This window comes from Lolium perenne, chromosome 7, assembly GCF_019359855.2.
Source record: "Lolium perenne isolate Kyuss_39 chromosome 7, Kyuss_2.0, whole genome shotgun sequence".
In the NCBI taxonomy this organism is placed as follows: Eukaryota; Viridiplantae; Streptophyta; class Magnoliopsida; order Poales; family Poaceae; genus Lolium; species Lolium perenne.
Window position 1 is genome coordinate 122,466,802 of NC_067250.2, and position 72,089 is coordinate 122,538,890.

Here is a 72,089-nt window from a genome sequence, read left to right on the forward strand (position 1 = left end):
ATCTCCTTTTGATATCTTATTTATTTATTGCGTGTTGATTGGTCATGCTAAGCAATATAATTCATTGAAGACTATGATGATGCTTTTTACTCATCCTTGTAATAGTCTTATAATATGCTTTATCATGCCTTTCACATATCCTCTTGGTTGAGCCTTTTTATTATGGTGCCTCTTACTTGTTGCTCAACTATTTGTTTGTTGCAAGTGTTTAGCTTATTTTTCTATCTATGATCTATTACAAATGTTTGTGTTTTAAATGAGGGAGTGAGGATTCCATGTTATGCATATTTTATTCAAATGCAACATTTTATTTTATGCATGTACCTTGGGGAGCTTCCTCATTTGATTTAGAACACTATCATGTGGTGATCATTAGAGTTTGATTCACTTGGTATCTTTTGTTTTTGAATGATATTATGGGAGTGATGATTCCATGTTTGTGCACTTTATACTCCAATGCAAATTGTCTAGTTTTGTGCACAAACCTTGGGGAGCTTCCTCATATTATTTAGAGCAATCTTCTTGATCTTATCATAATATCTATCTTTCTTTTGGTATCCTCTTTGTGGTTCATTTGGTTGCTTGCTTCATTTGTTGAAGCTTCTAGACTTTGTTATCTTTTTGCAATCTTTGATCCTATCTATAGTGTGATTCCTTCCGAATATTCGTCATTGGATATGTGCATTTGATTCCACTCAAATTATGAGAAATGCACATGCTATGGAGGAACTCTCACTATATTGGCCTTCTAAATTTTTCACCCATTTCGGCAATTGGTGCCAATGGGGGAGAAGTTTGGAGGGTTTAAGGGAATTTGGTTATGTCTTTGCTTTGTGCTTAAGCATGTGCCTTTATTGCATTGCATCTTGTTGCTTTGCATAGTTGAATATTTAGAGGAAACTCCACTAGGCTTTGAATGCGAATATATGCAATGAAAGTCAAGATCATTCACACATGCATATATTATGGGGGAGTTTGCTCTATATATTCAACTTATTTGTTACTTAAATTCCTTATATAAACCCTCTCAAAGAGATTGTCATCAATTACCAAAATGGGGGAGATTGAAAGTGCATGGAGCCCCCATGTGTGGTTTTGGTAATTAATGACAATCCCTATGGACTAATGTTTGCATTGAGTTATATTTGTAGGAGTTGTCCATAGGCAATTCTTGAACCATATGTTGGATTCAAGGTTGCAATAAGAAGAATTTGATGAAGGATATCTAGTGTCAAGTATGTCTTGGAGATGAAGATGAAGTGAGCCCTCAAGTTACTTCAAGACATCAACATGATGAAGAATGAAGAAATGAAGTGCAAGTTCAAGATGAGCCATCTCGAAGAGGTCCTTTGCTTGAGTCTTGCCATCCATATGGTGATCATGGATATGTGAAGATGCGCCGAAGAAGAAGCTCTCCCATGGTGGATTATGGGGGAGCAATCCACAAGCCTTCGTCAAGCAGACACAAGCAAGAAAGGCGTTCCATCTTGTTGAGGTCAAGATCATCATCATCGAGCTCAAGTGGAATGCGCAAGTATAAGGTTTGCTCTTGATAGGGTTTCTTTCTCACCGGTCTCATAGTGTAGTTGGAGACCGGTTTATAGTATAGTTGCCGTACTATCAAGAGGGCTCTCGAGTGAGTAACTCGATCGTATCGTTCGGAGAGAGCTCAAACCTTTGCATCCTTGCATCATCTTTCTTGGTTGTTATTTGGACCTTATCCATGTGATGTTTTAGCGCTTGTGCTTATTCTCATGACAAGCTCTAGTTCATCGAAAACGGATTTCGCATAGATCACTTGTTGCGTTTTCGAGTTTGGTTCATCATCTTTCTTGGTTGTCATTTGGATCTTATCCATGTGATGATTTAGAGTTTTATTCTCATGACAAGCTCTAGTTCATCGAAAATGGATTTTGCATAGATCACTTGTTGCATTTTCAAGGTTGGAGGTTTTACCGGTATGTCTTTTTTAGATAGGTCAAACCTTTCTTCATTTATTTATATCCTACCTTGCTGTACTATGATGGTTCCCTGCATGATCTTGTAGAGCTTGTTACTAGCTTTGAAACAAGCCCAAGATCATCAAAATCGGAGTCCGGATGCTCAAGTTATGATCATTCTCGTTTTGGTGTTTCTGCAGTTTTCGGGGGGGGGGGGGGGGGATATTCCGGCCCAAGTTTGGGGCGGATAATCCGGCCCCCCGGAAAAATCCGGTTTTTGGACAAATCCGGGCAAATATCCGGCCAAATGTCCGGCCCCCATCCTCAGAGCAGTTTTCTCATGTCCTTAGCCGTTTTTCGGGGCCCGGATATTTTGCAAATATCCGGCCCGAAAAATCCGGCCTGAGCTGACCCAAACGGTCATATTTCGATGGGAGGGGGTATTTAAGCCCCCCTTCTTCCTCCTTGGGCAGCTAACTCTTCCCCCAAGTGCTCTCCACCATTGTTGACCTTGAGAGCTTCTCTTTCCCTCTACTCCACCTATGCTTCTTGAATCTATTTGAGGGAAAAGGAAGAGGAGATCTAGATCTACATTCCTACCAATCAAATCTCTCTCTTTGTGAGGGGAATCCACTAGATCTAGATCTTGGAGAAATTTGGTGTTCCTCCTCTTATTTGTTCTTCCTCTCTTATTCCCCCAATAGCTTTTGTAGCTTTGTTGGAATTTGAGAGAGAAGGACTTGAGCATCTTTGTGGTGTTCTTGCCATTGCATTTGGTGCATCGGTTTGAGTTCTCCATGGTGATTCGTGGAGGTGAAAGCAAGAAGGTTGTTACTCTTGGGTTCTTGGAACCCTAGACGGATTCTAAGCCTTTGTGGCAACTTAGTGGTGTTCTTGGGGACTCCAATTAAGTTGTGGAGAATCTTCAAGGGCAAGGCCTTTGTGGCATCTTAGTGGTGTTCTTGGGGACTCCAATTAAGTTGTGGAGAATCTTCAAGGGGAAGGCCTTTGTGGCATCTTAGTGGTGTTCTTGGGGACTCCAATTAAGTTGTGGAGAATCTTCAAGGGCAAGGCCTTTGTGGCAATTTATTGGGAGCCTCCAATTAAGTTGTGGAGATAGCCCCAAGCTTTGTGCGGGTTCGGTGACCTTCCTAAGGTCCCATAGTGGATCGAGGACATCCCTTTTGGTGGGAATTCTCGAGGAGAATACGGTGGCCCTCGTGCATTTGGAGTGACTTGTCCTCCACACCGCTCCAACGGAGAGTAGCACTCGCAAGAGTGTGAACTTCGGGCTACATCGTTGTCTCCGCGTCACTTCGGTTATTCCTATACCCGAGCTCTTTACTTATGCACTTTACTTTGTGATAGCCATCGTGCTTGAAGTTATATATATATCTTGCTATCACATAAGTTGCTTGTCTTGCTTAGCATAAGTTGTTAGTGCACATAGGTGAACCATTGCTTAGAATAAGTTGTTGGTGCACATAGGTGAACCATAGTTTATAGGCTTTGGGCTTGACAAAGTAAACGCTAGTTTTATTCCGCATTTGTTAAGCCCATCTCGTAAAAGTTTTAAATCGCCTATTCACCCCCCCCCCCTCTAGGCGACATCCGTGTCCTTTCACCATTCATATGCTTGCAAGCTATTTAGACGACATTCCACCGAGAGGGCCCAGAGTATATCTATCCGTCATCGGGATGGACAAATCCCACTGTTGATCCATATGCCTCAACTCATACTTTCCGGATACTTAATCCCACCTTTATAACCACCCATTTACGCAGTGGCGTTTGATGTAATCAAAGTACCTTTCCGGTATAAGTGATTTACATGATCTCATGGTCGAAAGGACTAGGTAACTATGTATCGAAAGCTTATAGCAAATAACTTAATGACGTGATCTTATGCTACGCTTAATTGGGTGTGTCCATTACATCATTCATATAATGATATAACCTTGTTATTAATAACATCCAATGTTCATGATTATGAAACTAATCATCTATTAATCAACAAGCTAGTTAAGAGGCTTACTAGGGACTCCTTGTTGTTCACATAACACACATGTATCAATGTTTCAGTTAATACAATTATAGCATGGTATGTAAACATTATCATAAACACAAAGATATATTATAATAACCATTTTATTATTGCCTCTTGGGCATATCTCCAACAGTCTCCCACTTGCACTAGAGTCAATAATCTAGTTTACATTTGTAAAGATATAACACCTTGGCCTTCTGGTGCTTTATCATGTTTTGCTCACGGGAGAGGTTTTAGTCAATGATTCTGACACACTCAGAAACGTATGTATTTTGCAATTCATTAGCGTCTTCACGCATCACTCATTTTCCAAATGAGTCGGCATTAAATATGTTTGGTCTTCTGGTGGAACCTTAATTCCGCGGTCTGAAATATGTCACTAATATTGTCACATACAATATAGCTTTAAAGTTCTGACACTATCGGAACTACACCAAGTTCTCAAAGAATTTCTTGACTCAACATCCTCAGGCATTGTCAAAACAATGTCATGCTTTGCCTATGTTTGTAGAATCCGTCACAATATTTAGAACTCTTCTAAATCTAGCATTGTGTTACCTTTTAAACAATACTTAGCCTAATTGAGATTTGAATTTCATTTTTATATGTGACCAAACAAATATCGGTGCAACACCTTACAGCGATTTGTTTGACATTACCCCATATAAAATTATATATATATCCTTGGTTCTTCTAAAGTACTCAAGGATATTCTTACTGTCGTCCAATGATCATCACATGAATCATTCTGGTATATGCTCATAACATTTTAGAGCACAGGACATCTGGTTGTGTACATATTATTCGTGATCACTCATGTGTTTTTACTCATTGAGTGTCAGATACACTCAAGTCTTGTTAAAACTTCACATGAAAAGAACACCTTCTTAATATTTCTATATTGAACTACTTCAATATCCATTCTATGTACTTTGACTGAAACTTTTTATGTGTTTCAATCTATCTTCATAGATCTTGACACTAAATATGTTTCTGTCCATATTCTTTCATTGAAGTTAATTCTCAATGAAACCTTTTATAATCAAGTATATAATTACATCATTTATAACCAACTATATGTCATCTACATAAAGTATTATAAATATGTCTCAGCGCTCCCACTTAATTTCTTGCAAATGCAAGCATCTTCATCGTTTCTGATGAAATCCAAAACTCTTTGACTATTTCATCCGGTGAAGATTCCAACTCCGCGAAACTCACCTCATCCAATTGAAGTTCGTATACCTATCTAGTATTCCACGGACTAGCAAAACAATTGGTTGTATCTTGTATACACCTTTAATACACACTTCTGTTAAGTAATGTATTTTGCCATCCTACTATCATATCTCATGAAAGAAATATGTAGCGATTACTAGAATAATCCACATAGACTATAAGCATTGCTACGGAAGATCTAATCTTATCGTAGTCAACTCTTTGAACTTTGTCGTAAACAACTTTTCGACAAGTCGAGCTTATTCAAAGATATTCCATCCAAGTCCATCAATTTTATAGATCTATTTACTTTCAAAAAGTATTCATCTATCTTGGATTTCATGGCGTATAGCCATTTTAACGGAGTCAGGGCCCATCATAACTTCTTTGTATGTAGTTGGTTTATCATTGTTCAAAAAACAATCCTTTGTTCACAAATCATTTATTTGATCACAAAGTAAACCATACCTACAAGGTTCAATAAGTACTTCGATCTCCATGACTATAACATTTTGTAGACATGGGAGCCATGATCGTCGTGGCCGCTTCCGGAACCAATTCCGATGCTGCGCTACTCTGATCATTATGCTCAGGTTCATAAACCTTATCAAGTTCTATTGTCCTCCCACTCAAATACTTCGCTAAAAACAATTTCTTGGAAATAAGTAAGAAACATTGACAAACACTTTTGTCTTTGTCTCCATAGTGGAAAGAATTCCCAATCAATTCTGTGGGATAACCAACAAAGACATTCATCCGATTTTGGTTGTAAACTTATTTACTTTATGCTATGCATTCCAAAATTTAAGAAAGGACTATTAGGGTTCATACCCATGCCATAACTCGTATGGTGTCATTTCAACGGATCATGATGATGCTCTATTTAGTGTAAAAGCGGTAGTCTCTAAAGCATAATTTACAAAAATATAATGGCATCAATATTTTATCTTATCATTGATCCAACAAGGTTTGGATACATCTCTCGGATACTCCATCATCATTATGATACTCCAAGAAACGTGAGTCGTAGAACAATTTCATAACTCTCTTAGATGTTCGCTAAAACTCGTAGTTCAAATATTTCCCCCATGATCCATTCATAGATATTTGACTTTTCTATTACGATGATTTCCACTTCATGCTGAAATTTATTTGAATCCATTCAAATGTTTCAAACTTCTTCCTTATCGAATATATCCACATATATATACTCAATTCATTGTTGGAAGTTTTCATGAAGTAGAAGAATCTCCCGCACACAACTATGCCCAGTGAACCACATACATCATCATATATGTTTTCACTAAGTTAGTTTCCCGTTCAACTCTTGGCCTATGAACGGTATTTCAGTCATTCTCTTTAGAAAAGATTTGCAAGCGCCAAACGATTCAAAAATCGAATGACTCCAAAAAAATCCATTTGCATGGAGTTCCTTCATGCGTTCCTTTCTAATATGACCTAAATTGCGGTTCCACAAATAAGTGGAATTCAAATCATTTGCCTTATGGCATTTTAGCGTCAGTATTATGTATGTGTGTTTCACCATTAAGATATATAATAACTTATCCATCGTACATGGAGTAATGTCATAATTTGAACAACTCATTGTTTTCATTTGACCAGAGCAAAATAACAATTATTAAGTTCTTTATTATAAATTCTAAGGGCTAGATAGGATGCCAACGACGAACATAATAACACTTTATTTTTGTTCCAGAAGTGCATTCCTATCATATTCCTTGTCAGTCACTTAGGCCATTGTATTCTTGTATTGCGCTGTTTTGTATGACATTTCATACCAACCAATATGGTACTAATACCCAAGAATTTCATTGTGTGACCAAACTAGGAATACAACCATAACATGTATATCATGTATATACACCTGAGCTAGACTTTCTAGTCTTCTCTTTTCTTTCTGCCAAAATATCTTTTGTAGTTTCTCTTTTAGCTTTCCTCATTATTCAGAAAATACTTCACCTTCAATAACTTCTAGATTTGTTGGTCAAATACCAATAACCTTGAGGTTCTTACTTTGAAGTTGATCATCATATGACAAGTGTTTCAGATTTCACTATTAGTAACTTTGTAATATGATGAACAATTTCACTCATAATTTTATCCATCATATCATGACGACTTTTCCGAGACCATGTCTGTACATGCTAGGCTCGTAAAGTTTAACCTCAGTATTCGCATGTGCAAATCTGGCTTGCACCCGTTGTATGCACACGTAGAATCTATAATACCCGATCATCACGTGATGCTTCGAAACGACGAGTCTTAGCAACGGTGCATACTAAGGACGATCACTTCATAGATATGCAAATATCATTAGTGCCCCAATAGTTGGAGGATTGGGACGCCTTGCGTCTTCAACCTTCGTACATTCCCATAAAATTTATGAGTTTATGTAGTCTCACCAAATTATATTCTATCATCTTGCAATAAGGTCTTAGATATCACATATATCTCATACCTTGCTTATTTCTGAAAACTAAATTTTCAGCTCCTTACTTTTCAAACAGATTTGAACTTCAAGTTTCACGGAGACAAGATGACTTTAGGTACTACTTGAAACCATAGCTCTTTTGAATCAACAATGTGAGGTTTACTAAAAGTTTGCAATAGGACTTAATCATTTCTTGATTCTTTAACAATACGGTACCAGTCCGTAAAGTTTCTTGTCAGATTTTAACAGTATTTCTATCTCAATAACAAGACTAGCGCTTGGTAGAAAACGGATGCCAATACTACAAAATTAATTCAAAATACTACTCAGACTATGTTTATGATAATTAGTTCATGTTTTAATCTAATTACTAATGAACTCCCACTTAATACAACATCCCTCATAGTTGTTAAGTGGTACACGATCCAAATCCACTACATCAAAATCGATCATCACGTGAGATGATGTAGCTTCAATGGTGAACATCAACATGTTGATCATATCATCCATATGACTCGTGTTCAACCTTTCGGTTTCCGTTGTCCCGAGGCCATGTCTGTACATGCTAGGCTCGTCAAGCAAACCCAAGTATTCTGCGTGTGCAACATGGCTTACACCCGTTGTATGTGAACGTTGAGTCTATCACATCCGATCATCACGAGATGCTTCGAAACGACGAACTGTGCAACGGTGCATACGAGGGGAGAACACTTTATTATCTTGATATTAATGTGAGGGATCATCTTATAATGCTACCGTCGCGATCTAAGCAAAATAAGATGCATAAAGGATTAACATCACATGCAATTCATATGTGATATGATATGGCCCTTTAGTCTTTGCGCCTTCGATCTTCATCTCCAAAGCACGGACATGATCTCCATCATCAACGGGGATGATCTCCATCATCATCGGCGTAGCGTCAAGGTCCACGGCGCCGTCTTCATGATTGTTTACCTCATGTAGCAACTATTACAACTACTTTGAAATACTACTCAACATGAAATTTAAAGACAACCATAAGGCTCCTGCCGGTTGCCACAATACAATAATGATCATCTCATACATATTCATCATCACATCATGGCCATATCACATCACCAAACCCTGCAAAAACAAGTTAGACGCCTCTAATTTGGTTTGCATATTTTACGTGGTTTAGGGTTTTCGAGTAAGATCTAATCTACCTACGAACATGAACCACAACGGTGATACTAGTGTTGTCAATAGAAAAAGTAAATTGAATCTTCACTATGGTGGGAGAGACAGACACCCGCAAAGCCACTTATGCAATACAAGTTGCATGTCGAACGTGGAACAAGTCTCATGAACGCGGTCATGTAAAGTTAGCCCGAGCCGCTTCATCCCACCATGCCACAAAGATGCAAAGTACTCGAACTAAAGACAACAAAGCATCAACGCCCACAAAACAATTGTGTTCTACTCGTGCAACCATCTATGCATAGACACGGCTCTGATACCACTGTAGGGATTCGTTGCATAGAAAACAAAAAATTTCCTACCGCGAAAACGCAATCCAAGCCAAGATGCAATCTAGAAGACAGGAGCAACGAGGGGATGATCAAGACTCACCCTTGAAGATTTCCAAAGCCTATCAGAGTAGGCTCTTATTGCTGCGGTAGACGATCACTTGCCGCTTGCAAAAGCGCGTAGAAGATCTTGATCACGGTGCCACGATCGGGCAGCACCTCCGTACTCGGTCACACGTGCGGTGTTGATGACGACGTCCTTCTCCCCGTTCCAGCGGGCAGCGGAAGTAGTAGATCCTCCTCGGAATCCCGGCAGCACAACGGCGTGGTGGCGGTGGTGGTGGAGATCTCCGACAGAGCTTCGCCTAAGCTATGTGGGAGAGAGAGGTAGGAGGGAACCGCTAGGGTTTGGGAGAGGGGGCGCCGGCTAGGGCAGCCTTGAGGGGTGCGGCCATGGTGGTGTTGTGGTGGCCAGCCAACCCCTCTCCTCCCCTCTTTATATAGGTGGAAGCCCCAAGGTTTAGGTCAAAGTGTCCGAATAAGACCCCAACAAAAACCTTCCATGTGACCAAACCTAGGGGGAGTGGGACTCCCCCCTTTCCTTGGTGGGGTGGCCGGCCACCATGGTGGGGAGTCCACTTGGGACTCTTCCTCCCTTAGGCTGGCCGGCCAAGGTGGGTGGAGTCCCTCTGGGACTCCACCTTCCATCCTTATTTCTTCCGGACTCTTCTAGAACCTTCTAGAACCTTCCAGAGAAAATACCGGATCATTTTCAAACCTAGAAAATGACTTCCTATATATGAATCTTATTCTCCGGACCATTCCGGAACTCCTCGTGATGTCCTGGATCCCATCTGAGACTCCGAACAAAACTTCGAACTCCATTCCATATTCCATATCTACTTAAACGACATCAAACCTTAAGTGTGTCACCCTACGGTTCGTGAACTATGTAGACATGGTTGAGACTTCTCTCCGACCAATAACCAATAGCGGGATCTGGAGATCCATAATGGCTCCCACATATTCAACGATGACTTAGTGATCGAATGAACCATTCACACACGATACCAATTCCCTTTGTCACGCGATATTTTACTTGTCCGAGGTTTGATCATCGGTATCACTCTATACCTTGTTCAACCTCGTCTCCTGACAAGTACTCTTTACTCGTACCGTGGTATGTGGTCTCTTATGAACCATTCATATGCTTGCAAGCTATTTAGACGACATTCCACCGAGAGGGCCCAGAGTATATCTATCCGTCATCGGGATGGACAAATCCCACTGTTGATCCATATGCCTCAACTCATACTTTCCGGATACTTAATCCCACCTTTATAACCACCCATTTACGCAGTGGCGTTTGATGTAATCAAAGTACCTTTCCGGTATAAGTGATTTACATGATCTCATGGTTGAAAGGACTAGGTAACTATGTATCGAAAGCTTATAGCAAATAACTTAATGACGTGATCTTATGCTACGCTTAATTGGGTGTGTCCATTACATCATTCATATAATGATATAACCTTGTTATTAATAACATCCAATGTTCATGATTATGAAACTAATCATCTATTAATCAACAAGCTAGTTAAGAGGCTTACTAGGGACTCCTTGTTGTTCACATAACACACATGTATCAATGTTTCAGTTAATACAATTATAGCATGGTATGTAAACATTATCATAAACACAAAGATATATTATAATAACCATTTTATTATTGCCTCTTGGGCATATCTCCAACAACCTTGACTCCACTGATCCAAACTTTGACCCCACGATGCAAAAGCTGAGAACGTGTGTTTTTAGGAGCCTCTTTAATCTCTCTCCTTAATCCTCTCCATGGCTCAACGGGGAGAGCTCCTCGGCGATGGCCATGGACTCCGCGATGGCCACGCCACGGAGGAGCTCTGCCACGACACCGCGCCGCCGTTGTCGCCCCGCCCTGGCTGTACGGGAAGAGCTCCTCGACGACGGTCATGGACTCTATGACGACCACGAGCTCCGCCACGCCACAGAGGAGCTTCGCCATGGACATGGTGTTGGCCAAAGAGGAGCTCCAGCACGTCCCCTCACCGGTCTGCGCCCTTGCCGGCCTCGCCCTGGCCATGCACGACCGCGCCCGCCCTGCGCCGCCTGGGCATGCACGACCGCTCTCATGCCGCGACCGGCCGTTCCCGCACCGCGCCCGGCCACCCCGGCTGCTGCCGTCCCGTGCTCGGCCGCGCCCGGCAACGCCCGCCTCCCCGCCCGCCCGCTCGCCCGCGCCTCGCCGCCGCCCCCACCCTAGCCGCGCCGCGCTCGCGCCGGGCCGCGCTCGACCCGCCCGCCCCCCCCCCAGGCCGCGCCTGCGCGTGGCTGCACCCGCGAAGGGCCGCGCCGGAGCCGGCCGCCCCCGCCCCTCCTGCGCATGGCCGTGATACGTCTCCGACGTATCGATAATTTCTTATGTTCCATGCCACATTATTGATGATATCTACATGTTTTATGCATATTTTATGTCATATTTATGCATTTTCCGGCACTAACCTATTAACGAGATGCCGAAGAGCCAGTTGCTGTTTTCTGCTGTTTTTGGTTTCAGAAATCCTAGTAAGGAAATATTCTCGGAATTGGACGAAATCAACGCCCAGGGGCCTATTTTTCCACGAAGCTTCCAGAAGACCGGAGGACTTACGAAGTGGGGCCACGAGGTGCCGCCACAACAGGGCGGCGCGGCCCAGGTGCTGGCCGCGCGGCCCTAGCGTGTGGGGCCCTCGTGTGGCCCCCTGACCTGCCCTTCCGCCTACTTAAAGCCTCTGTCGCGAAACCCCCAGTACCGAGAGCCACGATACGGAAAACCTTACTGAGACGCCGCCGCCGCCAATCCCATCTCGGGGGATTCAGGAGATCGCCTCCGGCACCCTGCCGGAGAGGGGAATCATCTCCCGGAGGACTCTTCACCGCCATGATCGCCTCCAGAGTGATGAGTGAGTAGTTCACCCCTGGACTATGAGTCCATAGCAGTAGCTAGATGGTCGTCTTCTCCTTATGTGCTTCATTGTCGGATCTTGTGAGCTGCCTAACATGATCAAGATCATCTATCTGTAATGCTATATGTTGTGTTTGTCGGGATTCGATGGATAGAGAATACTATGTTATGTTGATTATCAATCTATTACCTATGTGTTGTTTATGATCTTGCATGCTCTCCGTTATTAGTAGAGGCTCTGGCCAAGTTTTTGCTCTTAACTCCAAGAGGGAGTATTTATGCTCGATAGTGGGTTCATGCCTCCATTAAATGCAGGACGATGTGAGAAAGTTCTAAGGTTGTGGATGTGCTGTTGCCACTAGGGATAAAACATTGATGCTATGTCCGAGGATGTAGTTATTGATTACATTACGCACCATACTTAATGCAATTGTCTGTTGTTTGCAACTTAATACTGGAAGGGGTTCGGATGATAACCTGAAGGTGGAATTTTTAGGCATAGATGCATGCTGGATAGCGGTCTATCTACTTTGTCGTAATGCCCAATTAAATCTCACTATACTCATCATATCATGTATGTGCATGGTCATGCCCTCTCTATTTGTCAATTGCCCGACTGTAATTTGTTCACCCAACATGCTATTTATCTTATGGGAGAGACACCTCTAGTGAACTGTGGACCCCGGTCCTATTCTTTTACATTGAATACAATCTGCTGCAATACTTGTTTTACTGTTCTTCGCAAACAATCATCATCCACACTATACATCTAATCCTTTGTTACAGCAAGCCGGTGAGATTGACAACCTCACTGTTTCGTTGGGGCAAAGTACTTTGGTTGTGTTGTGCAGGTTCCACGTTGGCGCCGGAATCCCTGGTGTTGCGCCGCACTACATCCCGCCACCATCAACCTTCAACGTGCTTCTTGGCTCCTACTGGTTCGATAAACCTTGGTTTCTTACTGAGGGAAAACTTGCTGCTGTGCGCATCATACCTTCCTCTTGGGGTTCCCAACGAACGTGTGTCTCACGCGCATCAAGACTGTTTTCTGGCGCCGTTGCCGGGGAGATCAAGACACGCTGCAAGGGGAGTCTCCACAATCCAATCTCTTTACTTTGTTTTTGTCTTGCTTTATTTTATTTACTTTCTTGTTTGCTGCATTATAACAAAACACAAAAAAATTAGTTGCTAGTTTTACTTTATTTATTGTCTTATTCTCCATATCAAAAACACAAAAAATTAGTTACTTGCATTTACTTTATTTACCTTTTGTTTATTTCATCATGTTTCCTCCTAAGTACACTCTAAAAGACATACCGGTAGGCCGAGGGTCTATAATTGGAAGAGATAATATAGAAGATTTTTTCACTCATGTTAGTAAAGTTGAAGATTTTGAAGATAGACACTTGGTAGAACTTGCTCCTACTTATGAAATTGCTGCTGCTTCTTTAGTTCGCATGTTGGAAACTAAATTTTTTAATCTCAATCCTATAATCCAACACATGTTTCTCACACTTGGTGATATGGAAGAAGGGGAAAAGAAAGATTTTGTTTTAGAAACCCTTCTTAAAGAATTTGGTGGTGTAGCAAGAGAGGCTAGAAAGGTCTTTATCAAATACAATATGCTTGGCTCTTATACCAATTTTGTTAGTATCCTTGAAAAGATGGATATGGAGAGAGTAAGGTACACTAATAATATTAATGATGGTGGGGAGATTAAGACAACAATACCTTGTAAGCTCCTGGGAATGAATGACGCTCTAGAAAATAACTATGGTTGGCTTGTTCCTGAAAATTTGTTTGACGAGGATAGCAAACCTAAGAATAATGAAAAGGGAGCCTCTGAAACTCACATAGATAATATAAAATGCATAGTTGAGAAAACTCCCAACACCTATGTTGATGCTTCATCTCTCGATAATACTTAATACACACTTTCTGCGCCTAGCTGAAAGGCGTTAAAGAAAAGTGCTTATGGGAGACAACCCATGTTTTTACTACAGTACTTTATTTTATATTTGAGTCTTGGAAGTTGTTTACTACTGTAGCAACCTCTCCTTGTCTTAGTTTTGTGCATTGTTGTGCCAAGTAAAGTCGTTGATAGTAAGGTTCATACTAGATTTGGATTACTGCGCAGAAACAGATTTCTTTGCTGTCACTAATCTAGGCCTAATTCTCTGTAGGTAACTCAGAAAATTATGCCAATTTACGTGAGTGATCCTCAGATATGTACGCAACTTTCATTCAATTTGGGCATTTTCATCTGAGCAAGTCTGGTGCCACTTTAAAATTCGTCTTTACGAACGGTTCTGTTTTGACAGATTCTGCCTTTTATTTCGCATTGCCACTTTTGCTATGTTGGATGAATTTCTTTGTTCCATTAATGTCCAGTAGCTTTGTGCAATGTCCAGAAGTTTTAAGAATGATTATGTCACCTCTGAACATGTAAATTTTTATTGTGCACTAACCCTCTAATGAGTTGTTTCGAGTTTGGTGTGGAGGAAGTTTTCAAGGATCAAGAGAGGGAGATGATACAATATGATCAAGGAGAGTGAAAGCTCTAAGCTTGGGGATGCCCCCGTGGTTCACCCCTGCATATTTTAAGAAGACTCAAGCGTCTAAACTTGGGGATGCCCAAGGCATCCCCTTCTTCATCGACAACATTATCAGGTTCCTCCCCTGAAACTATATTTTTATTCCATCACATCTTATGTGCTTTGCTTGGAGCGTCGGTTTGTTTTTGTTTTTGTTTTTGTTTGAATAAAATGGATCCTAGCATTCATTGTGTGGGAGAGAGACACGCTCCACTGTTGCATATGGACAATATGTCCTTAGGCTTTACTCATAGTATTCATGGCGAAGGTTGAATCTTCTTCGTTAAATTATTATATGGTTGGAATCGGGAAATGCTACATGTAGTAATTCTAAAATGTCTTGAATAATTTGATACTTGGCAATTGTTGTGCTCATGTTTAAGCTCTTGCATCATATACTTTGCACCTATTAATGAAGAAATACATAGAGCTTGCTAAAATTTGGTTTGCATAATTGGTCTCTCTAAAGTCTAGATAATTTCTAGTATTGAGTTTTGAACAACAAGGAAGACGGTGTAGAGTCTTATAATGTTTACAATATGTCTTTTATGTAAGTTTTGCTGCACCGATTCATCCTTGTGTTTGTTTCAAATAACCTTGCTAGCCTAAACCTTGTATCGAGAGGGAATACTTCTAATGCATCCAAAATCCTTGAGCCAACCACTATGCCATTTGTGTCCACCATACCTACCTACTACATGGTATTTCTCCGCCATTCCAAAGTAAATTGCTTGAGTGCTACCTTTAAAATTTCAATTCTTTACCTTTGCAATATATAGCTCATGGGACAAATAGCTTAAAAACTATTGTGGTATTGAATATGTACTTATGCACTTTATCTCTTATTAAGTTGTTTGTTGTGCGATAACCATGTTCCTGGGGACGCCATCAACTACTCTTTGTTGAATATCATGTGAGTTGCTATGCATGTTCGTCTTGTCTGAAGTAAGGGCGGTTTTCACAATCAAATGGTTTGAGTATGCATACTGTTAGAGAAGAACATTGGGCCGCTAACTAAAGCCATGAATCATGGTGGAAGTTTCAGTTTGGACATAAAACCTCAATCTCTTATGAGAATATTAACTGTTGAATGCTTAAGCATTAAAAGAGGAGTCCATTATCTGTTGTCTATGTTGTCCCGGTATGGGTGTCTAAGTTGAAGAATGATCAAAAGCGAGAAATCCAATGCGAACTTTCTCCTTAGACCCTTGTACAGGCGGCATAGAGGTACCCCTTTGTGACACTTGGTTGAAACATATGTCATGCAATGATAATCCGTGTTAATCCAAGCTAATTAGGACAAGGTGCGGGCACTATTAGTACACTATGCATGAGGCTTGCAACTTGTAAGATATAATTTACATAACACATATGCTTTATTACTACCGTTGACAAAATTGTTTCTTGTTTTCAAAACCAAAGCTCTAGCACAAATATAGCAATCAATGCTTCCCTCTGCGAAGGGCCTTTCTTTTACTTTTATGTTGAGTCAGTTCACCTATCTCTTTCCACCTCAAGAAGCAAACACTTGTGTGAACTGTGCATTGATTCCTACATACTTGCATATTGCACTTGTTATATTACTTTACATTGACAATATCCATGAGATATACATGTTATAAGTTGAAAGCAACCGCTGAAACTCAATCTTCCTTTGTGTTGCTTCAATACCATTACTTTGATTTATTGCTTTATGAGTTAACTCTTATGCAAGACTTATTGATGCTTGTCTTGAAAGTACTATTCATGAAAAGTCTTTGCTTTGTGATTCATTTGTTTACTCATGTCATTACCATTGTTTTGATCGCTGCATTCATTACATATGCTTACAATAGTATGATCAAGGTTATGATGGCATGTCACTCCAGAAATTATCTTTGTTATCGTTTACCTGCTCGGGACGAGCAGGAACTAAGCTTGGGGATGCTGATACGTCTCCGACGTATCGATAATTTCTTATGTTCCATGCCACATTATTGATGATATCTACATGTTTTATGCATACTTTATGTCATATTTATGCATTTTTCGGTACTAACCTATTAACGAGATGCCGAAGAGCCAGTTGTTGTTTTCTGCTGTTTTTGGTTTCAGAAATCCTAGTAAGGAAATATTCTCGGAATTGGACGAAATCAACGCCCAGGGGCCTATTTTTCCACGAAGCTTCCAGAAGACCGGAGGACTTACGAAGTGGGGCCACGAGGCGCCGCCACAACAGGGCGGCGCGGCCCAGGTGCTGGCCGCGCGGCCCTAGCGTGTGGGGCCCTCGTGTGGCCCCCTGACCTGCCCTTCCGCCTACTTAAAGCCTCCGTCGCGAAACCCCCAGTACCGAGAGCCACGATACGGAAAACCTTACTAAGACGCCGCCGCCGCCAATCCCATCTCGGGGGATTCAGGAGATCGCCTCCGGCACCCTGCCGGAGAGGGGAATCATCTCCCGGAGGACTCTTCACCGCCATGATCGCCTCCGGAGTGATGAGTGAGTAGTTCACCCCTGGACTATGGGTCCATAGCAGTAGCTAGATGGTCGTCTTCTCCTTATGTGCTTCATTGTCGGATCTTGTGAGCTGCCTAACATGATCAAGATCATCTATCTGTAATGCTATATGTTGTGTTTGTCGGGATCCGATGGATAGAGAATACTATGTTATGTTGATTATCAATCTATTACCTATGTGTTGTTTATGATCTTGCATGCTCTCCGTTATTAGTAGAGGCTCTGGCCAAGTTTTTGCTCTTAACTCCAAGAGGGAGTATTTATGCTCGATAGTGGGTTCATGCCTCCATTAAATCTGGGACAGTGATAGAAAGTTCTAAGGTTGTGGATGTGCTGTTGCCACTAGGGATAAAATATTGATGCTATGTCCGAGGATGTAGTTATTGATTACATTACGCACCATACTTAATGCAATTGTCTGTTGTTTGCAACTTAATACTGGAAGGGGTTCGGATGATAACCTGAAGGTGGACTTTTTAGGCATAGATGCATGCTGGATAGCGGTCTATGTAATTTGTCGTAATGCCCAATTAAATCTCACTATACTCATCATATCATGTATGTGTATGGTCATGCCCTCTCTATTTGTCAATTGTCCGACTGTAATTTGTTCACCCAACATGCTATTTATCTTATGGGAGAGACACCTCTAGTGAACTGTGGACCCCGGTCCTATTCTTTTACATTGAATACAATCTGCTGCAATACTTGTTTTACTGTTCTTCGCAAACAATCATCATCCACACTATATATCTAATCCTTTGTTACAACAAGCCGGTGAGATTGACAATCTCACTGTTTCGTTGGGGCAAAGTACTTTGGTTGTGTTGTGCAGGTTCCACGTTGGCGCCGGAATCCCTGGTGTTGCGCCGCACTACATCCCGCCGCCATCAACCTTCAACGTGCTTCTTGGCTCCTACTGGTTCGATAAACCTTGGTTTCTTACTGAGGGAAAACTTGCTGCTGTGCGCATCATACCTTCCTCTTGGGGTTCCCAACGAACGTGTGTCTCACGCGCATCAGGCCGCGCCCGCGCCGGCCGCCTGGCCACGGCTCGCCGCTCCCCTTGCCGCACCTGGCAGCGCCTGCTCGCTGGCCGCTCGCCCCGCGCTGGCGCGCCTGGCCGCGTCGCTCTGGCCGCTCCCGCCCCTTTGCTCGGCCGCGCCCGTAGCGCCATCTCGCCCGGTCGCGCCCACCTCGCGCCTGGCCTCTCCCGCCCGCCTCGGGCTGGCTCGCCATCTCGCGCCGCACCGGCCGCGGTCGCGCGCTCGGCCTCGCCGGCCTCGCCGCGCTCTCGCTAGCCGCGTCGCGCGCTTGGCCTCACCCTCGCCGTCCTCGTTGTCCGGCCTCACCTTTGTTGGAGTTGTGGAGTTGATGATAAATTTGACTAAATTTGACTTTATTAGCTGGTAAGTACATGATTAATAGATACAAAACAATAGTAGACACACTAATACAAAGTAACCAAACGTTTGTAAGTTGTATCTGCTCAGATTTGCAGGATACAGAGCAACCAAACGAAATGCATTTGAGTTTCTAACGGTACGATACTAACTAACAAACAACACACACTTTTTACACCGGAGCCGTCCGGAACGAGATAGATATTTCTTCCCACTAGCAGGATTGGCCCTTGTGAGCTGCCATGGATTTAGGTATAGAGGCAGCACCAACGGCAACATATTCAAATCAAAACGCGATTGGCCAATTAAATACCAAAGGAAACCCCTCTTCCCTTCCATCCCAAACGGACGACCCAATAATCCAACATGGCCGCCGCCGCCCGCACCGGCCTCCCACCGGCGGAGGATGATCCGCTCGAGGGGGGCGAATCGGAGGAAGAGGAGGAGGTGGAGAGCGGCGAAGAGGGAACCGATGATGGTTCGGAGCCTGCAAGCCTCGCCGACCTCTATGAATCAGACGATGACGAGGACCCCTCGTTCGACCCCGCCGCCGACGGGGGCCCGGAGGTGGAGGCCGCGCTGTGGTCCGGGATGGCCCGTCTGTCCATCTCCGCGCGCAAGGGCAGGTTAGTACTCACTAGCAGAACCATGTTCCCTTCTCTTCTTTTCAAAAAAAAAAAATGTTCCCTTCTCTTCTCTAATAACTGGGCAATTCCTTATGTGATCTCACAGCGTTCCCTTCTCTTCTCTAACGCACACTGAAATATATAATATCTCTCTCGTCTTTTGTACAGTAGTTTCTTCCATGTTTGTTTGCTCGGGCCGTGAAGATTATTTTTCTGCAGTGACATTGTACATCTCTTGGTGATTATAATTCTGTATGAATTTCGCAAATTTTCAGAAAAGGATCTGTGGCCCCGAAGATGGGAAAGGAGGACAATGATCTTTTGGCGATGGTGGACAAACTGATGCGCGGTGAGCTCCAGAATCTTATCTCCTGCCACATCATATGCCCTTACAAGTTACGTGTACAGATTAAAAATTGAACGGCCATGTAAATAAATTTGAAAAGACATGAGCTTGTAAGAAACACATTACATTGAGACAACACAAATATGGACATGATGAACTTCACTGTTCAATTTTGATTACGCATGGACAAACTTACAAAAACTACTCTATAGAACAGCTATCAGCCTACATTTTCCTGGATTGTTCACAAGTGTAAAATTTTCGTTTTTGCTAGTCCTCATACAGTGGATGATATGGGTACTATTGCGAAATGCAGATGGTCAGTTAAAGAAATTAAAAGTTTATGAATGCAAAGCATACTTGAGGATGCACAAGTTGAGATTGTCAGGCAAGAAAGAAGACCTTCTAAATCGTATCAGAGAGCATATTGAGTATGAATTACATCTCTTATGATCTCGTAGAACACTTTCCTTATTGGCATTTCATAAAATAAGTGGGTTATTGCCTTTTTGTTTTTAATATTTCCTATGCCCACTGACATACTTGCACTTTCTTGTGATTCACAAACATTTAGGGTCAAAATTTTGGGTGAGCTGAAGTATCCGGCATCAAGCTTTGTTCTGAACTGTAAAGGTGAAAATATTATTTCTAACTTGCACAAAATATGCTGTGTTGATGCTATTTAATTTCAACACATGAGTTTGCTTATTTTAGTAAATGAGTAGTCGTGCTAACTTGGAAGAGCCTCATAGATATAGAAGAGATGATATGCTGTTACATGACCCATTTCCATGTACTACTTTGGAATTAAAATCAATTGCAGTCTTAACAGATTTTTTTCCCCTGGCTGTGCAATTTAAGTGCTACTTTGACACTCTCATGTATCATTTTTGAATTCTAGGTGATGCATGCAAAGGTGATGTCGTGGTGTTTGAGCAAAATATTTACAGAAGGTAATACATATCAAGTAGATGTTCTGGATTTGTTCTAGCGATGGGCGTGATGTTTGAGTATTTCTGTAGAAAAAAAGGAGATCCTCGTGGAGTCAAAAGTCGCCTATGTGGTCAGAGGACAAATGCAGGTCGAATCATCAAAGAAAGCTATGGCACTGCGAAGCAACAGCATACATTCACTGTGAGTTCCTACCTGGAGTTACAATATTGTAAGGCAGTCATCTTCCTATACTGTTTTAACCATCAAATAAATCTGCAATGTAGGTTGAAATTTTATGGAGTAAAGGATACAAACCATGGCCTCCCCTTCATCCTCTCCTCATAAAGGGAAGAAATCTTTACAAGGATAAGACTATGAGACAGGTTTGTTCTCTAATAAGTTTCATTTTCAGTGGGAAAGAGAACCTTACAATTGAACTGGTACCTTACAATTTTCTACCTTCATAGCCATGGCCTGATGAACAGGAAAGAAGCAGAGTCCTACAAGAAAAACATGCAAGAGGGTTCCTTGCACGTAAGTCAAGGGAGGTCAGGATTCATGAGAAAGAGATTGGCAAGATGAGGAGATTTAATAGGTACGCTTCTAATACTGTGACATGGATATGATATTGATAATCATAATGTGTAACTATTTGGTGTTCTGGGAAAATAATGCAACTGTTTGTGTGATTTGTTTGCATCTTGGTTAGTAGCAGTGTCTGAAGTGCCTGTAATAAGCATACCATCCAATGAAGGGCTGAAAATGTAGAGTATTTGATATTTTTGAACTAGGTTTGTGCTGAGTTCAGATCATCTTATCCCGAGTTTGGTAATTATAGCAAGTCAAATCCTGTTTACAAAAATCATTTGAACAGTTGGTTCAGCTTCTGTTTCGAAACAAGAAAGTAGACAAATAACACAGTTTTGAGTAAGGTAAATCCGTGGAGGACATATGACTGATCTGGAAGTCAAACTTGTATGATTTTTCGAGGTCTCAGCTATCAACCATGACCTTTTCTTATATGAAGTTTACTAGGACGCTAAAATATTCTAACACAATACTGAAAGATGAGAAAACGTTTCTTCGACAATTACATACGTAAATGTTTGAGTCTTTATGTGCTTGTAGTTTTTCTTGCGGAAAAGATCATTTTTACACCATGACAAGCATATAAAGTGCTCGGACATTTACATGTGTAGGTTTTTTTTTGGAAAACTTTCTCATACAAAAAAAAATCACCGGCGCAAGTTCTCCTGGGCGTACCTTCGAAATCCTGCTGCCTTGCATACAAAAGACTCCAAACTGAAAGAGCAGTGACCCTTTAACCTAATAGAACATGAATTCAATCTTTATAGTATTAACTCTCTCGTCAATAGGAATTACCACTCAAACCGGAGTCTTTCCTCTGCTTTGAGCCTAAGCACGTTTGGCTTCCTCCTGTACCGTCTCATCTCATGGATTTGACAGCAACTGTAGCAAGCACCCACCAGGTTGCTTATGTGTCTGCCACACATAGCATTATGTTCCATTTTCAAATGATATTTTGGTGGATAGGATTAAGGAAAACTAGAGCAGCCACCAGATGCTTATGTATCTGGCTACTCGTAGCACCAGTGATTTAATTTTGTGATTTTCAAATGATGTTTTGGTGAACAGGACTAACGATAACACAAGCAAAGGGAAAGAGAACATGAATCGAATATCATCTCAAAAAGTTCTTCCACAACAAAAGGTTATTTCCATGAATATCGTTGATCAAAGGTATTTCAAAATCCTATCTTTCGATCCTATTACATTAAGAATTCAATCTTGCTTTATAGTATGCTTACATTCAGCTAAGAATATAATCTCTTACAATCAGATGCTGGGAATTCTTGGGCATATAATTTTTTTTGCTTTATTGTTCCTAATGTATGGTTTTAACCTAAGGTTCGATGAAAGGATGACTCCTTCCCTCCAGCATGGTCAACCTGGGAACGCAAGTCAGCAGCATCAGATTTCTTCAAAGCAAAATCCTGCAAATAATTTGCTCCATCAGCAACAACCCTATCACCAGCACTGCAATGAAGTGCTTCCACGGGAGGGTGCAACGAGAACTTCTAGGACAGAGTTTAGGACCTATCAGGTTCCCTCCATCCAACATGTCAAACCAGAGAAAACAATTCAGCAGCAAATACTGTCAAGGCCTACCCCTGCACAGCAAAGCTTGAAGCACCCAACACAACACAACAATCATAGGCCTGCTTCTGCACATCATATGTTCAAGCACCTGCAGGACCACAATAATCATCAGCAGCACAACAAGGTGCTTCCGCAGGAGGATACAACAAGAACTTTCAGCATACTTGGTCAGGCCCCTTGCCTTAAGCATGGAGGACTAGGGAACGCGATGCCACTGGAGAAAATATTGAAGCCAAGTCCCATAGAACAGATCAGAAACCAGCCACAGCCCCTCAAACATCAGCATCAAAATGCAGTGCTTCTACAGAAGGGTGCAAAGAAGGAAACTTACAGAGTAGATTCCATCGATAACCGCAATTACCATCGAACAGAATCTGGTAAGGCCCCTTGTATTCAACACATGGGAGCAGTGAATGCCAGGCAGCAGAACATACCATCAAAGCCGACACTTCCACAGCTGACAAAAAACCCACCAAGGTCCCCCAAGCATGGAAACACACACCAGCATGGCTACAATGGTCATCGACATGGTCAGGTTGATCACCAATGGCATCATCCTCTCAGGCCTAGCAATAAGAATTTCTGTTCAACAAACCTAGTAGAGGATTACGGTGATCAAGGGCAAATGACTCAAGAGCAGTATCATCCTCAAGTGCGACGTCACCAGAATCATCAGACCCAAAAGATCCATCATCAGAATCACCACGATAGCTGGAGAATGAACCACAACCAGTATCATCCCCAAGAGAACTATCATCAGAATTACTGGTACTCCCAGCAGTTTCCGCCACTAAAGCCATGTTCCCAGCAGTTTCCACCGCTGAAGCCATGCGCCCAGCAGTTTCCACCGCTGAAGCCGTGCCACTACTATCAACGAGGGTTGTGGTGCCCCTATGAAGAAAACTGCAAGTTCTCCCATGACAATTAAAGAATGTTGAGTGAGGTAGTATACCTTGTGCAGTCAATCTCATCAATAATTTTATAGGCGAACAATCGAGATTTTTTTTTTTATCAAGTACAATCGAGAATTTAAAGGTGAACACTGTTTACCCCTTTGGTCAGTCAACTTGTGTTGGCAAGTCACAGTAAGACTACACGTTGGTACACCTTTATTTTTTTACTTCTTTCTTTTGATTCATCACGCTCTTGTATCAGATATTTTGGTACCATGTGGTGCCCTACAGTTTTGTGACATCCTACATACCAGATTGACGGATGTTAAATGTGGAGGCTTGGTCCATGAATATGGTTAATAAATGGATTCTGCGACAGAAAAACTCCATGCAAAAAATGTACATTTTCCAAACATGTGACAAACAGGGGAAATTATTGACACCATATTTCGCTGTCTTAGGTAAGTTTTGGCTTGTTGTGCTATAGAGAGCAGTTTTTTACAGTTTCGACCGGTGCTTCTTAAAAAATCGGAGAACTCACCGATTAGGGTTATGTCCATGTGTTTCAACATAATGTTTGACCTATTCTAAATAAATATTCTGTTGATCATATAGAGATGTAGGAACAGATTCGATCAAGCCATCAAGGTAAGGTCGCCGAAGAGAGTAACGACCAGATTATGCCAATCACGGCTATCCGTTTTGCATGTCACGCGTGCATGTATTGCTACGTTCAAGTTTGGTCATTAGTTGGATCAGTGAAACGTGAGTTAGGTGTCACTAAATTCATACCATCGGATTCATATTTAGAAAAAAATATATTATCGCCCTGTTTTTTATGAAATTAGTCTCATGCATTATTGTTCTAAAAATTGATAGTCAAAACTAGGGCACGGCAAATAAGGACGCGGAACTTGGAAGGAAGGATTGTAACCAAAAAAAATTATCCATAATTAGAGCATCTCCACCGACGCTCCCCAAATAGTCGCCGGCAGGGGCGCCGGCACTGCCGTATGGGGGACGCCGGCACATCATCCTTCACTTGGGGATGTTGTTCCCACACCGGCGCCCCCCATACAACAGCCCCAATAGAAATTCAAATTTAAAATGACATTTAAAAACGAAATTCATACAAAATTTATACAAAAGTTACTCGAATTTAAACTTAAATAAAACTTAAACTTAGAACCTTATCTACTGGCCGTCGGTTTGGGCGCGCGACGGGCCTGGCTCGTCGTCGTCGTTCTTCCCATTTGCCTCCTGCGTCCGTACCCACCTCTCTGCCTTTGATTCGCGTATCTAGCGGTGGAGCATGGCGGCCGGCGTCGCAGTCCCCTCAGCGACCCCAGTCATCGACGAGACGCCTCGTTCTGAGCGAGCCTCGGTTGCTCGCGGGCGAACGCCTCAGCGTTGCGCTGAGCGTTCAGGTCGATGAGCTTTTGTCACCCGCCGTCATGAGGAGGCGTCCCGCCCCCAAAATGTTATCGGGGCCAGCGGTGGAGGTGCTCCTAGTTGGTAATTTCAGATCATCCGAGTGATTTTATCCAAGCCACGCAAATGGTACGTGTATCCTTCGGCTCCCGCAGCTGGTCCTCATTCTAGCTAGTCAAAGACTTAATCGACGGATAAGTCAAACCAAAAAATAAGTCTCCTCACAAAGAGAAGGGAAAGTCAGCCCAGGCAGCCCCAAAAATGGTGGTACGGTCAGACGACTCACCACACGTGCATGTCCCTTTTAGCAAAAAATACTAAGCCGCCAGCTGGAACCGCGGCCACAGGAGGTAGTAGAATAGTGTCTGTTTCCTGATTGGGCTCCGAGATGAGTGGCGGCCAACAAATCCCCCAGCTGGAACCGCGGCTGACACTGACGCAGACGCTTACGCCTGTGCTGATCCGCCACTCCACGTCGCCGGAGAGCTTAGAGCATCTCCACTCGTCCCCCCGAACAGGCCCCCGGCGAGCGTTTTTTCCATCCGGACGGCGAAATTCGGCCCAGTCGCGCCCCCGGTTCCTCGTTTTCGTCCGGATTTGGGCCTAAATTCATCCGGCGATCCCACGCCCCCCGCCCCCCCGAGCGCTCGGGGACTCGGACGAAACGAAAGCGCGCGAAACGGCGAGGAAACTTCCGCGCGTCTCGGTGGCCCCAACTTGTCGGCGAGAGAAACCGATCGTCGTCCTCATCGCATCGTCTTCCGCGCGTAAAGCCTCGCCGCCGGTCTGCATTCGCTGGCCACGCGGCGAGTTAATGTCGTCGTCTTCCGCGCGTTGTAAAGCTTCGCCGGCATGCATTCGCCGGCCACGCGGCGAGTAATGTCTTCGTCTTCCGCGCACGCATCGTCTTCCGCGCGCACTAAAGGCTGCCGCCGGTCAGCTCGCCGCGATCCACGCGGCATTTAATCCCCGCGCCAGCCACGCCTATATACGCCGGTCCGCTCGCCGCGAGGCGTACCCCGTGCTCCACTCTCCCTCCATTCTCCCTCTACTCTCAAGATGGCGTTCTACGACGACGACGGCGCAGCCAACAACGGCTTCGCCCGCCGGTCTCTCCACGCGTGGGAGGGGCACCTCCTCCACCAGGCGGGGTACCCCTGCCCGCCGGACACGAGGCCTCCCGGAGGCGGCTGGCGGCTAAGTGCTGGCGGCGTTCCAATCCCGCCGCCGCCGCGGGGCCATGCCCTCGACGTCGCCATCGAGGAGGCGAGGATGACGATGACCGACGAGGAGCGCCGACCCGCGCCACCACCCCGACAACTACACGCGGTGGAACTCCTACTTCCTCCGGCGGTGGGAGCGGGAGCTGGCGGCCTACGACGGCCCGCCGCCTCCGCTGCGCGCAACAACGCCGCGGGCCGCCGACGGTGGTGGGCGCGCCGGGCCGGACACTCGAGGCCGTCATCGAGCACATCGAGGGCGGCAACTCCCCGGTGCTCACGATGCCCCCTCTATCGGCATCGAGGGCATCGGCGAGCCGCCGTCGGGAAGCGTCGGCAGCCACGGCGCATGGCTGCCAGCTCGTCGTCTTCCGGATCGGCGTCAAGGTCATCCTTGGCGCCGGTGAAGAGGGAGGAGGCGACGTCGCCTTCGACGCCGGTGCGCGTCAAGAAGGAGCCGGCGTCTCCGCCGGCGACCAGAGGGCGCAGCAGCGGCGCCCTCGTCATCCGAGAACAGCCTTCCGCGCCGCAGAGCGGCCGGAAGAAGACGAAGAAAGAGGCCGCCGCAAGCCAGCTCGCCGAGGAGGAGGCGAAGCGCGCGGAGGAGGCCGCGATGGCGGAGGCGATCGCCAGGTCGCTTGCCGAGCATGGAGGAGGAGAAGCGCGCGGACGACGCCGCCTTGGATCGGGCCAGGCGCGGCGGCAGCGCCGGGGAGGCGGAGCAGCAGCGGCGGCTGCTGGACCTGGCCGCCGCACGCCAACTCGCCGCCCGCGCCGCTCCAACCGCCAACGACGATGTCGCGCGGTACCGCCGTCCTGCGACACCTCCATCCGGCGTCGCTGTCCCCGTCGTCGACCTCGAGTCCTCCGACGACGACTGGTACAAGCCATCCCCGGGGTGGGGAGACGCCGGCCAGGGCAGCAGCAGCCAGGCCGCGCAGCCGAAGGTGCCGAAGGTCGAGGACGACGGCTCCGACGACGGCGGCGACGACTACACGGTGTTCTACCGCCGTATGGGCATGTAGAGCGCCGTGTTTTAAAATTAGCGTTTGAATTCCCCTAGCCGAATTCGAAATATAGTCGAATTCGGCCTCTATGTATGAACTCCGCCCGTTTTAGTCTAAATATCATTAAATTTAGTCTATATTCACCCGAATTTTAGCCGAAGTTTGTCAAGTTTCCGTTTTTTAAATTCGCATCGTCGACTTCGCCTGGGCACGCGGCTGGGAAACTAGCGCTCCCCACGCCAAAACTTCATCCAATCCGGACGAAAATTTCGCCGGATTTGGGCGTGGGGAGCGCCAACGAGTGGGGATGCTCTTACGAATTGACTTGACTAGAGTATTTCCGCTGACGGATGGGGTGATGCCTCCGCCCGCGCCCGGCACCTCGCGCCCGCCGCGGAATACAGGTGGAGCCGTGGAGGGGGGAGTGGCGAGACCGCCGGAGTGAGCTGCTCCGCTCCCGTCCTTCTCGTCGCGGGCGGGCATACAAATGCCTGTCTGCCTGGCTGGCGGCTACACTCCGTCCTTCTCCAGCGATCTTTTTTTTTTTAGGAAACACAAACAATCAAAGACGCTCATACATACGCGTACATACTCACCCATATGAATGCACGCACGTACACCCTACCTCTATGAGCATGTTCAAGGTATTGCATCGAAGAATTGATCCGACGGATCTTGAGATTGACGAAGTCACCACAGGCGCCTCGCTGTCGACGAGAACATCGCCTCCCACTAAAAAATATTTCGCCTTTATAAGACACCGAAGTGTCAAATCTGGGATTTGAACTCTGGTGAACTATTGATGCGGGGTGGCTTTTGGACACCTCCTTCTCAAGACCGACAAGCCCTCCTCGTAGCCCAAGGACACGAGTTCGGGCCAAAATCATACATGATAAGGTGAATTCATTCCTTTATACACTTGAACTCGACACAACCTTGTACGGATTGCTACCTTATGCCCATATATATATGTCATTTGGTATCAATCTCGTCAAGTACTTGAAGGGAGCGTCGAGGAGCTGATGCAGCCCCGCCTATCGTCGACGCTACACCATAGCCAAGGAGTCCCCCAAGTGGACCAACAACACAAACTCCCGCCATATATGTCAAGGTGAACTCTATCCTCTCTATGGTCGACCTTAACACCAACTTGAATGGTATGCTACCTCATGCCTATCATCATGGTGTCTTTAGGTGCCGCCGTCGACAAGGACCAAGAGAGAAGGAACTCCCATGGTGCAAGGAAGAGAGAAGAAGAAGAAGGAAAGAAGAGAAGAAGGAAGGGGAAGGAGAGGAGAGAGGAGGAGGTCCAGCCGGCCCAGGATCCGGCCGACCGGGCTCCAGGCCGGACCAACCGGTCACAGGTCTGGTTGATCGGGTGCCAGACCGGATCGGGCCGGTCGAAACCGGATCCCAGGCCGGTGCCAACCGGGAGCAGTTCTGGGGCTCCGGGAGCCCCACCCGGTCATCGTCCGGCCCAGAATCCGGTTTGTACCGGATGGGTCGGCCCTAGGCCCGGTTGGACCGGCCCCCAGGCCGGATTTCACGGGCCCGTCTCGACCAGCTCTGTCTGGGTCGGTTATTCTTGTACCTCTTCGGCCCGAGTCGCCCTGTAAACCTATATAAGTGCCCAGGTCGCTCACCCCTGCTCTTTAGACATAATCTTGGCTTAAAACTACTTTTGAGCTTTGTCTCCCTAGGGTTAGATCCCCTTTGTATCAAGGCTACTCTTGTTGAGGATTTGGTTACTTGTGATTGAGATTCAAGTGTGCTCCACTCTCTCTCTCACCGGTCTCCGTCTCCAACCCCGATCTCTCATCTTGGAATTCTACCTCGTGTCTCTTTCGGGTTGATTCTATTGGCGTGGTCCATCGAGCCACGAGGGTAAGATTCGACTGTATCGGGTTGGTGTGTGTGTGTTTGTTCTTCGTGTTCTTCATGTTCTTCGCGTTCTTCATCCTCTCCCTCTTTTCCCCTCTTGATTTCGGGTCAATCGCGAGATCGGGCCACAAAATTCTAGGTCTTAGACCTCATCATATGGTATCAGCAGCTCTTGGTTACCGCAATTTTGACCCCCCACCCACCCAATTTCGTCTCTAAAACATTTCCCAAAAAATTCCCCAAAATAGCCCTAAATTGCCTTTGGACGGATCTGCGATTTTGTTGCGTTTTAAGTGGTTTTGGTCCATGGATTCGGTGTTACTGTGCTTGATCTATTATTTCCCCCACTTTTAGCCCCCAATTCCATCGTTTTCCTTCGATTTGGGTTGATTTGGCTGGTTTGGCTCAAGAACAGGAGAGAGAAACGCCAGCCGGCCCAGGATCTGGCCGACCGGCCGCCAGACCGGGGCAGCCGACCCCTGGCCCAGCCAGACCGGCCCCTGGATCGGGCGCCACGCCTACCACCACCACCGCCGACCACCACCACTCCTCTCCACCGCCGGCAAGCACCGCTACCCCCACAAACCACCGGTAAACACCACCGCGGCCCCACCGCCACCACCGCAACCGCAAGAGCATCGAAACCACCCACCGCCGGCATACCACCGCCACCACCACCACCACCGCCAAGCTACTTTGACCCGTCTTATCCTCTAACTTGTGTTTGCTTGTTCCGGTTTGAGTGCCTTGTGTGTGAAACTAACCCGCAGCTACGAAGCAAGCGACGACACTCTCGGCACCCCGAACTTGCAACCGTACTCTTGACACCACTGCCATAATCGCAAGTTGCGTGGTCATCACCGCCTACACATCTTAGGTATAACTTGCATTACCCTTGTAACCCTTTTCTTTTGAGATCTATCCTATCGAGCATTGCTTATCAAGTGTTGCGAGACATTGCACATGGCCCCGTTGTGAGGTGTGTGCGTAGTGTGGAGTCAAGCTTATAAGCAAAACTCGTGTGGCAAAATAGCAAAAGCGAGCTACCGCTAACATAGTGCGAGAAAAAGCCGCAAAAACACAAAACGAGCAAAAGAGTGCAAGTGCCACCATACATACAAATACAAAAGAGTGTCAAGTGCCACCAAATACAAAAGAGAAAAAGCTTTTAAGCAAAAGAGAGAAAAGAGAAGAGAGGCCGCGTGTAAATCTTGGTGTCTCTCCGTTTGCAACCAAAGCTTTGCCTCTCCTTGTGTTAGGGTGACACCGAGCACCCTTGCTTATGGGTTCTTACACTTTTCCGCTCATTCCTTGGTCGCACTAACCCCATTCATCTCGTGTGTGAGTTTCACACCTTTTTCGTGTTTTTAGTGATCATCACTTTGACATTTGATTTTTGGATTTTACCCACTCTTAACAACAAACTTGATTTCGGATTTTGTCTTTTGGCTTTCCACCATACTCACCTACCACCATACTTGCTAGCTTTTGCGTGTGCCTTTGTGTGCGTGCCCGATACAATTGTTTTTGCTCTCGGTTTGTTGGATCGCCCCGATCTTATCATACCACGGTAAGGTTGCGAGGTAGTGTTCTTCCACTAACATCCACCATATAGATCTTGTCGTGCTAACATGGATAGCGAAGAAGAGGATACGGAGGACTACATGGAGCACTTCGAGGAGGATACGTCCTCAAGCACCGTGGATGTGGAGGAACATGTGGAGCTCGACACCGACTATGGCTCCACAAGCATCATCCACATGACCGACATCGAGGAGCTCTACATCGACAATGGCTCACCAAGCATGGACGACATGGTGGAGCAACGCCACGAGTACGACATCGACGACATGGTGGAGCAACACCACGACTATGACATCGACACCATGGCGGAGCCTCACCTCGACTCCACCATGAACAACGCCGGTGCGTCCACGTACCCCTACTTGGCCAATGGAGCTACATATGAAGATAGAGGACCTCCAAGATGGCGCCACCATGAGAGTGCTTATGCACATGATAATCTACATCGAGTTCATCATATGGATCATCAAGAGCGTCCCCAACATGATCATCATCGACACTCTTCTCCGAGCTCCACAAGGCGCCGCAAGCAACATGCCAAGTAGCATAAGCCATCATCTAGGCATGGCAAGGATCGTCATCGACACACACCATCTCATGATCGTCGTCGACAACCACCATCTCATGGATCCCATCGACATATGTCACCACATGATCATGGCCGACACAAGCCACCCCATGAGCGCCATTGACCAACATCTTCCACGGATCGTCGACGACAAACCCCAAGCAATGGTGATGATGCACGACGACGAGAGCCTCAACATGACAGCGACAAACACCATCATAAGGTGTCTACCACTCCAAGGATGGCAAGTGCACATCGCGCATACCTTCCTCATAAGGCGACTTCCACCTCTTGTGCCACCACCACAATGGCCCCTAGCTCATCACATGCCTATGGAGTCTGATGCTACAAGTGCAAGCAACAAGGCCACCTTCCACTGGAATGTCCCAATCTCCTATGTGAGGTGTGCAAGGCCAAGGGTCACGTGGCATGGCAATGCACAACGCCAAGTGCCAAGACGCTCTACTTCGACGAGCTCCAAGCCCAAGCCACCAAGAAGCCTTTGGCGCCCACACTTCAAGATGAAGATCAACAAGGTCAACTCAAGGATGATGTGGATCCGAGCCTAGCTCTCTACGACACTACGGTGCCACCACTTGAGGATGACTTGGGAGGCCATGGAGTTGAGATGGTTGAGCATGGGAATTTCCCTTCAACCAAGGAGGTGCATGGAGATGAGAAAGTCGAGCCTACTCCTATAGGCTTGATTGATGAGTTGGTACCAATCCCATGTGAGCATGAGAGCCACTTAGCCCACTTGAGTGAGAGTGATAGTGAGTTGAGTGCCTCCCACCCCATATGTGAGTTTGAGTGCTTCCATTTGGAGGACATGAGTGATACACCAAGTGAGTTGAGAGAGGTAGTTGATAGGTCCATGGAGGACATCACATTTGCTAACACATTAACCTCTCCCTCGATTGTGTCTGCTTATGTTTCACTAGGTTCCATGGAGAACGAGTTCCCGATCATGGAGAAGATGTACTTGGTGCATGAAGATGATGATATCACACCATGATTGCTTCAAGATGAACATGTCGACCACATGGATCCTCCTACTTCCACAACACCCACTTCAAATGAGTCGGACTACAAAGGTAACAACATAGGTGTTGATGATGCCATGATCCCACTAGTGGACATGATGACTTATGAGTGCATGCATGATCTTGATGATACAATTGCTACGTCACATGCTTCTTTCATTTTCCCATGTGATGCTTTACTTGATAACATTGTTGATCATGTGGACTCACTTGCTTGTGCTAAAGTGTTGAACATGCTTTGTCAAAAATGTTTGCACTATTCCATGTTCCTTGCATCCAATATTATGAACAATGGCTCTTTCTTATGCTTGGTATGCAAGAATGCTTATTTCATTGTCCACGAGATGGCCCCCATAGCCTTCTCACTTTTTGATGATCCTAAGTTACCACATGCCACGAATGCACCTTCATGCCATATGCACTATCGCCATGCATTTCATACTATCTTGTTTGACACTAATGGTGATGTGCACAAGACATGGACCATCATGATGGATGATGTGTTCATCTACCATGCACACAAGCTTTTTGTTTTCTCTATTGTGTGTATAGGTACACGCACGACAACTTCCACCGCTACAGAGCATGAGTTAACGAAACGCGCGATCGAGAGCTACCCCAACAAAGACGAAATACATCATCCAACCCGTGAGATGCACACCAACGGGTATGTTCACAAAAGCCTTCGCCCTCGCGTGTTTCCGACATTTCTTGTCGAGCTTTCGGTCTGGTCCAATGCCTCGTCACCTCTTTCGCCTCTTATGCAACATATCTTGAAACATCTTGTTGGCACAATGGTTGTTGTATGTCTTGATCGATGATATCATCATACACTCCGAGAATCTCAAGGACCATGTCATACATGTGAGAGACACCTTATACATCTTGTGCCACTCGTCACACATAAAGTTGCTCTTCTTTGGATTTCTCATTTCATCTATGGCAATTGACATGGATTCTTTGCAACTTGAGGATACTCATACTCGGCTCACGCCAACCATAATTTTCCAAGCTACAAGTTTCCATAGCTTTGCCATTGCACATAACAATTTCGACCAAAATTTCGCCACCGTTACTTGCCTTTTGATTGTTCCATTTGTTTGGGACAATACTACACAACACATTTTTGACACCTTACAAAGGAAACTTATACATGCACAAATATTTACCCTACCACATTTTGAATACATCGACACTCTTTTGGTTCCCATTTTTGCCAAATGCCCCTTTGAGAAATGACTTGATGCTTCGTATTTGATTGAGAGCCTCTTGTACGCCGATCACAAAATTGGCATCCACAAGCTTTCCATTCGCAAGTTGTTTTTCCCCAAGTTCTTCTTCGACCGCGATTTTATCCCTCCACCACTACATGGGAGAACCGTCATGGACTACAACAAGGACGCCCGCACCACGACGAGCATCCATAAGGATACAAGGGCAACTATACAAGAACATGTCCTTCACCAAGCTACAAGGATCAACGTCTACATCATCGACAAACCAATTTCCACGTACTTGGTGAACAAGACATTCACCATCTCAGACCTCTCGCCACAACATGAAGATGAGGAGGAACAAGAGTCGATGACGACTCTTCCCCAAGGGGGGGAGATGATGCGGGGTGGCTTTTGGACACCTCCTCCTCAAGACCGACAAGCCCTCCTCGTAGCCCAAGGACACGAGTTCAGGCCAAAACCATACATGATAAGGTGAATTCACTCCTTTATACACTTGAACTCGATACAACCTTGGACGGATTGCTACCTTATGCCCATATCTATATGTCATTAGGTATCAATCTTGTCAAGGACTTGAAGGAAGCGTCGAGGAGCCGAGGAGATGATGCAGCCCCGCCTATCGTCGACGCTACACCATGGCCAAGGAGTCCCCCAAGTGGACCAACAACACAAACCCCCGCCATATATGTCAAGGTGAAGTCTATCCTCTCTATGGTCGACCTCAACACCAACTTGAATGGTATGCTACCTCATGCCTATCATCATGGTGTCTTTAGGTGCCGACGTCGACAAGGACCAAGAGAGATGGAACTCCCATGGTGCAAGGAAGAGAGAAGAAGAAGAAGGAAAGAAGAGAAGAAGGAAGAGGAAGGAGAGGAGAGAGGAGGAGGTCCAGCCGGCCAAGGATCAGGCCGACCGGGCTCCAGGCTGGACCAACCGGTCACAGGTCCGGTTGACCGGGTGCCAGACCGGATCGGGCCGGTCGAAACCGGATCCCAGGCCGGTGCCAACGGGAAGCAGTTCTGGGGCTCCGGGAGCCCCACCCGGTCATCGTCCGGCCCAGAATCCGGTTTCGACCGGATGGGTCGGCCCCAGGCCCGGTTGGACCGGCCCCCAGGCCGGATTTAACGGGCCTGTCTCGACCAGCTCTGTCTGGGTCGGTTATTCCTGTACCTCTTCGGCCCGAGTCGCCCTGTAAACCTATATAAGTGCCCAGGTCGCCCACCCCTGCTCTTTAGACATAATCTTGGCTTAAAACTACTTTTGAGCTTTGTCTCCCTAGGGTTAGATCCCGTTTGTATCAAGGCTACTCTTGTTGATGATTTGGCTACTTGTGATTGAGATTCAAGTGTGCTCCACTCTCTCTCTCTCACTGGTCTCCGTCTCCAACCCCGATCTCTCATCTCGGAATTCTACCTCGTGTCTCTTCCGGGTTGATTCTATTGGCGTGGTCCATCGAGCCACGAGGGTAAGATTCGATTGTATCGGGTTGGTGTGTGTGTGTTTGTTCTTCGTGTTCTTCGCGTTCTTCATCCTCTCCCTCTTTTCCCCTCTTGATTTCGGGTCAATCGCGAGATCGGGCCACAATCTAGGTCTTAGACCTCATCAACTATGGGTGCCACTGCCCTCCTAACCATCCAACCACAGGTTGGTTCTCTCCTTCTTCAGCGACCCTTAGAGCCTCTTTGGTTGAGCTTCATTATCATTGGCCAAAAACCGAATGTTGGTAGTCCACAACGAAAATATTCTCTGTATAGCATGGTTCCCAAACTATCCTAGATGTAGGGAAATTAGCCCAAGAAATACGCTCAAATTGACCTTTTTTTCCATGGTTAGGCTGTGGCGCGAATGTGGGCCCTTCCTAGTTGTACCTAACTTTGCTAGTAATCTAGATTATTTCAATCCTCCCTGATCTACAAAACATAGGTCGGTTTAAAATGTGATAAACACAAAAAAAAGATACCTATTGATATTACAAATCAATTTTCATAAACGGGTTTTTGGTTATGTGGAGTATTTGAATGGCAAGTACGTATTCTATTTGAACCATTTTTGGCTAAAATTTAGTCAAAAAATTTGCAACCATTCACGCGTTTCTAAATTCTTTCGAGGAGTAGCTTCATCTCAATGTCGCGCATGACTTTTGTGCTCATAGTTTTTCATTTTGCCATTCGTACGAGTACATCAACGCCTTCCTAGTACACTGTACATAGTTGTAGATCTACTCGTTTACGAATATCGAATCCGATAATTTCAAACACGAAAGTAGTGTGAAATGGTGAGGTGAAGCTACTTCTCAAAGGAATTTTGAAATGGTCGACCGTGTGCAAAAAATTAACAAAACTCGTCGACAAATGGCTCAAAAAGGAACATGAAGCCAAGTCTAAAATACTCGACGAAGCGGCAAACAGATCAATGGAATGGAATCACAACGTCGAGGCGCATCTTTTCCATGTAGACCTTGTCTCGAATCGATGAATAGTTAGGAAAATTAGAGGTGATTATGATTGAACTAGTTTAGTTAACCACATGCCTCCTCGACGTGCAGCCAACCAATCGAACCGTCTTTCCAACCGAATCCAAATGAAATTGCTAGCATCCAAACGTAGTGCCAAATCTAATGTAAGTGCTACCAGGCCAAATGCATTGCATACGACAAGCCGATACTCGAAAAACCAATGCGAGCAACCGATCAGGCTCTAATGCTTATATTATTTTTAGAAAGTCAAACTATGCAAAACTAACTAAGTTTTACCAAAAATCATTATCATGTAAAATACAAATTCAATCTCACTAGATAGATAATAAAATATATCTTCATATGGTATCTACAAAATATCATCTTTATTGATAGATTCTTGTAGAGGTTTGGTCAAAATGTACTTGTATTGATTTTTAAGAAAAAAAAACTCTAAGCTTTGGGATGGATGTAGTAGTTCTTTGTATTTGGGACATCATTTTTCTCGTCCCAAGCTCACATGTTCATGGTTAAATACATTTTTTGAAAAATAGCAAACAAAATTAAATAAATCTGATTCTTTTAAAATAATATCATGCCAAAATTCCAAGAGAAAAGATACATGTAGTGTTCTGTGCAAAAAAAAAAAAAAACCAAGTGTTGTAAACAACAAATCTAAATGCTCCAAACAATATTAAATTTTATAATTTTTTGCATAGAACATCAAACATTTCATCCGCAATGTTGCTTGCCGTCACAAAACATTCTCATGTTATGTTCTCGTTGTCAAAAAGCTGGATTTTTTTTATTTTATCTGCTATTATTTTTTTATTGGTGCAGGAGCATGTGAGTCCCGGTCCAGATGTGAGTGCCATCCCCACTGCCAACACCGTCCTAACCGCGGGCCGCCACACCCCGCCCTCCTCAAATTTTGTACTACGTCACTACGTGTGTACCAGTGACCGACCATTGGCGGTCTTTATCCTCTGGTTCCCGCAGCTGATCTACAAGTCAAAGACTTAACCGACGAACACATCGACGGGTAAGTCAAACCATAAATTACTCACCTGAGAGAAAGGAAAGTCAAACCAAGCAGCTCCTAAAAATGGTCGTACGGTCGGTCACCACACGTGGATTTCCATTTTATAGCAAGAAATACTGCTCCAGAAGCCTGGGCGTTTCCTGATTGGGCTCCGAGACGAGTCGCGCGCGGCCAACAATTCCCTAGCTGGAACCGCGGCTGACACTGACCCGCGCGGCCGAGCGCACCGGAGAGCTTCACCTCACGCGCGCGCGCGCACCCAGCTTCGTGCCTGCGTCTGCGTCTGCGTGACGTGACGGCCTGACGGACGGGGTGACGGCTCCGCGCCCGCCACCTCGCGCCGGCCGCGGTTACAGGTGGAGCGGCGAGCCATCTGCGTTGTGGCAGAGTGAGCTGCTCCGCTCCGGTCGTTCTCGTCGCCGGCGGGCTCACAACTGCCCGGCTGCCGGCTGCGCTCACGTCCTTCTCACCGAGAATGATTCTGCCGGTGCTGTCAAAACTTGAGTAAACTGAAATTCCAGGGGCCGCTCACCACGTGTCTTCAGGATTTAGGGTATGTTCATCGGTCCAACGCAAACGGATCGAGCTGTATGCGGTGACCCTTTTTAAGTCTAAAATTGGGTTGGAAATGCGCCGTGGTGGATTTCGATAAGTATATGCAACTTGCTCCATTCAAAATTCATAGTATCCGTGGCCAAATTTCAATCCAAAAGAGATGGGAGTTCATCCAAATTGATACCAACAAGTTTTGGGTTGCCATTGAGTATGTGCTTGCGTGCCCCATGAGCAGCCTCGGAATCGTGGACAAAAGGACACGGCCATTTTTAATATGTCTATGTACGCTGGTGTGCATTACCACCTTTAACATTTTCCATATGTGTAGGTGCCCCAATCTTTGATTCCCTAATTAGTGGTAGCCTTTTAACACTATATTTAGTTTTTATAGCCTCTTCTATTCGTATATTTACTCATCTTAGTGAAATGGTGGAAAATAAAGGAAAATGGCTAGCTCGAACCAAAATTTGCCCCTGATCCAAGCGGACCACACGACCGATTTTGTGTCCGCGGTCCGATCCAACCGGAGCCAAACAAACACTTTTGTTGTTCGAAATAAGTTGGACCGCTGAAGATGACCTAAAACAACCAGATAAATAAAATGTCGTCGTAATTTCCTTTTGCAGATTCAACATTTTAAATGGTTTAACTCTAGGACCTTGACTCTGTTTATGTTCCATCTTCATTGTTGGTTTAGTCGGACCAAATATTTAAAACTAGACGCATATGAAGTAAACTAAAAATTCTAGGGGCCTTTTTGACGACACTCTGAAAAAAGAGTAAACTAGGAAAATTAGCATATGGTCAAGGATTTGTTTATTGACCTAATAATACGGCATGTGATGAAAAGCAGAGCAAGTGAATGGTCAACGGCCAACAAACGCAAAGCACACGCTCCACATGGTTCAGAACTAGGTTATCCGTCAGATGTCGTGTACAGTTCAGGCAGGAGTAGCATTTTGGTCACCGCCAGCTCTTTGTTCTTCTTGATCTGAATTAGTAGAGAATGTGAAGCGCAAACCCAAAATTGCCTCATTAATAGGTATACAGTTGATACAGCCAACCCTAGTAGTAGTGTAATTCACAAACTCTGTTTCGGTCAAATAATACAACAGAGGTACTACTAGTAAGAAAGAAGAAGTAAAGTAAAAAAGAGAGAGCCAGTGTGGTCTTTTCCACTCTACTCCAGCCCAACGGCTGGGATCATCTAATCAGGCAGGACAGGCAGGTTCAATTCCAGGAATTGGAAGACCGCGGGAACCAGAGCTCGGTGTCGTCTATCTTCATCAGGTCCTGCAGGCCGTCCCAGAGCAGCTGGTCCCCTGTTTCCTCCCACCCCTGCGGCACCCGGACCTCGACGACGTCCGGCGCGCTTCGGGGCGAGGGAGTGTAGGTGTCTGATTTTGCCGCGGCATTGCCGTCGTCGTCGTCCTTGGGCTGGCTGGCGTCGAGAGTCCGATGCTGCTGCTCGGGGAAGGGGAAGTTGAGCTTTGCGCGCGGGCCGCGGAACTCGATGGCGGCGCTGTCGTAGGCCCTGGCGGCCTCCTCGGCGGTGTCGAAGGTCCCGAGCCACTTGCGCACGGCGCGGCGCGGGTCGCGGATCTCCGCCGCCCACTTGCCCCACGGCCGCTGCCTGACGCCGCGGTACTTGTTCTTCTTGTTCCGCCGCTTCCTCTGCGGCTTGGCCGCCGGCGCCGGCGCGGAGGCGGTCGTCTTCTGCGCGCCGTCCAATGCGGCGTCGGAGCCGAAGAACTCGCAGCCGAGGCAGCCGTCGACGCCGCACGCCGCGCAGGCCTCCCGGCGCGCCGCCGCCGCCGCCGCCGGGAAGATGTCCGGCGGCGGCGTGGTGTAGCCGGAGATGACGTGCAGCAGCGCGGCGACCATGGCGCTGTGCTCCTGCTCCGGGGTGATCGCTCTGCCCGCGAATGGCTGCTGCGGCGGCAGTGGCGGTGGCTCGGCGATGGCTGAGCTCGGGGATGGATCCTCGAAGTGGGCGTCGAATCGGATCATGTACTCCTGGCGGGTGTCACCCATTGCTGTCGCCGCCATGCTGAAGGTCATTCGTCGGTGTGTTCTTGCTTCTGGCCCTGCTTCTTCTTCCTCCTCCTCTGTTGCTGTGTTCTTGATGTTCCTCTGTCTGTGTGTTGAAGCTCCTGTGTCTGTGCTTGAATTGTGTTGTCCGTCAGGTGTAGTTTGAAGTGAGCGGGAAGACGGGAGTCGGGGGCAGAGTTTATATACGAGCTCACGTCGCACGGCACGCGGCGCAACAAGACAGAGCGCACTTTTGTTCGATCGGGGCTAGCTAATCGTCGGCTGTTTAGCGCAAGCGCAACGGGGTACGCGTGAGAAACGTGCGCGTTTTCTGGGTGCCCCGGTTTTGTTGTTAATTCCGGGATTGCCCTCCCAGGCGGGGACAGCGTGTGGACGAGGGGATCCAGTGGGTCACGTGAGAGGATGATTTGACGCTGGCAATGACGTCATGGGAACTACTAGTGGGATTGGCGTTGGATGGAGAATCTCCTTGGCATCTGACCGTCCGTTGAAAGGGTCAAAGCGGGGTCAAGGAGACGAGGAAACGGGGATCGCACACCTGGTTTTAGCTTCCGCCAGAGGTCGGTGGCTCTGTGGGACGCCAGCCTGGGCCCGTCGGGAGGAAAGACTTTCTGGAAGGGCATGGAATTTGCTGTTTTGGATAACAACAAAATGGTCCTTACCTCACATGTGTGAACATCAAAAGTATCTTCTACTAACTTGCAATATGAGCTCAAACAAAAAAGAATAACACCTATAAATCAGAGAGAAAGCTTACAACAAGCAAAAAAAAAGCTAGAAGATGTTATCCAAGGCTCCATGTCTTCCACCTCGGCGTCGCCAGAAGATCATAGGGTGTCGTCGTATCTGGCTGCAACCATCACCGAAATCCTCGCAGGCAAAACTCTAGTGTATGTGATGAACACGAACAACAACGCATGTTGTGGGTATACTTTATGGGTATATCAACGGCATGGTCTAGATCCGGCAAGCCCAGGTGGCCCACAGATGGTGATGTGGCATGTGGCCCATCGGGCAGCCCAGTTGTTGTAGATCCTGAAGGATGAAGTCCAGCCCAGGAACAGGAAGACGGATCCCAACCGACCTACGAAAGAGGCCGGATCCGTGAAGGCCCATGAAGTATCCGGATCCAGCACGTTCTTGGAGGAAAGCGGATCCTTGACGTACACGGCAAGATATTGTACCGTAGTTAGGCGAATTGTATTTCGGCTAGGACTCTCCATGTAAACCCTAGATCCGTGCGCCTTTATAAGCCGGATCCCGGGAGCCCTAGAGGCACAACCACAACTCATTGTAACAACGCGAAAGCGCCCAGATAATTCCAGACAAGCAGCAGTAGGCCCTGTCCTCGTGCAGGTGTTCCGAAGATGGGTAAATCGCGTACCACCGTCCCGAGTGCACTCCGCCCTATGGCCCTTACACCTTCTCCCCCTCGTGAGGATCCCTCTTCCGAGGAACCGTCGAATATGCAACGACAGTTGGCGCCCACCGTGGGGCACGCGGCGTCTGGAGGCCAGAACCGGGAGGGTTCTACCTTCGGAGGCATCGGCGACACCATCGCCGTGGGGCGCGTCAAGTACGCCGGAAATTTCCCGATCGTCCCTGAGGATGAGTGCTGGATTCCAGCTAAGACAAACCCCGTCAAGCTCTCCATCATCCCGATCGGCGGGATACACATCTTCATCGGCGAGACCGTCGATTCCGACGGGAACGCACTGGTAAGTAACGCTGACGCGACCGCCGCTGAGCAGGACGCAGTCGCGAAGATCCGATCTGAGTCGCAGGATCTTCCTAAGAAAGATTCCACCTTAGATCTGGAAAATTCAAAGCCCACCCAATCCGCCCCTGAGCAGGAAATAACGGTGGAAGACCAATGCAGATCCGCCTGGGTCTCCCGGGTGTTAGAGAAGCAAAGGTGTCACTTCGTGCACTTCATAGCCCATACCGCAGGAGCCGCCCCTCAAGAAGCCGGAGCTGGCCCCATGCAGGTTGAGGAGCCGGAAAATAACGTTGCTCCGGATCAGCAGGAGGCTGTCGGAGAAAGCAATGATCCGGGTGAAGTATCGATCCTGGGCAACCTCAGCCCAACCTCCGACGACACCCCCTCCATGGATACTGACGAGTTCGATCGCAAGGTGAAGGAATTCGGATACGGTGAACAGCCTGAAGTAGATTCCGCCCAGCCAAAGCAGGTTCTTGCAACCTTGGCCGCGCTGGATCAGCAGGAATCGGCAGATGAGCACACCACTTCCGATCCACAGCCATCCTATGCAGGTACTCCGCTATCGCGGGAACGACCGCGTCAGGAAATCCTGTCCCCAGAAGAACTGGTTGAGCAGGCAGGCATGGACGCAATAGCGCACTCGGCGATCCTCAACAAACCAATAACTCCCGAGGAGGCTGCAGACCCGGAGGCTCTAGAAGCCAAAAGGCAAGAGATGTTGGCAACAGCCCAGAAAATTGCTCGAACCGCAGCAGCAATGCTGGATGAAAGGAAAGAAGCCGCGCAATTCGTGGAAGGTTTCCAACAGCGAGAACTTGAGGTTGACCAACAACTCGTAAAAGTCAAGGAGCTCCAACAGCATTGGAGCGACAAGGTCACCGAGCTTCAGCAGGAGGTCGATCAAATCAGGCGGGAGGCTATCCCTCCTCGCAAGATCACTTTCGCGACCCCCACTGAGCAACAACCACTTGCGACCCCAAAGGACAACATGAAAAAGGCTGCGGAGATCTTGAAAAAGAAAGACGAGGAGATTGACATCGACTATGTTCGTACGCTCGTTGCCTCAGCAATGAAGCAGCAGAGTAAGGCAGATACTTCGCGCAGGTTGGAATCCAATCCGGATCACTGTGTCTCTACCGCGCAGAAGGACGCTCGCGTCAATCGCCACCCTGATGATGAATCGCGCACCGGATCCACGGAGCGCAGAAGAAAAACAAGGGAGCACCCAAATCCGATCCCCGTACCATCAAAGACACCTCTGTCAGATCCGAAGAAGGGAAAGGATGCAATGTACGCTGGTAGGAACAAGTACCGGAACCCGTCACCTCCGCCTAACGGGTACCCGCGTCCCCCGCCTCCTCGCCGCCGTAGTCCAGTCGGAAACATCAGGCCCCATGGGGCCAGTGGAATCAACATCCGCGACATGCCGCCGCCGAGAACCAGGGAGCGTACGCCGGAACCGCGTCGGAGCCAGAACAACGATCGTGACCCCGAGCCCAGAAGGAGCCGGAATAACGACCGTGAGCCTGAGCCCAGGAGGAGCCGGAACGCAGAACGTGAGCCGGAACCACGTCGAAGTCGGAACGACGGAGGAGACTATCACCAAGGTGAAGGTAGCCACCGGAGCCGGAGCGAACCACGGGAAGACCGCCGGGAATCTGAAGGCGGAAGCAAAAAAATCTCACAAGCCCCCTCGCAGGTCTCCTTCACCACCACCAAGTGGCGGAGGCGGAGGCGGAGGCGGTGGCCGGAGATCTCGCTCCCGCTCAAAAACCCCGGGCGGCGGCCCACGTGATGCCCGAGAACGCCTCAATGAGTACAAAACTGATTACATTGGCCCAAAGTGCTTCGGCAGGATGATTCGAGAGGAACCAAAACCAAGGATGAACCTCAAGCTACCCGGAAACCTGAAGAACTATGATGGCACGGAAAGGCCGGATACCTGGATTGAGGATTACTATAATGCAGTAATCTTTGCCGGAGGAACCCCTAATATCGGCTGCCGCATGTTTCAGCTGTACCTTGTAGGTCCAGCCCGGATCTGGCTCAGTGACCTCGAGAAGAACTCCATCTTTTGCTGGTTTGACCTGAAGAACGCCTTCAAGAAACACTTCAGGGGCACCTACAAGAGACCTGCCACGACAAGCGACCTACAGGCATGTATCCAGAAGAAGGGTGAAACATCAAGGAGCTTCCTCACCCGATGGTTGCAAACCAGGAACGAGTGCGAGAACGTTGATAACCGCACAACAATGCACGCCTTTATTGGTGGCTTGCAGAGAGGAGGACTGCTGCGGCACAAGCTGACCTGCTTGGTCAACGCAAACAAACTGACTTTGGATGACATGATCACCATCGCCAGCGATCATACTGCCGCCGATGACGACGCGGGCGGAGATCTAGCGGCCACAGCAATTCCCCTCCATCAGCAAAAGAAGAACCGTGATAACGGTAGAAGCAGCGGCACCAAGCGGAAAAATCCCCCTGGTGACCAAAGGAGTGGCGGATCCGACTTGATCGCCATGGCCTTCCAGCGTGGAGGTCAAGGAGGCGGAAGAGGCCACGGCCGCGGAGGAGGAGCCGGAAGGGGCCAGCGGCATGGTGATGAGGTCACCGCTGCCGGAACCCGCGCCTCCCAAACTTATGAAGAGTACAGAGACATGCCCTGCCTGGCCCATCTGGATCCGGCTACAGGGAAGTCCACTCACACCAACCGCAACTGCAAGTGGGTCAACAATCTCAAATCTGACCCTGAAGCAGGATACAAGCGAGCCCGGAAACACCGCCCACGTGGCAAAGGAGGCAAGGGAAAGAACAAGGACAAGGAGGAAGACAGTTCCGAGGCGATGGACGAGGACGATGCTTCGCTGGATCCCAAAGCCGGATCCGCAGCTAAACCTAACCCCTTCGATAAAAAGAGTGCGGGCGCGTACCACACCTTCCTTGGAACTCCAACAGTCCGTGCAAGCAAATCAGCTCTCCGGATCCTGAACGCCACAGTTCCCGCTGTGCCGCAGTATGCCAGGTGGTCGGAAACTCCGTGTACGTTTGATAGGAAGGATCATCCTACTGTCATTCCGAAAGAGTGCTACGCCTTGGTTGTAAGTCCCCGCATCGATGGGTATGATTTCTCCAAGTGCCTCATGGACGGCGGGGCCAGCCTGAACATTATGTACCTGGAAACATTGGAGCGGATGAACCTCACCAAGGAACAGCTGAAGCACAGCACCACCGAATTCCACGGTGTGGTTCCGGGTAAAAAGGCAAATTCCTTGGGCAGCATCAGACTTCCCGTGGCCTTTGGCGATGCAAATAACTTTCGCCAAGAGATGATCACGTTTGAGGTCGTGCCCTTCAAGAGCTCCTACCACGTCATCTTCGTCAGGCCCACCTACCACAAATTTCACGCAAGAGCATGCTACATCCACAACAAGCTCAAGATTCCGGGTCCAAAAGGTATGATTACCGTATCCGGAGACTACAAGAAGGCTCATGAATGCGAGTTAGGCGAAGCCGCCTTCGCAGAGTCTGTGATATCTGGAGAGGAGCTGCAAGGCTACAGAGCCGCGGTGGATCCGACTGAGATGCAGACCACCAAGAAGCAGATCTCCGAACAGAAGACCTCGTTCAAGGCCGCGATAGAAACCAAGAAGCACGACCTCATCGTAGGAGACGCCTCCAAACAGGTTTCAGTCGGAGCCAACATGGACCCCAAATAGGAAGACGCGCTCGTCGAGCTCCTCCGCGCTAACATGGATATCTTCGCATGGCAACCTTCTCACATGTCCGGAGTACCTAGGGAACTCGCCGAGCACTACCTCAACATAAATCCGGGGGCTAAACCGGTGAAGCAAGCTATGCGACGCTTTGGAGATAAGAAGCGTCGCGCCATAGGAATGGAACTAGCTAAGTTACTAGAGGCAGGTTTTGTAGTAGAAGTTATCCATACTGATTGGGTCGCAAATCCCGTCCTTGTACCAAAAAATAACACTGAAATACTAAGAATGTGCATCGATTACTCTGGCTTAAACAAGCATTGTCTGAAGGATCCATTCCCTTTGTCGCGCATTGACCAAGTCATTGATTCGACGGCAGGGGCGGAACTTCTGTGTTTTCTTGACGCATATTCCGGGTATCATCAGATCCGGATGAAGAAGTCCGACCAAAAGGCGACCTCATTCATCACCCCCTTTGGCACTTACTGCTATGTCACCATGCCCTTTGATTTGAAAAATGCAGGTGCCACCTACTGATGTCTACGGGTGATTCTATTCTTGTAGACAGTGTTGGGCCTCCAAGAGCAGAGGTTTGTAGAACAGCAGCAAGTTTCCCTTAAGTGGATCACCCAAGGTTTATCGAACTCAGGGAGGAAGAGGTCAAAGATATCCCTCTCAAGCAACCCTGCAATCACAAAGCAAGAAGTCTCTTGTGTCCCCAACACACCTAATACACTTGTCAGATGTATAGGTGCACTAGTTCGGCGAAGAGATAGTGAAATACAAGTGGTATGTATGAATATGAGCAGTAGTAACGGCGCCAGAAAAGTGCTTGCTGGCGTGCAGTTGATGGTAGTAATATTGCAGGAAGTAAAGATGCAGTAAAACAGTAAATAAGCGATGATTCGATGTTTGGAAACAAGGCCTAGGGATCATACTTTCACTAGTGGACACTCTCAACATTGATCACATAACTGAATAAACAAATACCACTTTCTCTACACTCTCTTGTTGGATGACAAACACCATTCATTGTGTAGGGCTACAAGAGCACCTCAATGCCGGAGTTAACAAGCTCCACAACATTCGATGTTCATATTTAAATAACCTTAGAGTGCATGATAGACCAACGCAATTATACCGAGTACTAACATAGCATGCGCCTGTCAACATTAGCTATGAAAGGGGGAATATATCACATCAATACCATCATAGTAATAGTTAACTTCACAATCTACAAGAGATCACAATCATAACCTACGCCAAGTACTACATGATGCACACACTGTCCACATTACATCATGATGGAGGAATAGACTACTTTAATAACATCACTAGAGTAGCACATAGATGATATTCAACTAGATCACAAAGCTCATGATCACATAAAGATCACATGGGAGAGAGAGATGAACCACATAGCTACCGGTACAGCCCTTAGCCTCGAGGGAGAACTACTCCCTCCTCATGGGAGACAACAGCGTTGATGAAGATGGTGGTGGTGTCGATGGAGAAGCCTTTCGGGGGCACTTCCCCGTCCCGGCGGCGTGCCGGAACAGAGACTCCTGTCCCCCAGATCTTGGCTTCGCGATGGCGGCGGCTCTGGAAGGTTTCTCGTACCGTGGTTTTTTCCGTATCGAAGATTTAGGTCAGGGACCTTTAAATAGGCGAAGAGGCGGAGTCGGAAGGCTGACGAGGCGGTGACACAATAGGGGGGGGTGCGGCCCAGGCCCTGGCCGTGCCACCCTGTCATCTGGTGCCCACAGGGCCCTCCTCTGGTGGCTCTCGGGTGTTCTGGAAGCTTCGTGTGATTCTAAGATGCTGGGCATTGATTTCGTCCGATTCCGAGAATATTTCCTTACTAGGATTTCTGAAACCAAAAACAACAGAAAACAGGAACTGGCACTTCAGCATCTCGTCAATAGGTTAGTTCCGGAAAACGCATCAAAACGATATAAAGTGTGAACAAAACATGTATGTATTGTCATAAAACTAGCATGGAACATAAGAAATTATAGATACGTTTGAGACGTATCAAGCATCCCCAAGCTTAGTTCCTACTCGCCCTCGAGTAGGTAAACGATAACAATGATAATTTCTTAAGTGACATGCTACCAACATAATCTTGATCAACATTATTGTAAAGCATATGAGATGAATGCAGCGATTCAAAGCAATGGTAAAGACAATGAGTAAACAAATGAATCATATAGCAAAGACTTTTCATGAATAATACTTTCAAGACAAGCATCAATAAGACTTGCATAACAGTTACTCATAAAGCAATAAATTCAAAGTAGAAGGCATTGAAGCAACACAAAGGATGATTAAGTTTCAGCAATTGCTTTCAACTTGTAACATGTATATCTCATGGATAATTGTCAACATAAAGCAATATAACAAGTGCAATAAGCAAGCATGTAAGAATCAATGCACAGTTAACACAAGTGTTTGCTTCTAAGATAGAGAGAAATGGGTAAACTGACTCAACATAAAAGTAGAAGAATGGCCCTTCGCAGAGGGAAGCATTGATTGCTATATTTGTGCTAGAGCTTTTATTTTGAAAACAAAAAACAATTTTGTCAACGGTAGTAATAAAGCATATGTATTATGTAAATTATATCCTACAAGTTGCAAGCCTCATGCATAGTATACCAATAGTACCCGCACCTTGTCCTAATTAGCTCGGATTACCTGGATTATCATCGCAATACATATGTTTTAACCAAGTGTCACAAAGGGGTACCTCTATGCCGCCTGTACAAAGGTCTAAGGAGAAAGCTCGCATTGGATTTCTCGCTTTTGATTATTCTCAACTTAGACATCCATACCGGGACAACATAGACAACAGATAATGGACTCCTCTTTAATGCATAAGCATTTAGCAACAATTAATATTCTCATATGAGATTGAGGATATTTGTCCAAAACTGAAACTTCCACCATGAATCATGGCTTTAGTTAGCGGCCCAATGTTCTTCTCTAACAGTATGCATGCTCTAACCATTCAACTAGTGGTAAATCGCCCTTACTTCAGACAAGACGGACATGCATAGCAACTCACATGATATTCAACAAAGTGTTGATGGCGTCCCCAGAAACATGGTTATCGCACAACAAGCAACTTAATAAGAGATAAAGTGCATATGTACATATTCAATACCACAATAGTTTTTAGGCTATTTGTCCCATGAGCTATATATTGCAAAGATAAAAAATAGAAATTTAAAGGTAGCACTCAAGCAATTTACTTTGGAATGGCGGAGAAATACCATGCAGTAGGTAGGTATGGTGGACACAAGTGGCATAGTGTTTGGCTCAAAGATTTGGATGCACGAGAAGTATTCCCTCTCAATACAAGGCTTAGGCTAGCAAGGTTATTTGAAACAAACACAAGTATAAAACGGCGCAGCAAGACTCACATATGAACATATTGTAAGCATTATAAGACTTTACATCGTCTTCCTTGTTGTTCAAACACCTTAACCAGAAAATATCTAGACTCTAGAGAGACCACTCATGCAAACCAAATTTTAACAAGCTCTATGTATTTCTTCACTAATAGGTGCAAAGTATATGATGCAAGAGCTTAATCATGAGCACAAAAATTGCCAAGTATCAAGTTATTCAAGACATCATACCAATTACTACATGTTGCATTTCCCGTTTCCAACCATATAACAATTAACGAAGCAGTTTCAACCTTCGCCATGAAAATTAAAAGCTAAGAACATATGTGTTCATATGCAACAGCGGAGCGTGTCTCTCTCCCACACAAGCATGAATTTACTCAAACAAAACAAAAACAAACAGACGCTCCAAGTAAAGCACATAAGATGTGACCGAATAAAAATATAGTTTCAAGAGAAGGAACCTGATAATTTTGTCGATGAAGAAGGGGATGCCTTGGGCATCCCCAAGCTTAGACGCTTGAGTCTTCTTGAAATATGCAGGGATGAACCACCGGGGCATCCCCAAGCTTAGACTTTTCACTCTTCTTGATCGTAGTATATCATCCTCCTCTCTTGACCCTTGAAAACTTCCTCCACACCAAACTCAAAACAAACTCATTAGAGGGTTAGTGCATAATCAAAAATTCACATGTTCAGAGGTGACACAATCATTCTTAACACTTCTGAACATTGCCCAAAGCTACTGGAAGTCAATGGAACAAAGAAATCCATTCAACACAGCAAAAGAGGCAATGCGAAATAAAAGGCAGAATCTGTCAAAACAGAACAGTCCGTAAAGACAAATTTTACAGGGGCACTAGACTTGCTCAGATGAAAATGCTCAAATTGAATGAAAGTTGCGTACATATCTGAGGATCACGCACGTAAATTGGCAGATTTTTCGGAGTTACCTACAGAGAACCATACCCAAATTCGTGACAGCAAGAAATCTGTTTCTGTGCAGTAATCCAAATCTAGTATTGACTTTACTATCAAAGACTTTACTTGGCACAACAATGCAATAAAATAAGATAAGGAGAGGTTGCTACAGTAGTAACAACTTCCAAGACACAAATATAAAAAAAAGTACTGTAGTAAAATAAACACATGGGTTATCTCCCAAGAAGTTCTTTCTTTATAGCCATTAAGATAGGCTCAGCAATTTTAATGATGCTCGCGCAAGAAATAAGAGTTGAAGCAAAAGAGAGAATCAAGAAGCAAATTCAAAACACATTTAAGTCTAACATGCTTCCTATGCATAGGAATCTTGTAAATAAACAAGTTCATGAAGAGCAAAGTAACAAGCATAGGAAGATAAAACAAGTGTAACTTCAAGATTTTCAGCAAAAAGAGAGATGTTTTAGTAACACGAAAATTTCTGCAACCATATTTTCCTCTCTCATAATAACTTTTAGAGGCATCATGAACAAACTCAACAATATAAGTATCACATAAAGCATTCTTATTCACATGCATAAAAGTATCATTACTCTCCACATAAGCATAATCAATTTTATTAGTTGTAGTGGGAGCAAATTCAACAAAGTAGCTATCATTATTATTCTCATCATCAAATATAGGAGGCATATTGTAATCATAATTAAACTTATCCTCCATAGTAGGCGGCACCAAAAGACCACTATCATTATAATCATCATATATAGGAGGCATATCATAATCAACATAAACTTTCTCCTCAATACCCGGAGGACTAAAGAGATCATTTTCATCAAAACCGACCTCCCCAAGCTTAAATTCTTCCATAGCATTAGCAACAATGGTGTTCAAAGCATTCATACTAATAACATTCCCATTAGCATGCATAAGTTCCATGGGTTTTTTAATTTTCTCTTCAAACACATCATGTCCTAATTCAAGATAAAGTTCATAAAGATCTCTCATTTTATTGTTGTCTTCCATTAAGCCTTACTAGTGTAAAACAAGAGACAAAAAGATGCAATTGCAGGATCTAAAGGAAATAGCTTCGAGCACACACACAACGGCAACAGAAAAGTACTTAGTTACCTGGGACCGGAGTATGAGTGCCTTTTACCTTTCCTCCCCGGCAACGGCGCCAGAAAAGTGCTTGATGTCTACGGGTGCTTCTATTCTTGTAGACAGTGTTGGGCCTCCAAGAGCAGAGGTTTGTAAAACAGCAGCAAGTTTCCCTTAAGTGGATCACCCAAGGTTTATCGAACTCAGGGAGGAAGAGGTCAAAGATATCCCTCTCAAGCAACCCTGCAATCACAAAGCAAGAAGTCTCTTGTGTCCCCAACACACCTAATACACTTGTCAGATGTATAGGTGCACTAGTTCGGCGAAGAGATAGTGAAATACAAGTGGTATGAATGAATATGAGCAGTAGTAACGGCGCCAGAAAAGTGCTTGCTGGCGTGCAGTTGATGGTAGTAATATTGCAGGAAGTAAAGATGCAGTAAAACAGTAAATAAGCGATGATTCGATGTTTGAAAACAAGGCCTAGGTGACAAGGTATTAACTTGTCAATGCCTACGGATTGTAGACTAGGGTTTAGTTGGATGTAGAGGGCAAGTAGATCTCGAAGGTTTCAGCCGAAAAGTACTCGACGAATATGAAAACTAGGGTTTGAGAAAACAATGATTCGATGCCTTCTGTGTCCCTCGACTCCCCCTTATATAGGAGGCGGAGCCGAGGGATTCGTATTGTACAAGTTACAGAGTCCGGGAAGGTTTCTAACTCCTCCCGCAAGATTACAAATAATGCTTCCTATTACAACTCTAGCTTTCCTTAATAATATCTTGGGCTCCCGAATCTTCTTATTCTTCGGGTAGTGGGCCTTCAGTAAACCCCGGGTACCATCATCGGCAGGCCCATTGGGGATGCCTATGTCAGTAGCCCCCGAGATTTTACTTGAATCGCAGAGTCAGGGAAAATCTCCACTGTTTATTTTTACTCGACAATTCAAAACCTTTCTATATTTCTCCACATAAATTTCTATATTGTGCAGGGATAATGGTAGTTGGGGCTAGTTCATCTGACGGATCAGGTACTAGTTAACTGCTCTAGTGGCAATCCGCAAAAACCTACTTCAAAATCACGTCCCTGGACATGATCTCGGGATACTGGTGTAAACTTCGACAGGTGCCGCTTAAGGTCTTACCATTCTGTCGAGTCCCAGTTATATTTATCAGGTACCTAACGCGTCCGTTAGGATTTTTCTTCGTATCTGTTGATACGGATAAAAGTAGCAAACCGACGTCAGAGACGGTGCCACGCCTCACAGAATGAATCTGGGGTCTTACCTTCGCAAAGTTTTGCGGCATTCAGAAATTGATCGCAACTTTGGCGTTCTGAGAATATATTGTCGAGTGCTTATTCGGCTGTTGGAATGGCACATTTTATTGAGTCAAAGATGACTTATATTGCTCTCCCGATGGGAGTATATGCAGAGTTATTTATAACTCGAAATATACTCTTTTGCTCTTCTATCTTTTTTCTTTTCATTCTTTCTTTCTTTGTTATAATTTCATCGGGCACGCGAACAGCGTTCCCGATGGGAGTAGCCCCCGAGGCTACAGCCAAGGACTTGTTCTTGGTTGTAGGCTCCACGCCTTATGCCGCTATATTTTCTTTTTCTCCCAAAGTTTTATAATTTCTCGGGTGCGCGAACAGCGCTCCCGATGGGAGTAGTCCCCGAGGCTATGAACAAATATTTGTATTTGATCATAGGCTCATGCCGTTTCTATTTTGTCTTTCTTGATCTTTTCATTTTTTCAGAGTAGCCCCCGAGCATTTGATCAAAAACTTGTATTTGATCAAAGGCTCTCCAACATTTTTTCATATCGCCTTTTTATGCCGCTGTTGAGTCGAATTTTTCTCTCTGACAAGGTGATGTTATTGCTGACGATAGCCACGATTGTGAATCTAAAAAAAAGGCGAGAAGTTTTCTCTCACTGCCTTGCGGGCCCAAATTATCCATTATCTTGACACGTCGTGTAGGTGGGGGACACACGTCCTCCGCTTTTCCTGGCGCACGTACCGTAACTTCTCCAGTGTTAAAATACTTTTTTACCCTTGATTCCATGTGTTTATCATCTGTCACACATTTTTTCCATCCAACGGCCCGCCGCTTCACCGCACCTCTATATAAGATCTCCTTCTTCTTCCTCGAGCACTTCCACTCATGCCGCTCTCCTTCTCACCTTTGCAAAACCGCCGCCTGCGCCCCACAACTTCCTAAGCTCATCTTCTCCAAGCTGCATTCCTGCGCCATTGTTGATGCCACCGCGTCGATTGACCAAGCGCAGCACGCCTGAATCATCAATGGCTGCCGTAGATCTGGGAAGCGCGGAGTGGGAAAGGTCCAAGATTTCCACCCAGGACATCAATCTCTTGAAGAAGCTGGGAATTAGCAAGAAGCCTAAGGCGCTGTGCTTCCCTAGCGAAGAAAGCTACCCAACCCCTCCAATGGGGTATCGGGTAAGTTTCGTCGACCATCTCATCCGCGGTCTTTCCGCCCCCATTCATCCTTTCCTCCGTGGACTACTTTTTGTTTATGGTCTTCAACTTCACCACCTCAACCCCAATTCTATCCTTCATATCTCCATTTTCATCACCCTCTGTGAGGCCTTCCTTGGCGTTCAGCCTAACTGGGCGCTATGGAAGCGCATTTTCTTTTGTCGCCGCAATGGCTCTCCCAATGTCGCCTATAATATAGGCGGCGTTGTTATTTCTGTACGCCCCACTGTCGATTACTTCGACGTCAAACTTCCTGACTCAGTTCAAGGGTGGCGCAAGAAGTGGTTGTACATTCAAGAGGAGAACCATGGATGCGCTGAAGACAACATCCCTCCTTTCGATGGTGCCGAAAAAATCCTTCGCCGCCGCTCCTGGGATGCAGAGGCTACCGAGGAAGAAAAAACATCGACAGAGGCCTTGATGACTCGCATCCATGAGTTGCAAAATACTCGCGGCGAAGAATTGTCAGGTATCCAAATCACGGCGTATTTTCTTAGAACCAGAGTGCAGCCTCTTCAGGCTCGCAAAAATCCTCTCTGGAAGTATGCTGGCGACGAGGACGCAGATCGGCTGTCGGTGGATTTGGAGGTCAAGGATTTAGAAAAGCTTGTCCGAAAAATCTCTTCTCTCAGCAAAAAAGATTCTGTCCCTTCTTCCTGTCGTGTAAAACCGTACAGCGCCACCAATGCGCTTCTCGAGGTAATTTTTATCGGTTGATTTGTTATTGCCTTGCTATTTTTCTGTAACTCCTTTTTTTGACATCTTCCCCTGTTTTTATATAGAACCATCCAAATCTTGTCTCGCTTCCTCCCCTTCCTGAAGGTGGATAAGTCGAGGAAAGGGCCGTTGTTACCGACGACAACCAAGATGCCCCCTCTTTTGTGAATGAACCCGCAGATTCTCGAAAATCTGCGGGATCTGTTGAAAAGGAGGTTGCCTCTGAAGGCACCGCATCAGCACAATCTCCTCCTCCTGCTGTTTCTCCAAAGAACAAAAGGAAAAGGAGTGATGTCGAAGACTCCGGCACCTCCAAAGCCGAAGAAGCTGTTCCTCCACATCAGAAGGCAGCTTATGATCCATACCTTGAGGCCCTCATCAGTTCGTAAGTTACCTTTTTCTCTTTTATTTTTTTTTATTTTTGTACTCGAAGATTTTTTCCTATCTTGCTTTTTATGCTGCCAACCTTTATTCGCAGTGATGATGAGGAAGAAGTACCAGCTGTTGATGTGGCTGCTCGAACGAGCACGTCACGTACTCTAGTTGTTTCGGAAACGCCAGTTGAAGGAGAGGAATCCTCGCCCCCTCAACAAAACATCGGCGCTTCTACTCCTCCTTCAAGCCCCCTTGTCCCTTCACCGAAAAGGGCAAGGGTTGAAACAATCCCGGAGCCTACTCTTCAATTGAGTAGCTCCTCTAACCCTCTCTTGGATGATGTAAGTTCTTAATTTTCGTATCACTGTCTATATTTCCTCTGTTTGCTTCTTTATGCCATCATATTTTTCCCATACCGACATTTTCTTTCTTTGTCCTTCTTTGACAGCCTATGATCAAAGAGCTTATTCGTATTGGTGCCCAATTCATTGGGTATCGTGAGTATGCGAGTAAGACTGAAGGTAATGCCTTGCTGCTTCTTTTTGCCCTTGCTTTCTTACTCCTTTGTTGTCGATGCTTTTAACTATATCTAACTTTCTTGGCAGAAAAACTGGCAGAGGTCAACGAACGTGCCAATACACTTGCTCGAAAATTAGAGCAAAGTGAAGAGGCTCGTAAGAAGGCCGAATCAGATGCTATCCAAGCTAGAGCAGAGGCTGACAAGGCCAAGACCGATGCTGCTGGTGTCGAAGATCTTAGGAAGAGACTTCACGATGCCGAGACTTCGCTGAGCGAGCATATAGCCGCACAATCTGCTCGCGAGGAAACGAAAATTAAGCGCGTAAGGTCGCAAAACCGTCGCTTTGTCAGTAAGTATCTGAACCACTTCACATCCTTTGGACTTTATTTCCTTCACTTGTTTGTTGATCAATAAGTTTTTATCTTGACAGGTAAAACATCTCAAGAATTTGAACTTGAAGATCCCGACAATGATCCTCTTCTTGACGCCATTTCGTTCCTGGAGTTTCATGGAACAGAAGCACGCGAGGGCATTGATTAAGCGAAAGCAGGGCTGTCGCGACTCTTCCCCTATTTCTTCCCGAAGAAAGAGGAACCCGCAACTTTCCTTACTCTTGCCAAGTGCTTTAATCCTCCTGAAGATCTTGGGCTGAAGATGCGCCAGGAAAATATGAAGGTCGCTGTTGAAAGCACTGTTGCCTTGGTTGCTGATAGCCAACAAACTATCGACTGGGCGAAAGTAGGCGACACAGAACAGGTAGAGCAGAAAAAATGGCGATCGTTGATCAAGGCGGCAAAGCCCAACACGAAGAAAATCCTGTCCTATCTCGGGATCAAGCCATCTTCGACTCCTAGCTCATCAAAGCCGGAGGTCTAGTTGAATGCCCCTTCTTTTTATTTTTCTTGTTTCTTTAGCTATTGTCGCCATATTAGCTTTGGCGACAATTTCCTTGGTACTTTTTGAAGAACTCCTTTTGTAATATCCATGTAAATTTCTTGAAGATCAATGGAATTCTGTCTTGTGCAATCCTTTGATATTGGAATTTTCTTTTCCAGTTGATATTTGATAACTACTCTGCCGATCCTCATTCTGCCGATACTTCTCCTGCTTCCTCCTTCTCGAAGAGAACACTAGTCAATGATAACTTTGTCGACGGTTCTTCCGGGCAACATCTGTCGCAAGATTTGCAAGAATTGCGCCAACAACTCCAATCCATGAAAAAACAAACTCTTGCGATGATGGAACAATCTCGACAAGCATCCGAGAGGGAAAAATTGCTCTTCAACAGTCACAAGAAGCCATTGCTGCAAGGGATGCTGCTGTTGCTGAGGCTACCGAAGCTTCCTCTCGAGAAAATTATATGCTTCAGCTGATGACTGATGCCAGCTTGGACATGACAGGTATGTTTCTTGCTCACAACCATGCTGGATGTTATTTTTGCTATTTTTCCTTCCTTATCAATTTATTCGTTGTACCAGGCTCATTTTTGGATACTGCTGCCGAAGATCAACGTGTTGAAGCTCGAGCCAATGCTTTGCTCAAACTGGCTGCACAACATGGTTCTATCTTTTGGGTTACTCCCGAGCGTACCCGTCAAATTGTCAGATTCCAAGATCGCGCGGGTCAGGTCCGTGATTTCCTTGATTTCTGTACGAAGACCCTATTTTTAGTTTATGGAACCATGTTCCCTCGCAACAAAATGCCAGAGACTCTTCCTGCATTAATGGAAAAATTTCGAGATGCTCCTCGAATCCATGGCTTTGTGCGGGCTCAACTCTCTGCTGGCGCGAGATTTGCTATGATGATGATAAAGATTTGCCATCCAAAATTGCCCATGGATCAAATTGTTCCTACGTGCATGGCTAAAATGTCGAAGACAAAGAGAAACATGAGCAAGATTGATGATCTGGTAACTCCTGTAGCCGAAGATATGATGGATGAACTTCTTCGGATGGACGCTGAGTTCTTTGTGAAGGGTAGCTATGCCGAGCATAGTACCCGTCCTTCCAATGAACGAGTAACCATAGACCATGTGCTAGGTAGCCAATGAGAATTTTTCCTTTTTCTGTAGTTTCACCATTGATACGTCTTTGTACACATGATCTATATTGTAAAGCTGTCAACTCTGTAAGTAAATATTGTTTCTATTTTTGATCGTCGAGCCCCCGAGCCTTTGGCTGGGGCTTATACTATTTTGTTATCCCGAAGATTTTTCTCTTATTGCGAGAAGGTACATATATTTCGCTATCAATGGGTACGAGCCCCCGAGTGTCTTGGTGGTGACGTTCTATCTTTTTGTTGCGAGGTTTTCAGACCAAAGCAATAACATTTTGACGAGTACACTATATTCATAGTTGTTGGCTTCCGATGTTCTATTTGGCGAGGTATTCTTGTACCAAGGCGAAATATTTCGGTAAGCCTAGTTTTATCTATATTGTATATATTTTGTAACTTTGAAGGCATTGAGCCCCCGGGCGTGTCGAAGGATAAGAAGTATATCTCCACTATCTTTATTATATTGCAGCACCGCGAGCCCGCCTCATTAAAAACCTTTCCGGCCCCACTCGGTGCCCCGAAAAGGAAAAGAGTGCGTCTGAAAACTCGCGGGCGTTTCAGTACATTGTATTTTTACAGGGGAGGACTATATTTCGACTCTAAGCGTAGAACCGCCTGAGCTGTGCCACGTTCCAGGGGTTTTTCTCGGGAACCCCTGTCTTCTTGTCTTTTATCCTGTATGCTCCTCCTTCGATTACTTCCGTGATGACGTAAGGGCCAAGCCATGGCGACTCGAGTTTTTCAGTGCGCTCTTGATTGAGTCGCAAAACTAAGTCTCCGACTTGAAAAGATCTTGGTCGCAAACATCGACTATGGTAATTTTTCAGGTCCTGCTGATATTTAGTTACCCTTGACAATACTTCGTCTCGAGCTTCGTCGAGTGCGTCGACGTCGTCTTCCAATGCTTTCCTGGAAACTTCTTCGTTATACTCTGTGAATCTGGGGGAGTCGTGCTCTATTTCTATCGGCAGTACTGCCTCTGCTCCATGGACAAGGAAAAACGGGGTCTCCTGTGTTGCTGTATTTGGTGTTGTTCGGATGCTCCATAACACACTTGGTAACTCTTCTGGCCAGGTATGTCGAGCTTTTTCCAATGGTCCTATCAAGCGTTTCTTGATGCCATTGCAGATGATACCGTTGGCTTTCTCGACTTGACCATTGGTTTGAGGATGTGCAACTGACGCGAAGTGAAATTTGATGCCTACCTCTGCGCAGTACGCCTTGAACTCCTTTGACGTAAAATTGCTACCATTGTCTGTGACGATGCTGTGAGGTACTCCAAATCAAAAAATGATGCCCTTCACGAACTTTATTGCTGATGCTGCATCTGGAGAATTTATCGGCTTTGCTTCTATCCACTTGGTGAATTTGTCAACAGCAACCAACATGTACTCGTATCCTCCTGGCGAAGCTTTGTGTAATTTTCCCACCATATCGAGACCCCATTGAGCGAAAGGCCAAGATAAGGGTATTGGCATTAATTCTGCTGCCGGAGAGTGAGGTTTTGCGGCAAATCTCTGACATGCGTCGCAAGTTCGTACTATCTCCTTTGCGTCCTCAATTGCTGTCAACCAGTAGAATCCTGCTCGAAAAACTTTGGCTGCAATAGCTCGACTGCTTGCGTGGTGGCCGCATACTCCTTCGTGTATGTCTTTCAGAATTATCCTTCCTTCTTCGGGTGTGACGCACCGTTGTAACACACCCGAGATACTGCGTTTGTACAACTCCCCTTTGACCACCGTGAAAGCTTTGGATCGCCTAATAACTCGCCTTGCTTCAACTGGATCGTCGGGTATTGTTTTTCTTAGGATGTATGATATGTACGCCTGCATCCACGGGATTTGCACCATCAATACTAGATCTTGTTCCTCTTCTTCTTCTTCTTCCAATGCTTCTTTCGCAGCCCCCGAGGGTTTCTCGCTTTTCTCCTTCTTTGTTAATTTCTTCGGCTTCGTGGATCTTTCTGTTATCTCTTCCCAGAACACACCTGGGGGAATTGCGAGGCACTGCGACCCGATGTTTGTGAGAACATCGGCTTCATCATTGCTCAACCTGCTGATATGGTTTACCTCGCATCCATCAAACAGTTTCTCCAGCTCATTATACATCTCTTTGTACGCCACCATGCTATCATTGACCGCATCGCATTGGTTCATGACTTGCTGAGCTACCAATTGTGAGTCGCCAAATATTTTTAGTCGAGTTGCGCCGCAGGCTTTCGCCATCTTCATCCCATGTATAAGGGCTTCATATTCTGCCTCATTATTAGATGCGTTTGGGAACGTCATCCGCAGGACGTACTTCAATTTGTCGCCTTCAGGTGATATGAGTATTACCCCTGCTCCAGCTCCTTCTAACCTTTTGGACCCGTCGAAGTTCATAGTCCAGGTTCTCGATAAATCTGGAGGTCCTGTGTTTTGCAACTCCATCCACTCTGCGATGAAGTCTGGTAGAATTTGTGACTTTATTGCCTTTCTTTTTTCATACGTGATGTCCCGAGGAGAAAGTTCTATTCCCCAAAGGGAGACACGGCCTGTAGCTTCTGGATTATTGAGTATGTTGGATAAAGGCGCCTCATTCACCACTATTATCGGATGCGCCGAAAAATAGTGGCGCAATTTTCTTGCGGTTGTGAATACTCCATATGCTAGCTTTTGGTACTGCGGGTACCTCTGTTTTGAAGACGATAATACTTCGCTGATGAAATATACTGGCCTCTGCACTCCATGGCGTTTTCCTTCTTCTTCTCTTTCGACAACTAGTGCCGTGCTGACCACCTGAGGTGTAGCCGCAATATATAACAGGAGCGGTTCTTTCTCTTTTGGCGCTAATAGAATTGGTGGTGTCGAAATTTTCCGCTTGAGGTCCTCGAAGGCCCTATCTGCATCTTCGTTCCATTGGAACTTCTCTCCTTGTTTGATTAAGGCGTAGAATGGTAGCGCCTTTTCTCCCAGCCTGGCGACGAATCTGCTTAAAGCTGCGACTCGCCCAGTTAGCTGCTGTATTTCCTTCAACTTTGTTGGCTTCCTCATTGTTACGATAGCTTGGATTTTTTCAGGATTTGCTTCAATCCCCCTCGCTGAAACTAGGAACCCGAGAAGTTCTCCTGCAGGGACGCCGAAAGAATATTTCGTCGGGTTCAACTTGAGACAAAATTTGTCGAGGTTGTCGAAAGTTTGCTTCAAGTCCTCGATTAATGTTGCCCCCTTTTTTGATGTGATGACGACGTCGTCGATGTACACTTGTACATTTTTCCCAATCTGTGTTGCTAGGCACTTCTGAATCATCCGTTGATATGTTGCTCCCGCGTTTTTCAACTCGAAGGGCATTGTTTTGTAACAAAATACACCGTACGGTGTGATGAACGCTGTTTTAGCTTCGTCGTTTTCTTTTAATCTGATCTGATTGTAACCAGAATATGCGTCCAAGAAGGAAAGATGTTCACATCCTGCCGTGGAGTCGATAATCTGATCGATCCTTGGGAGGGGAAAGTGATCCTTTGGACAATGTTTATTGAGGCACGTAAAGTCGACACACATGCGAAGAACTTTCGTGTTTTTCTTCGGCACCATCACTGGGTTAGCTACCCAAGTGGCCTCAGTAGATATCTCTTTGATGAAACCAGCTTCTCTAAGTCGATCAATTTCTGACAGCATGGCTTTGCGGTTTGGTTCTGAAAAACGCCGCAAAGGTTGCTTGATTGGTCTCGCAATAGGATCCAAGTTTAGGTGATGCTCGGCAAGTTCCCTGGGTACTCCTGGCATGTCAGCTGGACACCATGCGAAGATTTTCCAGTGCTCACGGAGGAACTCGACGAGCGCGCTTTCCTATGCGAGGTCCATGTTTGTTGCGATGGACGTCGTTTTCTTCGGATCTGTCGGGTGAATCTGCACTTCCTTAGCATCTTTTGCTGTATTGAAAGTTGATTCCTTGTTGGGCCTCCCTACGTCTGGCAGCACATCATAATCAGTCATGAGCCTTGACGCTGCATACTCTGCCTGCATCCCGAAAGTTTCTGATAGTCGATAAAAATCTTTGTCGCATTTATCGGCTAGCGCGAAGCTTCCTTTGACTGTGATTGGTCCCTTAGGTCCAGGTAACCTCCAAAGCAGGTACGTGTAATGTGGTACTGCCATAAATCTGGCGTACGCTGGTCGCCCCAGCAAAGCGTGATATTGCGACGGGAAATCCACAACTTCGAATTCCAACCTCTCTATCCTGTAGTTTTCTCGGGTCCCAAACTGAACGTCGAGATTGATCTTCCCCAGTGGGTAACTTGGCTTCTCTGGTGTGATGCCGTGAAAACGTGTGTCGGTTGGTTTCAAATTTGCGAGGGAGATATTCATCTTCCTTAGCGTATCTGCGTACATAAGGTTTAGACTGCTGCCGCCATCTATGAATACTCGAGATACATCAAATCCTGCAATTACTGCTGGTAAGATCAGTGCTGACTGCCCTGGTCAAGGAACTTGTTGTGGATGATCAGCTATTGTGAAGCCAATATCTTGCCCTGACCAGTTAAGGTACTCGACTGTTGGCAGTGGCATCTTCTCTGCCATAAACACCTGTCGCGAGATTACTTTCTGAGCTCTATTGGATGGCCTGCCTTTCTGAATCATCGAGACCTCTCCATTAGAGTTAGGATCGACGTAGGGTGGTGGAGCAGGTGCTACCGCTATTCTGAGCTGATGTCGATTTTCATCCGTAACCGCGGGAGGAGGTGGCAAGTGAATCTCACTCCTAGGTCCTTGCTGTGTGCTGCCTGAGCGTTTGCATGTCCTGCCCATCTTAACATTGCCTGGAAATTTCGGCAATCCTTTTGCAAGTGTCCTGACTGTCTTTTTCCATTGCTATCGAGAAAGAAATGCATCTGACACGGCCCGTTCATCATCTCTTCGGGAGACACAAAAGGTCTCTGGAACCTTGGCCCGCTATTTTGCCTGTTATCTCTGTTGTCGCCTTGCTGTGCATTACTTCTTTGGTAGTCATCTCTATTGTTTCCTCCATTGTTTCCCCGAAAGCCAGCCGATATTTGGCCAGGTGCATCGTAACTTGAAAATTGACGGGGAAATCGGCGTCTATTTTGAAAATTTCGACTGCGATCTTCCTCTGGGGACCTATGTCGTTTGTTATGTACCGCATCTTCGCCATCTGCCCATCTGTTTGCTATCTCCATTAAAGCTGATACTGTTCTTGGGTTTGTCCTCCCCAAGTCCTCCACGAAATCTCCTCGTCGAACTCCTCAACTCCTCTAGTGTCGTAGGTTTCTTGCAGGTTGACCGGAAATTCTTGATAAACACGTCCTCGAAACTTTCCCAGCTGTCAATGGAACCTGGGGGAAGCTTTTTTATCCATGATCTGGCGGCTCCGCTCAGATGTATCTGGATGCTCTGCATGGCTGTTGCTCTGGTCCCGCCTATCAATTTTACTGTCTCGAGGTAATCCACAAGCCAATCCTCGGGGTCTTGCAAGCCATCGAATTTCTTGAAACTATCGGGTAGCTTGAATCCTGATGGAACTCGAGTTTTTCGGACCCGTCGTGTGAAACATGGAAGTCCATACATGTCCTCTTCAGCAAGTTCTGGTGAATGCCGACGTTCCCTTCTTTCTTGTCGCGCTCTATCGACTCTGGCCTGAGTTGCTGTGTCCCTGGCTCCACTTGCTCTTGGTGGATCTTGTACTGCTGTGGTAGGTCTCGGACTATTTTGCCTTGCAGTTCCTTCGGGAGGTGTAGCTGTGAACGCTGCTCCCATGGCTCCACATCCCGCCATGGCCATGTTGTACAACGCTTCTCTTGGATCTCCGGGAGGTGGCCTGGACGCTAAGATGAAAGCTTGTGTCGCCATGTACCCTGCTTCCGGTGTTTTTGGGATAATATTCCCCCTCGTGTCGATTGACATAAAAGACATGTCGAGGTTTTGGATTAGAGTCTCTCTTTCAGCTTCCGGTATATTTTGCAGCCGAGATCTTGCTCTCCTCCGAGCTTCTCTGTGACTATCTCCCGAAGTTTCTGAGTGTCGACTTAATTCCGCTCGTCACCTGCTTGATGCGGAAGCTGCCTCCCTTCTTCTGTTCAAAGCAGCTGTCTGTTTTTCAAACTCTCTTCCAGCTCGGGCAAGTCTATATTGATAAGCTTGCAGTTCTTCGACTGTAGCAGTTGTCTCCATTGGTTCAGAGCCATCCAAAGCTTTCGCAGCTCTATCCCAGGCTGCTTGTGGAAGTTGAACTCTAGCACGCGATGTGGGCCCGACATATTTAGTGCCCAAACCTCTCCTTAGATCTGAGGGATCGACATAGGGGTTTCCCAAATCGTCGAAAGCCTCTGATGTTTCCTCTTGATCGCGACTTGCTTCTCCAATGGCATAGACTTGGTGATATTTTGGAGTTTTCACTTTGCTTGGTTTGGTGACACCATCATAGAGATTGGTGAAGACCTTCCCAATAGAGATGGATTTGTCGATGAAGTCGAAGCTATCGGTGTCGCTCGAATCATCGCTTATATAGGAGTCCGCCGATGACTCGAAGGACATGTCGCTGAAGATTTTGGCGAGTTTTTCACTTGCCCTGCTGCCGATGAAGCGTGGCGACGAAATCTCCTTGTCGCTTGACTCGACGGATGATACTGAGTTTGAGAAATCAATACCATCTGCCGATAATCCCGACGAGATCGGAACTTCGAGACGATACGATCCTTCTTTCTCGACGTGGAAGTGGAATTTTCCAAACGTCATCTTCATGGGCCCCTCCAGATACGCATATGCATCCAAACGGGAGGGCGGGTGAGGAATAAAATCGACGAGACCAGTTTCGATCTGTTTACCTCTGTCCATGATGTTGCTTGCTACTGATGAAGTTGACGATCTTGAACGTGCCATCGAGATCAGCTCCTTGTCGCCTCTAGATCCCACAGACGGTGCCAATTGACAAGGTATTAACTTGTCAATGCCTACAGATTGTAGACTAGGGTTTAGTTGGATGTAGAGGGCAAGTAGATCTCGAAGGTTTCAGCCGAAAAGTACTCGACGAATATGAAAACTAGGGTTTGAGAAAACAATGATTCGATGCCTTCTGTGTCCCTCGACTCCCCCTTATATAGGAGGCGGAGCCGAGGGATTCGTATTGTACAAGTTATAGAGTCCGGGAAGGTTTCTAACTCCTCCCGCAAGATTACAAATAATGCTTCCTATTACAACTCTAGCTTTCCTTAATAATATCTTGGGCTCCCGAATCTTCTTATTCTTCGGGTAGTGGGCCTTCAGTAAACCCCGGGTACCATCATCGGCAGGCCCATTGGGGATGCCTATGTCACTAGGGATCATACTTTCACTAGTGGACACTCTCAACATTGATCACATAACTGAATAAACAAATACCACTTTCTCTACACTCTCTTGTTGGATGACAAACACCATTCATTGTGTAGGGCTACAAGAGCACCTCAATGCCGGAGTTAACAAGCTCCACAACATTCGATGTTCATATTTAAATAACCTTAGAGTGCATGATAGACCAACGCAATTATACCGAGTACTAACATAGCATGCGCCTGTCAACATTAGCTATGAAAGGGGGAATATATCACATCAATACAATCATAGTAATAGTTAACTTCACAATCTACAAGAGATCACAATCATAACCTACGCCAAGTACTACATGATGCACACACTGTCCACATTACATCATGAAGGAGGAATATACTACTTTAATAACATCACTAGAGTAGCACATAGATGATATTCAACTAGATCACAAAGCTCATGATCACATAAAGATCACATGGGAGAGAGAGATGAACCACATAGCTACCGGTACAGCCCTTAGCCTCGAGGGAGAACTACTCCCTCCTCATGGGAGACAGCAGCGTTGATGAAGATGGCGGTGGTGTCGATGGAGAAGCCTTCCGGGGGCACTTCCCCGTCACGGCGGCGTGCCGGAGCAGAAACTCCTGTCCCCCAGATCTTGGCTTCGCGATGGCGGCGGCTCTGGAAGGTTTCTCGTACCGTGGTTTTCCGTATCGAAGATTTAGGTCAGGGACCTTTAAATAGGCGAAGAGGCGGAGTTGGAAGGCTGACGAGGCGGTGACACAATAGGGGGGCGCGGCCTAGGCCCTGGCCACGCCACCCTGTCATCTGGTGCCCACAGGGCCCTCCTCTGGTGGCTCTCGGGTGTTCTGGAAGCTTCGTGTGATTCTAAGATGCTGGGCATTGATTTCGTCCGATTCCGAGAAACAGCAGAAAACAGGAACTGGCACTTCGGCATCTCGTCAATAGGTTAGTTCCGGAAAACGCATCAAAACGATATAAAGTGTGAACAAAATATGTAGGTATTGTCATAAAACTAGCATGGAACATAAGAAATTATAGATACGTTTGAGACGTATCACCTACCAGCGTACGATGCAGCGGTGCCTGAAGGACCAAATTGCCCGGAACGTGCACGCTTACATCGACGACATCGCGGTCATGACCCAGAAAGGATCCGACTTGATCAGCGACCTCACAGAAACCTTCGAGAATCTCCGTCGGTACAAGATGATGTTGAATCCGCTGAAGTGCGTCTTTGGCATGCCAGCCGGAAAAATCCTTGGCTTCATCGTCTCTCACAGAGGCATTGAAGTTAACCCGGAAAAAATCAAGGCAATCCTGTGTATCAAAAGGCCAACTTATCTCAAAGATGTGCAACGACTAACTGGTTGTGTCGCAGCAATCAGTAGATTTGTTAGCCGTCTTGGTGAGAAGGCATTACCTCTGTACAAGCTGCTGAAGAAAACAGACAATTTTGTCTGGGACGAAGCAGCAGATGCAGCACTACAGGGATTGAAGGAACTACTCACCTCTCCACCTATCCTAGCAGCTCCAGAAGAGTCAGAGCCCATGCTCCTATACCTGGCAGCTACTAACAGAGTCATCAGTCTCGTCATCGTAGTAGAGCGAAAGGAAGAAGGTCACGAATACGGAGTCCAAATGCATGTCTATTATATTAGCGAGGTACTGACGGAATCCAAGCAAAGATATCCTCACTTTCAGAAGCTAGCCTACGACGTGTTCCTAGGTAGCAGGAAGCTGAGACACTACTTCCAAGAGCACCCAGTAACAGTTGTGAGCAAAGCTCCACTGTTGACGATTCTCAACAACGCTGACGCAACAGGACGCACAGCAAAATGGGGCATCGAATTATCCGCCTTCGACATCGCTTACAAAGCCAGGACTGCGGTTAAATCCCAAGTCTTGGCAGATTTCGTTGCAGACTGGACAGAGGCTCCGGACGCAAATCTGGAGCCGAAACCAGAAACATGGGTCATGCATTTCGATAGATCCAAGCAGCATCAAGGCTCAGGAGCCGGAGTCACCCTGAAGTCCCCTACCGGAGAAGAACTGCAGTACGTTTTGCAGATTCACTTCGAAGCTACAAACAACATGGCGGAATACGAGGCTCTACTACACGGTCTGCGCATCGCTAAGGAGATTGGGATCAAGCACATCATTTGCTGCGGAGATTCCGACCTGGTGGCACAACAAGTAGCCGGAACCTGGAACGCCAGAAACTCCGTCATGGCGGCCTATAGAGACGAAGTTGACGAGATCGCCAAGTGATTCCTCGGATACGAAGTCAAGTACGTCAGACGCGACGATAACGCAGCGACAGACATGCTATCCAAGCTCGGATCTGGCAGGAAACCAATTCCGCCTGGTATTTTCCTGGAGCATCTACGGATACCCTCAGTCAAGGGCGCTAACCCGGAAAATCCAGAGGTGGCAGTATCTCCGGCAAAGGAAGTGATGGTCATTATTCCGGCCTGGACGCAGCCTTTCCTGGACTACCTCATTGATCAAAAGTTGCCAGAGGACGAGGTCCTCGCACGACAGATCATCAGACGAGCAAGATCCTATACAATAGTTGATGGACAGCTCTACAAACGAAGTGCAACTGGAGTATTTCTCAAATGCGTCTCCAATCAAGATGGCATTGAAATCCTCAGAGAGATCCACGCAGGGGATTGCGGGCATCACGTCGCTCCCAGGTCCCTCGTTGCCAAAGCTTCCCGGCTTGGATTTTACTGGCTCACAGCTAAAGAAGATGCTGACAAGTTGGTAAAAACCTGCCGAGGTTGCCAGTACTACGCTACTCAACCAAACGCTCCAGCCCAAGAGCTGAAGACCATCCCTATCACCTGGCCGTTCGCAGTCTGGGGCCTTGATATGGTTGGTAAGTTAAAGAAATCATCTCCTGGCGGTTTTGAGTACCTCCTGGTCGCTATTGATAAGTTCAGTAAATGGATCGAAGCAAAGCCAGTGAGAAAAGCCGATGGTGCTACGACACTCAAATTTGTCTGCAGCCTTGTGACGAGATTCGGCATCCCGCACAGCATAATCACAGATAATGGCACAAACTTCGCCCAAGGAGAATTGAAGGATTATTGCCATGACGTTGGGATCCGACTAGACCTGGTATCAGTGGCTCATCCACAGTCCAATGGTCAGGTCGAAAGAGCCAACAGACTCCTCTTATCCGGAATAAAATCACGCCTTGAAGAACCGCTGCGCCGCGCAGCCGGAGCTTGGGCTGAGGAGTTAGACTCCGTCCTGTGGGGTTTACGAACCACCCCCAACAGGTCAACAGGATTCACTCCGTTCTTCCTGGTATACGGATCCGAAGCTGTGCTCCCCTCCGACATCATCCACGATTCACCGCGAGTCTCCGCCTATAATGAAGAAACTGCTGACGAGGCCAGACAGCTATCTGTGGACCTGATCGAAGAAGCTCGGAACTTAGCAGACGAACGTTCCACCATTTACCAGCAGAAGCTCTGACGCTATCATAGTCGTCGAGTTCGGAATCGCTCTTTCATGGCCGGAGACTTGGTCCTCCGCCTTCGCCAGGTGAAAGTTCACAAGTTGCAATCCCCATGGGAAGGACCCTTCGTCGTTAGCAAAGTGCTTCACAACAGATCGTACTACCTTGTCGATTTCTGAGAGCTAAAGGATAGACCTGCTAATTGGCACCGGAAACGCAAGAGGGAGGATCCGGATGACATCTACGATGAAACAGAACATCCTTGGAACATTGCACAGCTACGTCCTTTCCACACTTAGCATAGAATTGCATACTTTGTAACAGTTATACGTGATCAATGAAATAAAGCTTTTGGTTCACTCTTTGAGTCTTTTACCTCCTTTACTTGTTCATTTTAGATCGTGTATGTTTTCCGACTAAAACCGCAAAGCTGGATATTTCCGCCTAGGCGTGTATGAAAGTTGTGATTTTCAAAATCGTCCTTGAGGACGTAAGCTTAAGTTTTCTGGTGGAAATATCTTCTGTTGCAAACTCATGGATTCCTGGTAGCGACTTCCGGCACTTGGGCTGGGGGCTTGTTTCCGCAGTTATTGACGGATTGCCATTGGACTTCGTCGCCGCTGGCGAGCGTTTCCGGCTACAGGTTTTCCGGCTCGTGGAAGGTCAAATGGGCAAGCCGGAAAATATAAAATCAGCACTTGCTTTCAAAAAACGAAACGTGCAAATAAAATTAACGGATAGCAGGATAAGTTTTCCGCCCATGCATAAGTGTTTCGTTCCTAGCTACTTAAGAATTTAAGTTATATTACAAACCCTCTCGGGGCCAAAATGATGCATTGTTTTTTCCATCTTCCCGCAGGAATAAGTTTCTCACTTCTCCATCGTCGGAGAAGTTTCCGCGTCAACATCAGTTGCAGGAGCATCTGTCTCTTCACCCTTAGCCGGAGAGGAGACGTCGTCATCATCTTCTTCCTCATCTGTAGCTGGAGATGCAGCGCCACCTTGGTCCTTGGAGCTTGTCCAGGTATACTGGCTTCCGGATTGGGCAGGTTTGGCCTCCGCCTCGCGCTCCTTGAGAAGCTCAGCTTCAAGGGGCTCGTCGGCTGGAAGCACCACCTTGTCGTAAAATTTGTTGTGGCGAATTCTCCGGGCGATGCTAGTGTCGTAGCCGCTAACTGCATCCAGTAGCGCGCCAACGTCCGCGTTCACCGGCACGCCAGTAGTCACCTTGTCGACATCCAGATCCGGGTTGTGCCCCAAGCACATGGCCAGGGACATAGCAGCTGCGCCTCGAGCTGAAGACGCTTGTAGATCCACCACCAACTCCGGCAGCATGTCCATCCTGGTGATAAGATCGCGAACATCGCAGCTTCGGCTTTTCTTGATATTCAGGTTGTGGCAGATTTTCCGGGCAGCGGATATGAGATCCTTGCAGTCATCGCCAGCCAGCTGAATCAGATCGTCCCGGGGGAATTGGCTCCGACGCTCCTCGTCATATCCAAGAGGATCTGGGGAAAAAAATACCAAAAATAAGCACAACAGGTTAAGGCTTGGCACATACGTTGTTATATACCGGAATCTTACCAAGGACACCGGAGATCAGCCAGTCCCACGACGCCTCCGCTGTCTCCATATATTTCCGGAGCCCACCAAGTTCTTTCTGTTGCTTCTTAATGGTGTCGCGGTCAGTGTTTCTCTTTAACTGAAACTCCCCCTCTTTTTGGATGAGCTCCGCGTTCTTCTCCGCCAGTTTCTTCTCCGCCTCTGCAAGTTTCGTCTCAAGGGTTTTCTGGAAGGCGCGTAGAGTTTCCAGTTCGGAGGAGGCTGCAGCGAGGGACGAGGATGCGCCTACTCAAAGATACGTAAAGCATCAAGTTTGAAAAATGCGGAAAATAATCCACATGCATCAGATAGTCGGAAACTAACCTTGGGCTTCTGATAGCTGTTTCTTCAACTCCGCGTTCTCCGTTTGGAAGTGTTGGATCCTTTCCGCCTGGCTGATGGCAACGCGGCGCTGAAGAGCAATGTTCTTGTGCAGCTCATAATGCAGAGCATTCTGTTCCTGAAAATACAGTCAGTGCCGGAGTGAGTTCCACAAGTATTATATGGTTTAAGTCTCTCTAAAAGCATTGTTGCTGGAAATCTTTCCGCAATAATGCTTGGGGGCTACCACGACATTTAAATCTTCCTTCAGTTTGAATTTTCTTTAAGTATTCAGACGCTAACTACACTAGTTTCCGCCTAAATATTTGGGGGCTACTGGGGAGTTACCTTTTGCTTGCAAATGAGCTTGTCGAAGAACTGGCCAACGTCTTTTTTGAAATCCTGGATCTCCGACGTCTCGACGTCTGGCTTACCCCAGGCATTGTTCAGCATAGAGTTGAGCAGATCTTGCTCTAATTCCCACTTTTCCGCCTCGGTTAGTTTGTTAAAAAACTTGGTGGCATAGGATTTTGGGACGGAGGTAAGGTCGGCCGGATCTCCAAAATTCTTGGGGAAAATGACCATATCACCAGTTGCAGCTTCAGCTTTGCCGGAGGAAGTGACTTCTACTTCCTCACGGCCTTGTCCTTCAGTTTCGTCATGAACGGGGCCCTTGCCGCCGGAACTTTCTCCGCCCGCTCTGCCGCTACTAACCGGAATTATTTCCGGTGGCGTGGATGCAGCAGGAGCAGGAGATTGATCCGCGGGAGGAGGAGATGGTTGTGGGGTAGCTTGGGGAGCGCTTGGCGGAGCTGGCGTCGAGGGACCAACAGCAGGGGACTTCTTATGCATATACTTTGTTATATGCTCCTAAACGTTGGTCCGCGCGGTGGTTGGGTTCGGATTCCTGCAAGCGAGCGAAGGAAAAATATAAGTAACACATCTTACCAAGATAAAAGACGCACCATGCTCGGAAACTTACGCTGCGCCCGGAATGATGGGACGTGAGTGTTTTCCTGCTGTCGACAGCAGCTTGAGGCGCTCGCGCTCCGCCTTCTTGGAGTTGAGCGGAGGCGGCTTGGTCACCTTGGGTTTCTTGGCGGAAGCCTCGCCGCTAGCTCCGGCTTCGGAGCCGGAAGCTTTGGCGCGAGGACGCTTCGAAGGTCGAGGGGCAGCCTTTCGGGGCGCTCCCTCTTCTTCCTCCTCAGGGTCCTCTGGATCCTCCTCCGCCGATTCGCCGCTGACAGGGACTCGGAGTATGTTGCGCAGGTTCTCCTCCGCCAAAGTATCGAGCTACGAGGAAGGTTAGCAAAACAAGTTAAAACACACAGAAGATATGTGAAGTTGAGAAACGGTGAAGGGGCATATGCTTACCGGAGGACACTGGTCGTGTGTGTTGATATCCTTGATCAGTTCCGGGATTGGTTGTCCCCGGCCTATTTTCACCAACGTCTTGAATCTCCTCTTGAGAGAGTCAGCCGGAAGATCGTGACGCGTTACCCGGAGAGGATCATCCGCCCCAGTATACGCGCACATCAGGTGTGCGTTGTAGCGCAGAGGCTGGATTCTCCGGGAGAACCAGCTAAGTGTCAGTTGAGCTCCGGTTAGTCCATCGTGAACCAACCAGGAAATTCTCCGAGCTGCCTTCTCCAGTATCGGAGTTTGGGCGAGCGAGGGGATAAAGCTCCAGCTAGCCAGTTCTTCTGGAGGCTTGTTGTTGAAGGAAGGGAGTCCATCGTGGATGTTCGGAACTGACGCGTTCTTCACGTAGAACCATCCGGCATTCCAGTACCGGACGGACTCGTGGGAATCACGAGGCGGATACATGCGGCCGGAGCGGAGCATAAATGTCATACTCCCGCAATTTAGCATGGCTTTTTCTTTTGTCTCTTTCTTCACTCGGAAGAAAAACTGCCATAACGTGACGCTTGGTCGGATCCCAAGATGCCCTTCGCAGAGAGTGTCGAAGTTGGAGAGAAGGAGGTATGAGTTTGGGCAGATGTTGTGGGGTTGAAGCTCGTACGTGTCGAGGATGGAGAGGAAGAATTCCGAACAGGGGAGCGATAGACCGCGCTCAACCCATGCCTTTGTCATGACTCGTTCGTCCGGTTCGGGTTTGGGAACGTCGGAGTCGCGCATGAAGCTCCAGTACTCGGAGATCATGCCCTCGTTCTGGAGCTCTCTGAGCTCCGCGTCAGTGGTCTCACAGGGCCACCATTGGCCTCTCACACCTTCACGGATTCGGGCCTTGGACGCCTTCTTGTTTTCCGACTCCTGGACCTTCGCTGCCATTCTAGCTTGGCCTTGGAGTTCTTCTTGGAGCTCTTGCGCGGTTGGAATCCGGCCTAGTATGGTACTAGAAGAGGCGGAGAAGGGTTGAGCGAGCCTAATGTCGGAAACGTATGGTGGCAGATATGGAATGGGATCCGGACATATTGGATCTACAGTGCTGGGTTCCGGGCTACTCGGAGAACTACCAGTACAATGTGGTGAACCATGCGGCATGCTTCTGGCTGCACCCATGCAAACTAATTTGTGTATCCGGAATCTACACTAATCTACTTCTTCTTCTACGAGGCTGGTGCACTCACAGTTAATGGCGCGGTGGTCCGTCGAGACTCCGGCGAGAGTGAGG

General features: G+C 46.6%; 2 protein-coding genes across 2 annotated transcripts; one reads left to right on the plus strand and one right to left on the minus strand.

Annotated features, from left to right (window-relative positions):
- The first annotated feature begins 18,868 nt into the window (after positions 1-18,868).
- Positions 18,869-23,826, plus strand: LOC127318571 (zinc finger CCCH domain-containing protein 62). Its single transcript, XM_051349052.2, has 10 exons — positions 18,869-19,247; positions 19,523-19,596; positions 19,910-20,024; positions 20,168-20,226; positions 20,495-20,546; positions 20,616-20,727; positions 20,811-20,909; positions 20,994-21,121; positions 22,183-22,287; positions 22,456-23,826. The coding sequence occupies exons 1-10, from the start codon at positions 18,988-18,990 to the stop codon at positions 23,633-23,635; spliced, it is 2,184 nt and encodes a 727-aa protein (XP_051205012.1). The 5' UTR covers positions 18,869-18,987; the 3' UTR covers positions 23,636-23,826.
- A 14,987-nt stretch (positions 23,827-38,813) lies between these two features.
- Positions 38,814-39,844, minus strand: LOC127318433 (ethylene-responsive transcription factor ERF109). Its single transcript, XM_051348917.2, has one exon. It carries the CDS (start codon positions 39,686-39,688, stop codon positions 38,858-38,860), a length of 831 nt encoding a protein of 276 aa, XP_051204877.1. The 5' UTR covers positions 39,689-39,844; the 3' UTR covers positions 38,814-38,857.
- Positions 39,845-72,089: the final 32,245 nt, after the last annotated feature.

Bases quoted from the DNA above. Each gene is read 5' to 3' on its own strand.
- LOC127318433 (XM_051348917.2), bottom strand. From the start codon at position 39,688: ATGACCTTCAGCATGGCGGCGACAGCAATGGGTGACACCCGCCAGGAG.
- LOC127318571 (XM_051349052.2), top strand. From the start codon at position 18,988: ATGGCCGCCGCCGCCCGCACCGGCCTCCCACCGGCGGAGGATGATCCG. The intron at 20,025-20,167 runs GTATGAATTACA...ACAAACATTTAG, and splicing joins CGTATCAGAGAGCATATTGA to GGTCAAAATTTTGGGTGAGC. The intron at 20,547-20,615 runs GTAATACATATC...GTATTTCTGTAG, and splicing joins GAGCAAAATATTTACAGAAG to AAAAAAAGGAGATCCTCGTG.